Here is a 66,924-nt window from a genome sequence, read left to right as displayed (position 1 = left end):
AGCTTATGATCCTAAGAACCCTGCAATAGCAGAGGTGAATTACTTAGGTGAACCTTATGGAAACACCTATAACTCATCATGGAGAAATCATCCAAATTTCTCATGGAAGGATCAAAAGCCTCAACAAGGCTTTAATAATGGTGGAAGAAGTAGGTTTAACAATAATAAACCTTTTCCATCATCCACTCAGCAACAGACAGAGAACTCTGAACGAAATACTTCTAATTTAGCAAACTTAGTCTCTAATCTATCTAAGGCCACTGTAAGTTTCATGAATGAAACAAGGTCTTCCATTAGAAATTTAGAAGCACAAGTGGGCCAGCTGAGTAAAAGGATCACTGAAATCCCTCCTAGTACTCTCCCAAGCAATACAGAAGAGAATCCAAAAGGAGAGTGCAAGGCCATTGACATAAGCACCATGGCCGAACCTGTAAGGGAAGGAGAGGACGTGAATCCCAAGGAGGAAGACCTCTTGGGACGTCCAGTGGTCAATAAGGAGCTTCTCTCTGAGGAACCAAAGGACTCTGAGGCTCATCTAGAGACCATAGAGATTCCATTGAACTTCCTTATGCCCTTCATGAGCTCTGATGAGTATTCCTCTTCTGAAGAGAATGAGGATGTTACTGAAGAGCAAACTGCCAAGTTTCTTGGTGCAATCATAAAGCTAAATGCCAAATTATTTGGCATTGATACTTGGGAAGTTGAACCTCCCTTGTTCATCAATGAACTAAGTGATCTGGATCAACTGACATTGCCTCAGAAGAGACAGGATCCTGGAAAGTTCATAATACCTTGTACCATAGGCACCATGATCTTTAAGGCCCTGTGTGATCTTGGTTCAGGAATAAACCTCATGCCCCTCTCTGAAATAGAGAAACTGGGAATCTATGGGGTGCAAGCTGCTAAAATCTCATTAGAGATGGTAGACAATTCAAGAAAACAGGCATATGGACAAGTAGAGGACGTGTTAGTAAAGGTTGAAGGCATTTACATCCCTGCTGATTTCATAGTCCTGGATACTGGAAAGAAAGAGGATGAATCCATAATCCTAGGAAGACCTTTCCTGGCCACAGCAAGAGCTGTGATTGATGTTGACAGAGGTGAACTAGTCCTTCAATGGAATGAGGACTCCCTTGCGTTTAAAACTCAAGGATCTCCCTCTGCAACCATGGAGAGGAAGCATGAAAAGCTTCTCTCAAAGCAGAGTCAAACAAAGCTCCCACAGTCAAACTCTAAGTTTGGTGTTGGGAGGCCACAACCAAACTCTAAGTTTGATGTTGAACTCCCATATCCAAACTCTAAGTTTGGTGTTGGGGAGTCTCAACAAAGCTCTGCACATCTGTGAGGCTCCATGAGAGCCCACTGTCAAGCTATTGACATTAAAGAAGCGCTTGTTGGGAGGCAACCCAATTTTTACTTATCTAACTATATTTTTCTTAGTTATATGTCTTTATAGGTTCATGATCATGTGGAGTCACAAAATAAACAAAAAAATCAAAAACGGAATCAAAAACAGCAGAAGAAAAATCACACCCTGGAGGAGCATCTGTCTGGCGTTCAACGCCAGAACAGAGCATGGTTCTGGCGCTGAACGCCCAAAATGGGCAGCATCCTGGCGCTGAACGCCCAGAACAAGCATGGTTCTGGCGTTCAACGCCAGAAATGGCAACAAATGGGCGTTGAACGCCCAAAATGGGCACCAACCTGGCGCTGAACGCCCAGAGTTGTGTGCAAGGGCATTTTGCATGCCTAAATTGGTGCAGGGATGTAAATGCCTTAACACCTCAAGATCTGTGGACCTCACAGGATCACCTCAGGATCTGTGGACCCCACAGGATCCCCACCTACTTCCACTCACTTCTTCTCACCCTCTCTCTCTCTCCATTCATGGTCATCCCTTCTGTTTTCCATTTACCACTCACATCCATACACCCACCTATCTTCAAAATTCAACATCTCTTTCCCACCCAATCCCACCCATATGGCCGAATATACACATCCCTCCATCTCCTCCATATCTTCTTCTTCTTCTTCTATTCTTTCTTCTTTTGCTCGAGGGCGAGCAACATTCTAAGTTTGGTGTGGTAAAAGCATAGCTTTTTGTTTTTCCATAAACCATTAATGGCACCTAAGGCCAGAGAAACCTCAAGAAAGAGGAAAGAGAAGACAATTGCTTCCACCTCTGAGTCATGGGAGATGGAAAGATTCATCTCAAGGGACTATAGCTCAGTGGTAGAACATGTGGCTGCAAATCAAGAGATCCCTGAGATACCTCAGGGGATGCACTTCCCTCCACATCAATATTGGGAGCAAATCAACACCTCCCTAGGAGAATTAAGTCCCAACATGGGACAACTAAGGGTGGAACATCAAGAGCACTCCATCATCCTTCATGAAATAAGAGAAGATCAAAAAGCAATGAGGGAGGAGCAACAAAGACAAGGAAGAGACATAGAAGAGCTCAAGGACATCATTGGTTCCTCAAGAAGGAAACGCCACCATCACTAAGGTGGATTGATTCCTTGTTCTTATTTCTTCTGTTTTTCGTTTTCTATGTGATGTGCTTATCTATGTTTGTGTCTTCATTACATGATCATTAGTAGTTAGTAACTATGCCTTAAAGTTATGAATGTCCTATGAATCCATCACCTCTCTTAAATGAAAAATGTTTTAATTCAAAAGAACAAGAAGTACATGAGTTTCGAATTTATCCTTGAACTTAGTTTAATTATATTGATGTGGTGACAATGCTTCTTGTTTTCTGAATGAATGCTTGAACAGTGCATATGTCTTTTGAAGTTGTTGTTTAAGAATGTTAAATATGTTGGCTCTTGAAAGAATGATGACTAGGAGACATGTTATTTGATAATCTAAAAAATTATAAAAATGATTCTTGAAGCAAGAAAAAGCAGCAAAGAACAAAGCTTGCAGAAAAAAAAATAGCAAAAAAAAAATAGAAAGAAAAAGAAAAAGCAAGCAGAAAAAGCCAAAAGCTCTTAAAACCAAGAGGCAAGAGCAAAAAGCCAATAACCCTTAAAACCAAAAGGCAAAGGCAAATAAAAAGGATCCCAAGGCTTTGAGCATCAGTGGATAGGAGGGCCTACAAGAATAAAATTCTGGCCTAAGCGGCTAAACCAAGCTGTCCCTAACCATGTGCTTGTGGCGTGTAGGTGTCAAGTGAAAACTTGAGACTGAGCGGTTAAAGTCAAGGTCCAAAGAAAAAAAAGAGTGTGCTTAAGAACCCTGGACACCTCTAATTGGGGACTTTAGCATAGCTGAATCACAATCTGAAAAGGTTCACCCAGTTATGTGTCTGTGGCATTTATGTATCCGGTGGTAATACTGGAAAACAAAGTGCTTAGGGCCACGACCAAGACTCATAAAGAAGTTGTGTTCAAGAATCATCATACTGAACTAGGAGAACCAATAACACTATCTGAACTCCGAGTTCCTATAGAAGCCAATCATTCTGAACCTCAATGGATAGAGTGAGATGCCAAAACTATTCAAGAGGCAAAAAGCTAAAAGTCCCGCTCATCTGATTAGAGCTATGTTTCATTGATAGTTTGGAATTTATAGTATATTCTCTTCTTTTTATCCTATTTGATTTTCAGTTGCTTGGGGACAAGCAACAATTTAAGTTTGGTGTTGTGATGAGCGGATAATTTATACGCTTTTTGGCATTGTTTTTAGTATGTTTTCAGTAGAATCTAGTTACTTTTAGGGATGTTTTCATTAGTTTTTATGTTAAATTCACATTTCTGGACTTTACTATGAGTTTGTGTGTTTTTCTGTGATTTCAGGTATTTTTTGGCTGAAATTGAGGGACTTGAGCAGAAATCAGATTCAGAGGTTGAAGAAGGACTGCTGATGCTGTTGGATTCTGACCTCCCTGCACTCAAAATGGATTTTCTGGAGCTACAGAACTCAAAATGGCGCGCTTCTAATTGCGTTGGAAAGTAGACATCCAGGGCTTTCCAGCAATATATAATAGTCCATACTTTGCCCACGTTTAGACGACGCAAACTGGCGTTCAACGCCAGCTCTCTGCCCAATTCTGGAGTTCAGCGCCAGAAAGGGATCAAAAACCAGAGTTGAACGCCAGAAATGGATCAAAACCTGGCGTTCAACTCCACAAATGGCCTCTGCACGTAGAAAGTTAAAGCTCAGCCCAAGCACACACCAAGTGGGCCCCGGAAGTGGATTTATGCATCAATTACTTACTTCTGTAAATCCTAGTGACTAGTTTATTATAAATAGGACTTTTTACTATTGTATTAGTCATCTTTGGACGCCTGGTTCTTAGATCAGAGGGGCTGGCCATTCGGCCATGCCTGGACTTTCACTTATGTATTTTCAACGGTAGAGTTTCTACACTCCATAGATTAAGGTGTGAAGCTCTGCTGTTCCTCAAAGATTAATGCAAAGTACTACTGTTTTCTATTCAATTCATCTTGTTTCGCTTCTAAGATATTCATTCGTACTTCAATCTGAATGTGATGAACGTGACAATCATCATCATTCCCTATGAACGCGTGCCTGACAACCACTTCCGTTCTACCTTAGACTGAATGAGTATCTCTTAGATCTCTTAATCGGAATCTTCGTGGTGTAAGCTAGAATGATGGCGGCATTCAAGAGAATTCGGAAGGTCTAAACCTTGTCTGTGGTATTCCGAGTAGGATTCAATGAATGAATGACTGTGACGAGCTCTAAACTCGCGATTGCAGGGCGTTAGTGACAGACGCAAAAGGATAGTAAATCCTATTCCAGCATGATCGAGAACCGACAGATGAATAGCCGTGCCGTGACAGGGTGCGTTGACCATTTTCACTGAGAGGATAAGATGAAGCCATTGACAAGGGTGATGCCTCCAGACGATTAGCCGTGCCGTGCAGGGCATTGGATCATTTTCCCGAGAGATGACCGAAAGTAGCCATTGACAGTGGTGATGTATCACATAAAGCCAGCAATGGAAAGGAGTAAGACTGATTGGATGAAGATAGCAGGAAAGCAGAGGTTCAGAGGAACGAAAGCATCTCCATTCGCTTATCTGAAATTCTCACCAATGAATTACATAAGTATTTCTATCCCTATTTTATTATATTATTTTCGAAAACTCCATAACCATTTGATATCCGCCTGACTGAGATTTACAAGGTGACCATTGCTTGCTTCATACCAACAATCTCCGTTGGATTCGACCCTTACTCACGTAAGGTATTACTTGGATGACCCAGTGCACTTGCTGGTTAGTTATGCGAAGTTGTGAAGATATGTTTAGACCATGGTCCTGTGCATCCGTTTTTGGTGCCATTGCCAGGGAATCAATTTTGAACAACAATTCACAACCTGAGTAGCAATTTCGCATACCATTTAACAACTATTTATTTCTAATACCTCGCCTGTGCTTTTACCGGTTTACGGAACTACGCTTACTTTAAATACAATTTGAGTTTCTAATAATTTTATTACAGTTCCAATTCATAATTTAATTTGATTATTGATTTAGATATTTTTCAAAATTCTGGAGAGAGAGGATTTTTCGTTTTCATTCCGGTTGGTTTTCATTTGATAAACTTCACTTAATTTATTTTTAATTTGAGTTTGGTTTAGCATACTACATTCTTTATGCCATTGTTGTTCTCTTGAAAATGTTGGACTCATACCTTTCTTCTTATGAACGGACTCGTTCTTTCTTAAGCTTTTCATCTCTATGAATGTCATACTTGATTCTGTTTTTAAATATTTTTCTACCTTTTGTGAGCACTACCATCAATCTCATCTTCCCTCCTCTTGTGAATCTCATGCCTAGTGGATCTTGTTTGAACTCCCTCGAGTTAAGATCCTTTCTCGTATGGCTTGACTCCTTTTTAAGTATATACTAATCTTCTTAAATGTCCTTCTGAGATGGTGATTTCAAGTATTCTTTTGGAGTCTTGTTTCAAACTTTGTTTAAAGAAGTTTTGAATTCTCTTTGAAGAAATTCTAAACTAAATTTATTTTTTGTTGCTTGATTGCGATTGAAACCATTGTTCAATTTTTGGCAAAGTTGTTTTAAAGTTGGCATGCGCTATTCTAAATGAAGTTTTGAAAGGATTTCTTATTTAGTAGAAACCTATCCATTTGTAACGCACTACTTATTTCCTTTACCAACTTATAAGCAATTTTTTTTACCTTGGATTTTCTTTTCTAAATAGAGTTTAACTTCTTCTTTCGTCCTTGCTATAATTTTTATACACGCTTGTTTGACTATGAACTTTGAGAATTTTTGAACAAGCATTTAATTTTCTTCCGAGTTTTATGAATTACTTTGTTTAAGTTGTGCACCTAACCATCTTTCTAAAATGTTTGAGGAAATATTTTAGTTCTTAGCCAAACCTGTGTGCATTTTGTTTTTAAAATTCTACATAATCTACTTCAACATGAAACTGTATTAAAATAAAGCCACGTTTATGCTTTTGTAACTCTCCTGAAGAATGTTTGTTGCTTAACTTTTCTTCTAGACTGCGAAGTGATTTTTCTGCAAGTTTTCGATTCTTTTATGAATAATGTATTCAGAAGTATTTTAATTGTGCTCTTGAGTTCTGTGAGCTTTGTCTTGGGTTTGAGATATTCTTTTCTGTAAACCTCATACTTCTTCAACTCAGCTTGGATTTGTTCAAACTAATGCGTTGATTTTCTTCTTATTGATCCTATTGAATTTCTTTGATCCAAGGGTTATCTTTGAAGTTGTCAATTGATTCATTTCTAGGTAACTTCATTGCTTGAGCATCTTTGTTTACCTAGAATTGGACACATTCTCTCAAATATATGAGTTCTATCTTTGACATTTGTCTTTCCTTTCTAAAATCTTATATCCTTCTGAGTAGACTCAAGAATTGTTTTGATGTCACATGCGACCTGTAGACATAGAACTGTGATGCGTTAGTTCTTTAAGACGTGATATGTGTATATGGGAGGTGAAGTGGTAGGTGTATAACGTTATGAGCTGTGGGTGTTTTATTCCTTGCGAATGGGTTTGCGGGTGTTAGGCTTATGATCGGCTATAGGGATTGTAAAATATTTGATGGAGTTGGGAGGCTGAAGTTCTGAAGTGGGTAGGAGATCTATGAGAGGATGTTATAGCCATTATTTTAATATCAACCTGTTTTGGTAGCCTTTATGTCAAATTAATTACCGTTTCATTTTGTGGACGCCTATCTTGATTTGCACCATATTTTGTTACCTCAAGTTTTTGTAAAGTCTTGAGGTCATATGACCTTTTGCATCGAGCCTATCTGGTATCTTCTGCTTTACACCATACTTTATCCCTATATTTAAATCCTATGGTTATTCGGTATTTGAACATTTATACATATATGCCAAGACTTCTTACTTTTCTAAAAGTATTTAAAGGTACTTAGACTATGTATTGTCTTATGTATTACTTTAATTTTCGAGAACGAAAATTTTTATAAGGTGGGTAGAATGTAAGACCCAAAACTTTTGAAAAGTATTATTATGATCAAGTCTCAAATTCATATAGTTATTTATAATTTTAATTTCAAAAATTATTTTATTAAAGACAATTAAAGCAAGTTTTGATTAATTGAATTTGAAATAAATTAAGATTTTTATCCAATTTTACAATTATTAGATTATTTTCTATATTTAAATTATAAAGTTGGTAGTTCTGAAATAATAAGAATTTTATATGATCTGGACTAAATAATTAATATTTTAAAATATTAATACTGCTGTTTTGGAAAATAAAGAAATTAAGTATATTATTTCTAATTTTTGGATTTGAACATTTTATTGGAAATAATTTGTGAAATTGATGAACAAATAGTATTTTTATACATTATTATTGTTGGATTAAAATTTATTTCTAATTACTATATTATCCCTATTTTTATTTGAAATTACAAAACTGACCCTAAACCTAATTTTACCTAAACCATGATTTCTCCAATTCCTAACCCTAAACTCCTCTGCCTTAGCCGAAATCCCCTTTCCCCCCAAAACAGCAGCAAACACACAAGAAAACCTTGAAGAAACGAGAACCAGAGAGAGATCAGAGAAGAGGAGAGGGGAAGAGGAAGGACGGCGCCGGCGGGCATCATTGCCGCCGCGCCGTCGTATTGCCGTTGTAAGAGAGGAAGCCGCGAACCATAGTCACGGGACGGAGGAGAGAGTGCGTGCGCAGGGAGGAAGGAGCCGCCTAGGTCGCTGCCGCCACGCTGCTCGGGACCGTCGCATCCTCGCCGCTAGCTTCGTCGGATTTCGCCGTCGAACCTTCCTTGCCGCCGCCGTTCGAATCACGAACAGGAGAGGGAGAAGATGCGAGCCATGGCCAGAGGGGAGAAGGCGCCGTGTCTGGTAGCTGCTGTCGCGTCGCAGCTGTCGTCCTGACTACGCCGCCGTCATCCTTGTCACAGAGTCAGTCGCCGTCACTTATGGCAGAGCCAGAGAGAGAGAGTTCGGGAGCAGAGCAGACGAGAGAGATCTGAGGCTGAGCTGGGAGTCCAACCACCGCGCCCAGCCACTGTTCGCATCACCTCCGTCGGAACCGCCGCCATCACTACCAGCTTTTATCTCCGTCGTGGTTGATTATGGATGAGAGGGGGCAAAGCTGCCTCTGCCGCCAGATAACGCTCTGCCGGTAAGGGTTTTAGTTGTGGTTTTTGTCCTTTTGGATTTTGAGAAGGTTTTGATGCTACGTGGTTATTATAGTTGATCCATCGGAGTTTCTGGCCGCTACCGGAGCTGCTGCCGGGTTAGTTTGGGATTTGCGGCTTGTCCGTTCTGCTGTCATCGTAAGTATATTTTATTTCGAACATTCAGTGTTAGTATTCCGTTATCGATTATTGAGAATTTTGCGATGTTAATATCTCAGGGTCGAGTTTCAGAAATCGTATGATTAAAATGAATGCTACTGCGATGTCGTCTCGCTTCGTTTTTCATGGTGAGGCTAATTGGTTTCGTTCCTTGTTACCGCGATGCTCTATTAACAATTATGTTCTAATTTCATTTAATATCCATTTCGCTTTAATCCCAATTTACGTTAGATAAGTCGTCGTTGCTGTGAACTTTGATTGTCGTTGTTGATATTGCCTGGAATCCCTGAGATTGCTGCCGCGAGTTAGAATAAAAAGAGGACTCTTGACGCGTTAACTTTAAAGGGGTCGACTTTGAGGTAGGGGCCTTTTTCAGAAAAGCATATGTTATAAATTGGAATTATTATATATGGATATTATGTGGTAAAAATGTATACTTGAGTGATTGTATAAGTCTTATGTAATGTTGGTTATTTTGGATGAATATGAATGCTTGGCTGATTGGATTATTATTTGGTTTTGTGAAACGCACGGTTTTGAAGTGTTTCTTTAAAGTCGCTTCTTTAAAGCTTTGAAATCAAGTTTAATCCATTGAAAATTGACTTGAGTTTGATTTGGTTTTCTTGAAATATGAAATTGGAATGTATCTTTGGATTCAGTTGGATTTTTGCGCTGATTTTATTTTGAACCCTTTAAAGAGGGTTGTGGATTAGTTTGGATGGGACCCGGAAAGGGTGGCAGAGTCCAAGTTTTAGGGGAGGTGCTGCCAAAATTTCGATAGAATCCGGGACTTTATTGAAATATTATTTGGAAAATTATGAGTTTAAGACTTTTACTATTTTCTTTGGATTATTTAAGAAAGGGGTGACTTATGCTTCAGAAATGAATTATTAAAAAGGAAATTGTGATTTAGTCTTGTTTCTTAAGAAAAGTATTGTATCTCTTTTGGGAGCAAGTTATTTAGATGAAACTTATGTTTTAAGGTTGTTTTAAATGTGAAAAAGGGTTTATGTCTTTGAATTTGACTTGAAGGTTTCAATTGGAGGAGTTTCAGTGACTTTGAGAGAACCTGAACGTCTATTGACAAGTTTCATTTTACAATATTTTGGGAAAAAATTTTAAGTACTCTTTGAATTCTGAATTTTTGCAAGACTAAAATAATTTTTGAGCAGTTTGAGACGCTTTAGAATTAATCATGGGGTTGAAGCTGGTTTTGTTTAAGTAAAGGAAATGGCTTTGAAAGGAGTAATTGATTACACGACTCGGTCTGGCTTAGATCCTATTTTTTTTGTTACTCAAATTAGGAAGCCAAGGTTTTAAAGATTTTAAGCGAATTTAAGAAAATGAGTTATGTTATTCTTCCCTAAAGACTTGAGACTCTGCCGATGAACTTTTGTTATAAAATCCTGTTGTTGGATGTATGATTTTGAATATTTCAAAATAGATCTTTAATTTGCCATGGTTTTGGAAGTTTTGGAAAGAGGATGCCGAGGGTGACTTTGTTTTTTAAAAAGGGAACCTACTTTGAGTAAAAGTGGCTTATGAGCCTGAGATTTGAGGAATGAGAACTTTAAAGCCAAGGCTGAAAAGAATTGATTTTTGATTTCAAAGTGAAGTGAATTGAGAAAAAGTAATTTATGGCTTGAATGATGATTTTTTTTATGAATTTGATGATGTTGAATGGTGGAAGTGCTATTTTGTTATGAGCCGGAATGGCTGTGTATGATAATGAATTATGGCTGATTGCTGAATATGTTATGAGCCGGATGGCTGATTATGAATCATGAATTTAAGCCGGATGACTGAGATGAATGTTGATTTATGGCTGAGAAAAAATGCATATATGCTGAGTTATTGATATTGTGATTGTTGCACTTCCAATTATCTGAGATACGAGTTTCCTTGGGTAGAAGCAGTGGCTAGCCACTACGTGCTCCAGGTTGAACCTTTGCTTTTGAAAAGATGCATAAGGCGATTATTAATCACTGGAACGGTTTTACCTTCACATATCCTATTATAGTAATTCTCAAAAACCCTCTACTGAGAACCTTTTCGAGGATGATGTTCTCACCCTCCCCCCCTCCCCGTCTACAAATTTTCCTTTTCAGGATATGAACGCAGAAGTCACGAAGAGTTTATCTGGTTGTTGTCGTGATGTTTTGTATTGCTTTAGTTATTATTTATTATTCCCTCGCCTTTATCTTTATGCATTCTGTAAGAGGGATAGGAATTGTATTAGTTAATGCTTGTAAAATTATTTAATATATATATATATATACTTTTTGTGAGTTTTGTAAGTTGTATGGTATGTATGGATGTACGTTACCTAACAAAAGTATTTTGGAGCGGTATTGCGGTTTAAAGTTTTAAACAGACTCATATTTTAGTATTAAATAGTATAAGAGTCGTCGTGATATCCGAGCTATTAGAATGGCACAACCGGAAGCATAACTTTTGATAGTTAGGGTGTTACAAATACAATTTTGGAAGGAATTTATATTACTTTACTATACACATTATTTTGTTTGGATATTTTAACAAAGGAATTTATTAGTTTCAGAATTATTTGAAGAAAATATTCGTTAGTTCAAATTGTTACATTTTAAATTCACCTCAGAACAAAGAGTTAGCGTTCAATTTTCTATCTCTGCTTTGTTCATCTAATATATTCACTGTTTTGTTGCATCTATGTTTATTCTCTGCTTTCATAATATTATTTCTTTAATGATTTTTGCAAGTTGCAATGTGCTTCTTGCCTATTTTATAAGCATGCTTCTCCATTGTACCATTTCATTTGAAACGATACTAAGTTTATCATTCAAAAGCCTGGTCAAATTAAACGATTCAGGTAATGATTCATGATTTGATTATATAACTACTTTACAACTTTATGATATACATTTTGCGTATTTACACAAGGTGAACCACATTTTTATCTCTTTTTTTTTAATTAAAATTTATAGAAACAGGGACCAAAATAATTTCTTATGACAAACTTACCATCCTACTTTTTATCATTCTGTTACATCGGCTTATTTGACAAGATGGCAAAAATTAACGGTGTTAAAATAGATAAAACTTGTTTAACCCGCCAAAAAAAATTGATTAGACTAAGATTTTGAGTATTCCAAAATATATTCTCTAATTTTATTTATTTTAGGATTAAATACGAATTCGATACTTTAAAAATTTAGCTGTTGACAAAAAAATCTTTGAAAAATATTATTAATAAAATAGTCCTTAAATAATTTGAAAATGTAACAAAAAGAATCCACAAATATTATAATTTTCATAAATAATAAGAAAAATTATATTTAGCAAACAACTTATGCATTAGATCTAAATTTTTGTGACAATATTTGAATAAATATTTAAAAAATACACAAAAAATTCAGAACAAAATTTGATCTTTAAATTTTTCTTTTTATTTTTCAAAAAATAATGTGGTCATTTATAATAAAAAAATATTTTTTAAAATTTACTTGACAAAAAATCACCAAATTTTAAGAATGAAAAGATCTTATCTTTTTAATAATGTTTGCAAAAATTTGCATCAAAATTGATCTCTAAAGTCATTTTTTAGAATATATATTTAATATATAGTTCTTTAGTCGTGTTTTTAAATCTTTCGGGATCTTAGTTATCGTTAACGTCTTTTGAGAATCGTTTTGTCAGCAATACAAAATTTCAAGAACGATTTTAGGAATTTATTCTTTATTTTATTTGGTACTCCTATTTATATCCTCTAAGATATATGACTTAACTTCTTCTTAAAATAAAGATTGTTCTTTTATTTTCTATTACAAAACTTTGTTTTTATATTTGTGTTGTGTTGTATTATAAACGTTCTTTTGAAATTTTTGTTATTGAAAAATTAAGTTGAAATTATTATCTTTTTATTCTTTGCATTAATTTAAAAACGGATAATTTTGATAGACAATTCTATTAGTGTTGAGAGTTTAAAAAGAAAAACGTGAACAAATTAGGTTATAATTTGACTATTTTTTAGTTATGTTTAAATTATGCTAAATTTTTATTTATTAATTTTTATTAGTTTTCTTTCCCTTGGCCTTCGGGCCTCCATTGGAAAAATAAAATTGATTGCTAATCCACATAATTCACTCACTATGTAATATAACATTAAATTACATTGATTTCGAAATCAATTAGTACTTTTACCTATAATATATAACATTATAGAAATATAAATTTTTTAAAATTACGTTGGTTTTGACATTATAGATTATGACATAAAAAATTTATAGTATTAAACTACTTTTACTAAAAAATCGTAAGAGACAAAAGTCTCTATTGACTAAAAAAACTATGATCTTTATAGATTAAAAAAAATAAATAATAAGGAATTGTGGAGAATGAGAGAAGAATAAATATTAAGATGGAGAAAAGAAAAAAAATAAAGGAAGGAAGAAAAGAGCATGCAAAAGACTTTTCCATAAAATACAATATTTATATATACAACAGTTTGTAGTAAAAATATTATACATGAAATTATTTATATATGTACAAATATACGACTAAGCACTAATAATTTACCAAGGAGTATATGGTGATGATATCGTGTAATTATCTAACAATAATATATTTTCTTTCACATTTTATTCGTCACACAAAATATATGATACAAAACTACAAAGAAAGTACTTAATAAAATGATCACATCCTTATGCATGGTAATATGAATTACAAAACAAGGAGCAACAAAAAAGTACAAGATCATCATCGATCTACCCTTTTCCCATTTGTATACATAAAGAAATTTGTAATATAATATACTATTATTATGTGTCATGGCTTCTTATTCTCAACATACTGAGGGCCAGCTTTTGTATAGATCTTTGAGTGTAGTCATGTTACCAGGCCTTGAAAAAACTATCTACATACATGATACATAAATAAAAACAAATTCAATTTACTAGATACACCTCTAACCGTAAGCAACATATTCAAATTTTGATTGATGTTATTCTTTGATCCATACTAGTTAACTCTATCGCAACTTAAGAAACATTTACCAGTAGTCTAAATTTAATTTACATTATAGTTACGTTCTTAAGTAAATATTTTCCCTCGTGCAGTCTTATAGGGCTAAGTAAGGAGACTTAACATAGCACAATTTCAAGTTAAAAGTTTTAAAATTTGGTCACAAATTTATATCTTTGAGAATTGAAATTAAATTATAATGTCTAAAAAAATGTTTGGTTATAATATCTATGATGTAGACTTTTTTGTAACTTAGCTTTTTACCTGGTAATTCCCAAGTGTTCGTGATTTGAAACCTGCACTAGTAAAATCAAAATAGTATTCCCATGTCCTGATGAACTTTTCGTCGAATCCAAGAGCCAAAACTTCACTGAAAATACACAATTTTCAAATAGATTTTTTTTAGCATAAGTGATAACAAAAAGAAAAAGGAATAATTTCAATAGTTAATACATTAAAGTATGTTTTGATAAATTTAACGAATACCTTTGATTTTTAAGGAAGTTCTTTTTCCACCACCTTAATGTTTGGTAGTAATGAATTCCAAAATTTTCACTGTGCTCTACACTGCATTTAGGAATGTTCATTTCATTAATAAGAAAAGAATGAAGGGATGCTCATGATCATTGAAGTGAGAAATAACAAGTAAATTGTACCATAATCTTGATGCAGCAGCCATGGCTGATGTTATCTAACTTAGAGAAGGAAGGCATCCTCTTAGGAAAATATATTCCTTCAAGAAATCGGAGCTGCGTCTACACTCATCGTAACGCTGGTCCGGAATTGATATAAACTATGTAATAAGATAACCATCTTCAAATGTTATCACCAATTTAAATACCATATTTTTTTACAAAATTAGTAACTCCTTTTTTTTGGGATAATAACAAGTGTTTTCGTCCTTGCATATTTTTATAATCAAAGCATTGCCAAGAAGTTATACCTCGAGAATTAGAAGCCCATCATCTGCCAATAGTGATTCGCAACAACTGAAGAACTCTTCCATGTATTCATGACCGACTGCTTCTATCATTCCACTAAAATACCATTTTATATGTTAAGCAATATGCAGAAAAATATTGCTATTCTATGTATTATTTATGCAGAGTCAACTAGAAAATTTGCTCACACAGATATAATCCTATCATATTTGAATGTCTTCGGTAGTTGGCGATAGTGACATAGAAGAATTTTGATATGATCCTGAAGTCATGAATTCAAAACATTAAGCATAGACCACACCTATGCAATGATCACAATTGTATAACAAAAGAACTGAAGATGGAGACACGATGTCCTTTTTCAATCGTTTCATTTGGCTTGTATATTAACTTCACCATGTTTCTGCATTAGATTTTAATAAAATAATGAAATTAATCATCTTATCATATATGATATACCTGAAGTCCAGCATCTCGAACTCTTTTTTCTGCAAATTTTAGTTGCTCCTTCGACAAAGTGATGCCAGTGCACTTGCAACCGGTTTTCTTGACAATTTCAACCACTAAATTTCCCCATCCACATCCAATATCAAGAATTTCATGTGTTTGGTCTATTCTAGCCTTCATTTATTTAAAGAAAACTAATGTTACGCCCTTTGCAATCTACATCTAAAATACATTAATAAAATAACATTCTAAAGCACTCACTTTTTCAATGAGAAGAGACATTTTTCTCAGTTGTGCATCTTTTAAATCTTCCTTTTCATTCTATACCAGATATTCATATAGACAAAGAAATGTAAATGCAAGTATCATTTGCAAGAAATTTGGAGTTAAGTATCAAAAGGATGTTGCCTTGCCTTGAACACTGCACATGTATATGTCATTGTTTCATCCATGAATAGCGCAAAGAGTTCATTGCTCTGGAAACAAACCAATTCAGAATTGTAAACAAATGATATTGAAGATTAATAGCAAAAACACTTGATATATCTAAAAAAACATAATCAAATAAATAAAAGAAAATAATTAATTAATGAACTAGCTTTGTAGTATACAAACTACAACTTAGCATTAAGTTTTTTCTATTCTAATTAAAAAAGTATAAGAAAAATCCATAATGTGGGGAGATAGAACCATAGTTATTCATACTTGTAGCAAAACTCCAACTAATGCATATATTTTTGGTGAAAATCGAAATTTTAATTATGAATTATCTATTTAGGTAAAGAATATCTCATTTGACGTATTTGTGATTTTTGAGATTGAATGACTTGTTAAATGTCTACACAATTTATATATTGATAAATGACATATACTTGTAGTTGCTTCTGTAGAATAAACATTAATGAAAAGTTTAACTTTGGTAGTTATTGATGTTATGCCAAGTCATAGTGATTAGAGATGTTGCGACGAGATTGTGTGATAGTATTTTTCCTAAAGTAATGCTTAATGAAGAAATTTGCGATGCTAAACCCGCTGTAAAGAAAAATGGTGTCCACCAACCCCTGAAAACAATAAAAATGTGAAAAAGAAGGTTGAGAATGAACAAATAAAATTTCAATACTTTAACACATCATAATCAACAACTTTCCTATTCTTCTTCAATTTTGAGCTTGAATCATTTGAATGTCTATTTGCTATGAAAACCTGTAGAAAAAGTACAAAGTACATGAAAGTAAAGACTGAAATACCGTATGCCACATTTGTGTGTTAATCAAATCCTAAGGAATATTCATACCAGAAAAAGATTCAAAAGACCTTCATTTTTATCAACAAGGGAAAAGTCTCCATTAATATAGGCATTTGCAAGGCCTAAATCAGCTTGTGTCATAACCTGACAAACACATAAAAAATGGTACTTATTTTAGTTTCATGCCAACAATTGGAAATGAAATCCATAACTTCATTTCATACATATATAAAAAACAAACACCTTCCAATAAAATTGGGGACTGTGAATTCTCATAACACACTTCAAAGAGCACATTTTATTGATTCCTTCAAAGGAAAACATTGTTCCCCCCTCCTCCAATAAACTGTAAACTCCTCGAAACATGATATATAAGTGACTCAAGAACTAGAAAACAATGCTATAATCATATAGATAGAATGATTGTTTCAAGAAATTATTATTCCAGTAATATTATGAGTGTAAATTAAGCTCACATTTATGATATGCAATAAATGTCTACACACTAACAAAAGTAAACTTACGTTAAACTACCAGTGGTAATATAGGAACTTAAGAATCTCGTCACAAATAGGCGTGCACTAAGTTCCTTCCAAGAAGGTACCATGAGTTTGGGGTTCGTTTGGAGGGAACAACATCTTCCAAGAATTTTATATGCAGCAATCATGCCAGCCTAAAAATGTTCTTATAGTTTAGTTTTTTCATTCCTTTTCAATTTGTCATTTGGACAAAAAACTTATTCATAGTAAATTGGAGCCTCGTAAAGTTCATAATAAGTTTTCTTTAACTGCCTTTAATCCATCTTCATGATATCCACAACCTGGAAAGCATAAATATTCGCTTAAGTTACAAGTATATTTAATGTCGGTCAAGATGTCTCAACATAGTAAATGTTGTGTTTTTGAAAAAGAAGCTGTCATTAAATATACATAAGTAATTAATCTATCTAGAACTTTATTTCTTTGACTAAATAATTTTAATATTTAATAATTTAACTAGTGTTTAACTTTTAATTAAATAGCCAAAACTAGCTAGGTCCATAAAGTACCTTGGTAGGCACCGCAAAACCAAATTCCTCTTTTTCCTTGAATTTTTTCAAGCTCTTGTGAAGCTTTGAATGCAGTAACTAATAGAATTGGATGCCCAGTTGACCACTTAAGAAGAGTATTTTTCGGTGTATGGTTTGGATTTAGAGTTACAAGAAAAGGTAATCTTGTTTCACCAAGATTCTGCAAATCAAAATATAAGATCAATTAACAAGTTTTATTTATAGTCCACTTGAGTCTAAGTTGCCTTCTAGAGGTTTCGGTTATGGACAAATGAATTATATGAATAGTTACTAACTTGAAGAATGTTGAGCCAGTATGTCACACAAACTTTGTTGTTGTTACATCCAAGAAAATTTCATGCACTCCATGCAGATGAGTTTCGAGGCATTAAATTTTTGTCATGGTGAAGAAAAATATCACTGCCAGCAAAGATCAAACCATTATTGTAAAGCTTGACTTAATTATTTGAACATAAATCTTTTCACTCTAACATGTTTTTTAGGTACTATTCTCTTCACAAACATGGAAACCATAAGCATAAAAGGTTTAACGGTGATAAAACTTCATTTTCAACATTGTCATAAGAGAAAATATCATGATAATCATCATCATCATATCATTTGATGAAATTTATTACTTTCAAATGTAATTAGTAACTACTACAAACTACATTATCCTATTTTGTAGGTGGATTACAGCGAAGAAAAGAGATAGAAATGTTAAGATAAACCATACCTATATGCATATTGAAAAGTACCAAGAATTCTTCGTTCATCATATGTTGCTTCCTCTCCTAATATTCTCAAAGTATCAAGTGCATGTGTCGCGACTATGCAGCAATCATACATTTCTTTGGAACCATCTTTGCAATGCACAACACATCCTGCAGCAAAATTTTTAAGATTGTTGCGTAATCAAAATAATACAATCACACTCAATGGTTGAGATAGAAATTAAAAAAGAAGAAGAAAATGTGAATGTCTAAAGGTCAATGAGTACAATAAGGGAATAGACACATGAATCACCTTTTTTTGATGTTAAAATTAGTTCCACCTCACAATTAACTATTACTTGACCACCTCTTCTAACAAGTTCTTCTTTGACCTAGTTATTATAACAAATAATTAATGTCAAAGTCTTAATTTATAGCTTAAACTAAAAGATATCTCATATAAGCTACACTAAAAAATACTACCATCAAACATAGCATTAATGGTACCTTCTTAACATAATTGTGCGAGCGCCTTTTAACAGTTAGCCATTGTGGCCTTCCAAAGAGCTGCAAGGAGAAAAAGAGGACCAAGTGAATCAAGATCGAAGCAGTCTTTATTTTATTTATATATTTAAATTAGATTATTCATCACTGTATAAATTTGAGATAGATTTTATCTCCTTACTACCTGAAGATGATGGTGATTTCTGAAAAAAGAGATAACAGAAAAGTAGAAAAGCTCATAACTCCTTCAGAAGAGCAAGGCCATATAGAACCACAAATTGGAACCTACATTCATTAATTTCATGTTATAACATATTAAGAAGCATACACTAATTATATCACTAACCAAAGTAATGTTTATAGAAATCAAAACAATCTAATAAGATGCAAATGAACTACTCACAAGATATGCTTTCACAAATAATTTAGAGTAACCCCTTGACTTTATGAATTGGTCCAAGGTCTCATTGCGGTCCATATTCAATTTGTTGTTATTAAGCATATCAAGATACCTGCATTTTTAATTGGAAGATGAGACAACAAACTCAATTTATCAGGATATAATCACCCATGAACTAGCAAATCAGCATTACTCTTGTCAATTTTCAATATTTTGCAGGTGAGTTCAAAATTAATTAAATTTTGCATGAAAGTACAAAGAAAGCAAAAGTATACAATGCTTTTTCATCAAGTAAATCGACTCCTCCAAGTTGACAAGTTAAATGACTTGACCCATACTTTACTTTTTAATTTTTTTAATATCTGTTTAAATAAAAGAGTTGCTTAAGAAGAAAGTACCAAACAATTTTATTTAAACATTCATACATTTTCATACTAAAGTTTGAAAGTTTAGTATCTACTAGTATTCTAGTGTTTATATTTATATATTTCTTTCAAGAAAAAAAGACGGGCCAAAACGAGCTAACTTGTCCCCACTGGGTGAACCCGCTAGCCTACTCGAGTAGTCATATTTTTACTAGCTCAACTCGCAATAAATGAGTGTCATATAGTCATTTCTATCCTCATATAGTAGTACTTGCCTTGTAACATCATCTTTAAACTTGATAATTTCTTGAGCATTTGCCAAAATTGAAGGTTGATCACATTTTTCTTTTGTGCAAACAAACCAAACAAACCGTTTCTGTTGCTCCATTCACAGTCGTGGCCATTATCAAGGCTAATGGCGAATGACATATCAGATAATTCCATGTCAACTCCAAGATTCTCAAAGAACTCCATCATGTTAGGATAAGTTACCTATTTAATGAAATGATACAATTTTTAATAGTACTTTCAAGTTAGGAAAAATCATTAATAACCAAAATTTTAAGAAGCAGGAACCTTTTTCAACCACTGTTAGAGATGGATACAGGCCTTCAATGCAACAATTTTATAAAAAAAATTAAAGCATATATATATAATATCTCGCGTAAAAAGATTTTATATATATATATATAGTTCATTATATTTTAGGAGAATTAATAAATTTTATTACATCTGATCTTTCTAATACTTAAAAGGTCCAAAGAAAATAAATAATAAACAATTCATGAATTCATATTCATATCATCTTAATTTATTAATTTTGTATTATAATAAACTAAAATTTTTATGTCAATGAATTTTAAGTCTAACAAATAAGGTTCAAAACAATTTTTTTATAAAGCTTGATACACGTTCTGTTATTGATGAATTTAAAAATATAAATAAACATAATATACTATTTTGTCTATCTCTTCTATCAAGAAATGACAGATATTTTAATTCTTATAATTTTATTTGTATTTGTCTTTTTTTATATATATTATGTATATTTCTTGGCTCTTTATAACTTTTTAGATCTGCAACTAACTATATTATTCGAGTCAAAGTTAGTTTCCAAACAAAAACAAGAAATGCTTAAATAAAAAAACATAAAGAATTATGTCTGTTTCGCTCGATTTAAGTTCAACGTTCGAATTATCTATTTCCAACGATTCATCACGTTCATCATAGTTTTTTTTTTGTGTTTTTTCTCCTTTGAAATATTGACTTTAAAATAGGTAATACAATTTTGGAAGGAATTTAAATTACTTTACTATACACATTATTTTGTTTGGATATTTTAACAAAGGAATTTATTAGTTTCAGAATTATTTGAAGAAAAATTTCATTAGTTCAAATTGTTACGTTTTAAATTCACCTCAGAACAGAGTTAGCGTTCAATTTTCTATCTCTGCTTTGTTCATCTAATATATTCACTGTTTTGTTGCATCTATGTTTGTCTATTCTGTGCTTTCATACTTATTATTTCTAGAACGATTTTTGCAAGTTGCAATATGCTTTTTGCCTATTTTATAAGTATGCTTCTCCATTGTACCATTTCATTTGAAACGATACTAAGTTTACATTCAAAAGTCTGGTCAAACGATTCATGTAATGATTCATGATTTGTTTGATTATATAACTACTTTACAACTTTATATCATATGATATACATTTTGTGTATTTACACAAGGTGAACCACATTTTTATCTTTTTTTTAATTAAAAATTATAAAAACAGAGACCAAAATAATTTCTTATTACAAACTTACCATCCTACTTTTTATCATTCTGTTACATCGGCTTATTTGACGAGATGGCAAAAATTAACGGTGTTAAAACAGATTAAACTTGTTTACTCCGCAAAAAAACCTGATTAGACTATGTAAACTCCGGTTAAATTGGTAGATAATTAGTCAATAAATTAGTTTTTAATAAGGAGGATTAAAAATGTGAATATTATATTAAATTAGAATAGAGCTCATCGAAACGAAAATTTTGACACTAATTTCGAAGAAAACGGTCCAAGATTGGACCGAACAGGTCGAACCGGTTGAATCGGATCCAAACCGGACCGTCGGTCCAACCGGACCAACACTTTAAATGAGCCGAAAGACCTTTCTTCCTCATTTTCACGTATGAACAGCGTGAAAGCTCCAGGGAGAATGAAAGCTCCCGAAACCCTTACGTTAACCTTCCGATCCCCGTAACTTCTCCGTCCGAGCTCCGATCGCTGCACCGTTTGCAGCCACGCGTCCACCGCGTCGAGCTCTACATTTCTACTGGAACAATTTCACTGGTAACTTGTTTAATCACTCTCAGCCCTCTTTTCCCCCAATTTTTGGATTTTTGAATGGGAAGGTTGAGTTTCTTTGATTTTTGATGTTTTAGGATCCAATTAGCTTGAGGAAAACGTTCACTCTTGCTTATGTGAAGCTTGGGTAAGGTGAAGATACGATAATTCTATTTTATTTTCCTTGAATTTGAGCTTTGAGTATTAAATTGGATATATATGTGTTATGAATGTGTATTAGGTTGTGAATAAATAATTGGAGCTTGGAATTGTGAATACTGGAACTTGGAGGAAGCGGATTAGTTGAGTTTTGAGGGGCTGCATTGGTTTTGAATAAATAGATTTGGTCGTTACGTGAAAATCGGCCAAGGTATGGTTTAGGTTTCTAGCATTTAATATATAATGTTCTGTGAAAACTTAGGCTAGATGACCATTGGATAAGTTGGAATGCAGGTGTATGTTTAATGTTTAGTAATTTGTCAATGAATATATTTGGTTGAAGTTTATTGGATAATTAGTTTTTAATTTTGGATGGTGAATGTTGTTATGTTAATTTGGAGAGAATTATGGTTGAATGTTATTGTTGATGAACATGGTTAGTTTGGTGCTTATTGATTAACTAATGATTTGGTGAATTATTGATTTGAGGTATAACTATTGTGGAGGTTGTTGTGATAATGAGGTATTTTGTGTTAAAAGCCTAGGATTTGTGAACTATGATTCTTAGTTGAATTTTGATTGTTGGATTTGAATATTGCATGAGTTTAATTGTTGATCTGAGGTAGATTTATTTTGGTGATTGTTATGATGATGAGGAAGGGTATGTTGAATTGAAAAGAATGCAGGTTTGGACCCGAAAAGGGTGGCAAAGTCCGAGTTTTAGAGGAGGTGCTACCGAAATTTTATAAAAATTAGAGATTTTGTTTAGATGATTATTTAAAAAGATCTAGATTCCAAGGTTGTATGGTTTGATTTTGAGTTATTAAGAAAATGAATATGTTTGAAGTTTGATTCATTTAGAAAAGAATGAATTATATTTTGAATTGGAACTATTGATGGACGGAATGGGAGGTGTGATAATGAAGGATAAGGATTGAATATGATTGATGTATAATGATGAATGAAATACGATTGAGAATGATGTGGATGTTGATGAATTATAATTGAATTATTTAAATGGCTTATGAATTTGAATAATCTGAGATACGAGATTCCCTGGATTAAGTGTCGTGGCTTGCCACCACGTGTACCAGGTTGAAAACTCGATACTCTGTTGACCCTACGACATAAGTGTGACCGGGCACTATATAAATTCCCGGGAATGTTACCCCCATTGAGCAATATTGATTATTTGAGAAAAATCTATGCATAGACTCTTGGGGATGCACGTCGGGGGACAGTCTAAGGACAATTCAGACTTGTCGGGTTGGCTGGATAACCGACAGATGAGCCTCATCAGCCATAGGACAGGCATGCATCATATGCATATTACTTGAATTACTTGCTTGTGCTTTAATTGGGTGTGCCTATCTGTATTTGCCATGCTAAATGTGTATTTGTTACCTGCAGTAGTTGTAACCTTCTTGTGTTTGCCTTTATCTATCTATTTGTCTGTGAAAATGCATGATGGAGTTGGAGGTATGGAGGAATGGCAGTATAGGACTTAGATTTAAGGTTAAGTTAGGATTAAATATTTTTAGAGAACCACCTTTTATAGCTTCTGTTTAATACTTTAAGCTCTATAATCTGAGTGTCGGCATTCTAGGATTGCCTCTAGCAATCCCAGGACCTTATATATTATGTGTGTGGCACCTTTACCATACTGAGAACCTCCAGTTCTCATTCCATACTATGTTGTTGTTTTTCATATGCAGGTCGAGAGGCATCTTGTTAGGCGTCTGGACCCTTGAAGCGAAGTGGTTACATGGTTATTTTGTTATGCTATGATGTGTATATATGTACTTGGCTTTCTCTCCACATAACTTATTCTTTTTGATCCTCTTAGAGGTTTATGGAGAGGCAGGATTGTGTATATGTACTTTTGAGTTTTGGATATGTATGCATACATGTGTAAATATTCTCTGGCCAGTCTTGACTTCGCAGGCTGAGTTAGGAGCTTGTTATTTTGTATCTTTGGCACTCTATTCCTACTTCTGTTATCTTATGTCTGATAGTTATGGTTTTCTTAGCACGCAAGTTAACTCGTTCCTTGAGCGTTGCGCTTTTATCTCGCGATTTTTATTTCCCCTATTCTTCGAGGCTCCTAGCAAATTATAATTCTTCTGCTATTATATGTACTCATTTTATTTTAGAGGTCGTAATACCACACCACCTTCATTTTACGACTTAAGCGTAAAGCTTAGTGTGATAGAGTGTTACATTATGGTATTAGAGCAGTTCGTTCCTATAGAGCCTAAAAGACGGACTGATTGTACTTCTGTGCATTCTCTGTATATGTGTTTATGTGCTATTAGGATATCTGATTGATATATATGGCATAAACGTTTGTGAGCATGCATTTGGAACTTAATGCATTAGACCTGCGATATTGAGACTGATCAACTTAATATCACTTATTTGGTGTGTATAGGGACCAGATGTCGACTCGCGGACGCGGTCGCGGGCGAGGTAGAGGTAGGACAGGCACTGTTACTCCTGCCCCTATAGGACTGATCCAGTAGACTTTATGGCTGTCCTGGGAAATATGGCTGCAGCTATGCAAGCGACAGCCGAGGCATTGGGTAATCAGATAAACCAGGGTAATCATGGGAACAATAATGATGAGGACGATCCTATGACACTTGCTACATTTCTGAAAGTTCACCCCCCGACCTTCAGGAGAACCTCAAATCCCACTGATGCAGATAATTAGATTTAGGCTATGGAAAGGGCGTTACAGGCACAACAGGTTCCCGAAGAGCAATGGGTTGAATTTGGAACTTATCAGTTGCAAGGTGAAGCTCAGTATTGGTGGCAGGGAACCCGATGTATCCTGCAGCCTGATGGTGCTGCGATTCCTTGGGAGGTTTTCCGAACAGAATTTTATAAGAAATACTTTCCTAATTCAGCCAGAAATGCAAAGGAACTTGAATTAATGCAGTTAAAGCAGGGACATATGACTATTGCTGAGTATAGTAGCAAATTTGAGGAGTTATATCACTTTTCTCGTATCTGTCAAGGTGCGCCTGAAGATTTTGCTGAATGGAAGTGTATTAAATATGAGGGAGGTCTTCGGAGTGATATTCTGAGTTTCGTTGCCCCAATGGAGATCAGGGTATTTTCTGAATTGGTGAATAAGAGTAGGGTGGCTGAGGATTGTGTGAGGAAGGCAGCAGCAGAGAAAGGAAGTTTGAGGGTGCCTTTTCAGAGGCCTTCAGGGAAGAACTTTGCTCCGAGAGGTAGGAATTTCAAGCATGGAGGCTTTGTTCCGCAGCAGACTCAGGTTCAAGGTAATTACAGAAGTCCGAATACTAATGCTAGTCAAGGAAAAAGGTTTGGGAAGCAGCCACAACAAGATCAAAATTGTTAGAAGTGCGGAAAGTATCATCCTGGAGTTCCATGCAGATTTGGACTTGGAGTATGCTATTCCTGTGGATAGCCCGGACATATAGCCAGTTATTGCCCAGAGAAGAAGAAGTATGAGACTGGTAGGGTCCAGTAGCCGGGGAGAGTATACACCACTTCTACCATAGGTGCTGAGGGATCTGAGACACTGATTAGAGGTAATTGTGAAATGGCTGGTAAAATCTTAAATGCTTTATTTGATTCAGGAGCAAGTCATTCATTTATTGCATTTGAAAAGGCCCATGAATTAGGATTGAGAATGGTGGTTTTAGGTTATGATTTGAAAGTATATAATGCTACTCATGAAGCTATGGTGACTAGGATAGGATGTCCACAAGTTCCCTTTCGAGTACAATAGCGTGAATTTGTGCATGATTTGATTTGTTTGCCTATGACTGGTCTTGATCTCATTTTAGGATTGGATTGGTTATCCAAGAATCATGTTTTGCTTGATTGTTCTGAGAAGTCAGTACAGTTTATGCCGGAAGGGTCAGAAGCACCGATTGTGGTGAATAGTTACTATTTGAATTCTATTATAGTAAACTGTTCTGGAACTGAATGTCAGGGTATTATGTTATTAACTGTGGGAGTATCAGGTAATGATCATAGTTTAGAGCAGATTCCCGTTGTATGTGAATTTCCAGATGTGTTTCTGGATGATATTAATGAATTTTCACCTAATCGAGAAGTTGAATTCGCAATTGAGTTGGTGCCTGGAGCCGGTTCGATTTCGATTACTCCCTACAGGATGTCACCTTTAGAAATGGCTGAACTGAAAGCTCAGCTGGAAGATCTGTTGGGTAAGCATTTTATCCCACCAAGTGTTTCTCCGTGGGGAGCGCCAATGTTACTAGTAAAGAAGAAGGATGGGAGTATGCGGTTGTGTATCGATTATCGGCAATTGAATAAGATCACTGTGAAGAATAAATATCCGTTGCCTAGAATTGACGATTTAATGGATCAGTTACAGGGTGCTGGTGTGTTTTCTAAGATTGATTTGCGATCCGGTTATCATCAGATAAGGGTTAGAGACGAGGATATTCCGAAAACTGCTTTCAGGACGCGTTATGGTCATTATGAGTATACAGTGATGTCTTTTGGGTTAAGTAATGCCCCGGAAGTATTTATGGATTATATGAACAGGATTTTCCGACCGTATCTGGACAAGTTTGTTATTGTCTTCATTGATGACATTCTTGTTTATTCTAAGTCTGAAGATTAACATGCTGAACACTTGCGAATTGTGCTGCAGATTCTGAGAGACAGGAAGTTATATGCTAAGTTATCTAAATGTGAGTTCTGGAAGAGTGAAGTAAAGTTTCTTGGCCACGTGGTGAATAAGCAAGGGAAAGCTGTGAATCCTGCTAAGGTGGAAGCAGTGATGAATTGGGAGCGACCAACTTCAGTGACAGAGATCAGGAGTTTCCTAGGTTTGGCGGGATATTATCGTAGATTCATTAAAGGATTTTCACAGCTCGCCTTACCTTTAACTAAGTTGACTAGGAAGGATACGCCTTTTATCTGGACTCCAGAGTGTGAAGAGAGTTTCCAAGCATTGAAGCACAGATTGACTACTGCACCCGTATTGGTATTACCTGAATCAAGTGAACTGTTTGAAGTGTACTGTGATGCATCACTGAAGGGTTTAGGGTGCGTTCTGATGCAGCACCAGAATGTTGTAGCATACGCCTCACGGCAGTTAAGGCCGCATGAGATGAACTACCCGACACATGATTTAGAACTTGCTGCTGTTGTGTTTGCTTTAAAGATTTGGAGGCACTACCTCTATGGCGTTAAGTTTCATGTTTTCTCAGATCATAATAGTTTGAAGTATCTTTTTGAGCAGAAAGAGTTGAATATACGTCATAGGAGGTGGATGGAGCTTCTGAAAGATTATGATTTTGAATTGAATTATCACCCAGGAAAAGCGAACATTGTGGCGGACGCCTTGAGTCAGAAATCTTTATATGCAGCTTGGATGATGCTACGGGAAGAAGAATTACTGAAGGCATTCCAAGGTTTGAATTTGGGAATTAGAGAAGAATATAGAATCCTGTGTTTGAGTCAGTTGCAGATTTCAAGTGATTTTAAATCAGAACTTCTGAAGGTTCATCGAGACAGTAAAGCGTTACGTAAGGTATTACCAGCAGTTGAACAGGGAAAACAGTGGAGAGTGTCAGAAGGATAGGATGGTTTGTGGAGGTTCAAGAACCGGATTGTGGTGCCAGATATTGGAGACCTGCGACAAAGAATCTTGAAGGAAGCTCATAAGAGCGGGTTTTCAATTCACCCAGGGAGCACTAAAATGTACCAAAATCTGAAAGCAATGTTCTGGTGGCCAGGTATGAAGAATGATGTGGCATTGCATGTATCTAAATGTTTAACTTGTCAGAAAGTTAAGATTGAGCATCAGAGACCATCAGGGACCCTTCAGCCTTTGGAGATTCTACAATGGAAATGGGAGAGTATCGCAATGGATTTTGTGATAGGGTTGCCTAGAACCCGATCGGGTTATGACGCTATCTGGGTAGTTGTGGATCGACTGACAAAATCAGTTCACTTTCTTCCTATCCGAATAAGTTGCACAATGGAAAAATTATCTCGAATGTATATTAAAGAGATTGTCAGGTTGCATGGCGTGCCTTCTACCATTATATCTGACAGGGATCCTCGCTTTACATCAAGATTCTGGGGAGCTTTTCAGTGTGCATTTGGGACTCAGTTAAGTTTGAGTACTGCGTATCACCCTCAGACAGATGGTCAGTCAGAGAGAACTATTCAGACCTTGGAGGATATGCTAAGGGCTTGTGTTTTAGACCAGCCGGCGAGCTGGGATCGGTATATGCCATTAGTAGAGTTTGCTTATAATAATAGCTATCATGCGAGCATCGGAATGGCTCCATATGAGGCTCTGTATGGCAGGAAATGTCAATCTCCGTTGTGTTGGTATGAAATTGGAGAAATGAGTTTATTAGGGCCTGAGATGATAGCTGAAACGATTGAACAGATAAAGAAGATTCGTAGTCGAATGCTTATAGCTCAGAGCTGCCAGAAGAGTTATGCTGATCAGAGGCAAAAGCCTTTAGAATTTGAGGAAGGGGAACATGTTTTTCTGAAAGTTACACCAACCACTGGAGTGGGAAGAGCTATTAAGACTAAGAAACTGAATCCCCGTTATATTGGACCGTTTGAGATCCTGAAGAGAATTGGGCCAGTGGCTTATAGAGTTGCCTTACCGCCGTATCTTTCGAATTTGCACGATGTGTTCCATGTGTCCCAGCTTCGGAAGTATACTCCTGATGCAAGTCATGTTCTGGAATCAGAACCAATCCAAGTAAGAGAAGATCTAACACTTCCAGTAATTCCAGTGAGAATTGATGATACTAATATTAAACGATTACGTGGAAAGGAAGTATCATTGGTAAAAGTAGCTTGGAGTCGAGCTAGTATCGAGGAACATACCTGGGAGCTCGAATCAGATATGCGAAAGGACTATCCACATCTCGTTCCTTGAGCGTTGCGCTTTTATCTCGCGATTTTTATTTCCCCTATTCTTCAAGACTCCTAGCAAATTATAATTCTTCTGCTATTATATATACTCATTTTATTTTAGAGGTCGTAATACCACACCACCTTCGTTTTACGACTTAAGCGTAAAGCTTAGTGTGGTAGGGTGTTACAGACTAAGATTTTGAGTATTCCAAGGTATATTCTCTAGTTTTATTTATTTTAGGATTAACTGCGAATTTGATAATTCGAAAAATTCAGTCATCGACAAAAAAATTCTTAAAAAATATTATCAACAAAATAGTTTTTAAATAATTTAAAAATATAACAAAAGAAACCTATAAATATTATAATTTTTATAAATAACAAAAAAACTTTTATATTTAGCAAACGACTTATCCATTAAATCTAAATTTGTAATAATATTTGAATAAATATTTAAAAAATACACAAAATATCAGAAAAAATTTGATCTTTAAATTTTTCTTTTTATTTTTCAAAAAAATATGGTCATTTACAATAAAAAAATTTAAAAATTCACTTGACAAAAATTACTAAATTTTAAGGATAAAAATATCTTTTTTTTTTTCTAATGATATTTGCAAAAATTTGCATTAAAATTTAATCTCTAAAATTATTTTTTAGAATATATATTTAATATATAGTTTCTTTTGTTGAGTTTTTAACTTTTTCAGAATTTTATTTATCATTAACATCTTTTAAGATTCATTTTGTCAGCAATGCAAAATTTTAATTACCATTTTAATAAGTTACTCTTTATTTAATTTTGCATTCCTATTTATATTGTCTAAGATATGTGACTCAACTTCTTTCTTAAAATAAAGGTAGTTACAAAACTTTGATTTTATATTTGTGTTGTGTTGTATTATAAACGTTCTTTTAAAATTTTTGTTATTGAAAAATTAAGTTGAAATTATTATCTTTTTTATTCTTTGCATTAATTTAAAAACGGATAATTTTGATAGACAATTCTATTAGCGTTGAGAGTTTAAAATGAAAAACGTGAACAAACTGTGTTATAATTATTTGACTATTTTTTATTTATATTTAAATTATAATTAAATTTTATTTATTAATTTTTATTAAATTAATTTTATTATTTTATTAGTTTTCTTTTCCTTGGCCTTCGGGCCTCCATTGTAAAAATAAAAATGATTGCTAATCCACATAATTTACTCACTATGTAATATAACATTAAATTACATTGATTTGAAAACCAACCAATACTTTTACCCGTAATAATATTATGGAAGGGTTAATTACCAAAAATACCTTCGAATTATTCAAACGCTGACAAAAATACACCCAAATTTTACTATCGACAAAAATATCTTTAAATAATTTAAAAATTTAACAAGAATACCCAACAGTAAATATATATTTTCAAAAAATACCTTAGAGATTGAATTTTGATGTAATTTTTTACAAGCATGATTATAAAAATAATATATTATTATACATAAAAATTGATGATTTTTTGTTAAGTATATAATTTTTTTATAATTGTTTTTGTTAACAACCAATAATACTTTTAAAAAATTACAAAATAATATATACTTAACAAAAAATTACCAAATTTTAAGAATAATAATATCTCATTTTTCTAATTATACTTGCAAAAATTGAATCAAAATTCAATCTCTAATGTATTTTTTGAGAAATACATATTTAATATTAGTTTTTTTGCAAGATTATCTAACATTAAATATGTATTTCTCAAAAAATATATTAGAGATTGAATTTTGATACAATATTTTGTAAGCATGATTAAAAAAATGAGATATTAGTATCCTTAACATTTGGTGATTTTTCGTTGAGTATATATTGTTTTTGTAATTTTTTTGTTAACAACTAATAATACTTTTAAAAAATCACAAAAAAATATATACTTAGAAAAAAATTATCAAATTTTAAAAATAATAATATCTCATTTTTTAATTATTTTTGTAAAAAATCACATCAAAATTCAATCTATAAGGTATTTTTTGAAAATATATATTTACTGTTGGGTATTGTTGTTATGTTTTTAAATTATTTAAAGGTATTTTTGTCGATAATAAAATTTGGGTGCATTTCTGTCAGCGTTTAAATAATTCGGGGGTTTCTTTGATGATTAACCCTATTATGAAAACATAAATCTTTTAAAATTATGTACGTCAGTTTGGATATTATAGATTATGGTACATAAAATTTATAGTATTAAATTATTTTTACAAAAAGATCGTAAGAAATAAAAGTCTCTATCAACTAAAAAAACTAAAGTCTCTCTAGATAAAAAAAAATTAAATAGTAAGTGTTTTAGTTATTATTTTTATATAAAAGAGTTTAATTTTTTACTAATAATTAATTTTAACATTCGTTATCTAAAATTTGAAAGAATTTAACGTGTATACTTTTATATTTAATTAGGTGTTAAGTCTTTGTACAAATAGAAATAATTAATTTTTATGCTTGTTATTTAAATATAATATTTTTTCTCTCTATATATAAAAATATAATTAGATATTAATATAAAAAAATTATATTGATAGTTATAAAATTAATTTAGATTTATTTTTTTTAAATAATTGAATCTTAATTCTAACTTTTAATCACAATATTAGTATTTTCTCTAAATTATATGTAATAAATATTTTAAAAAAAGTGAAGATATATATATATATATTATAAAGTGAAGCAGTACAATTTAAAACTAAATAAAAAAATATTCATGTAATAATATTTTTTTATTTAAATTATATTATGTTGTTAATTTTATTTTTTGTAAAACAAAAAAGTAGAGAAAAATAGAGAATGAAAGAAAAGAGAGAAAAATATAAAGAAGAAGAATGGGAGAGGGAGTTTATTAATTTTAGAAGTTAAGAAAAAAATTTATTTTAATTATAATGGAAAAATATCTTGTGATACATTTTGATTTGTCAAATTACTAATATAAAATATAAATTATAAATTATATATAGAGTGGAAATGATAGTGAGAAATAGAAAAATAGAGAGAGGTAGATAAAAGAATGTAAGAAGGAAGTTAAGATGTTTACTAATTTTGGAAGAAAATATTTTTTCCTAAATTTTAATAACAGAGTGTCATGCGGTACATTTTAGTTATTAAATTAGTTAGTAATATATAAATATAATATATAATATAGTTGTATTTCAATTTTAATATTTTAATTTTAATTTTAGTTTACTTTGGATGCAATTAGAAAATGCTATATTATATATTTTGATTGTCAAATTTTTAATTAGTCATTGATAATGATATATTAAAGATGGAGTGAGTGAAATTAATGAGAGAAGTAGAGAAAGGAAGAGAAAGAACGAGAGAAGGTTTTAATTTTAAAAAAAATATTTAATTTTAATTACAATAAAAAAGTGATATGTGACATATCTTAATTGTAAAATTAGTAATATATAATAAATTTATCAATTACCAAATATGATCCCGTGCAAAAGCTTAATTACAATATCTTCTGAAACTTTAAATTTGAAATTTGAAAGCTTTATTTGTAATTATTTTACTTACATGATTTATATTCTTTTGACTAAATTTATAAGAAGTTAGTAAGGTTTAGGACTTGTTTGGATTTTTAATAAAAGATTTTTTTAAGTTATTTTTTTAAAAGATATTATTAAAAAATAAAATTAATTTTATGTTTAGATATTTCATGTAAAAATATCTTTTTATTTAATAATTATGATTGAATATAACTATATAAAAGTATTTTTTTTGTTATTTATTACGTAAAAATATTTTTTTTAAGAAAAAAAGATCATAAAAAAATGTAAATTGTAACTTCTCAAAAAAGATTTTATTTTTTATTTTTTTATTACTTTTATTTTTATTACTAAAATTTTACCAAACACGCTAAAAAATAAAAAATATCTTATTTTATCAACTTAATAATATCCAAACAAACACTTATTGGTACACGTTTAAATATTTTAAAAATGTCTTTTTTTAAAATACATCTACAAGCAATAATAAAAGGGGATGCTCCCATAAAGTTACTGAAAATGACTTTTTATAAAGACGCCTACGTGGCATCATATTATTGGACGTTTTTAGTGAACCGATTTTTTTAAAATTTTTTAATTAACCAAATTAAAACCAATTTTAATATTCTAAAATTCGGTCAGACCGATCGGTCTAACCGGTTCAATAAAAAACCAATTTGAAAAATAATCTGGTCCACTTTCCAAACCCACCCCTTTCCCCTAACAAGTAACACCCGCCCATTTCCTTCCCCAATACGTGAATCATATATCACTATCACCTGAAGTCTGAACCCATAGCACCTTTCAAACTCACCCTACCAAAACCCTAAGTTCTCCCTGCAACTGTTCTGTCGCGGTGCCGCCGCCGTCCGTGTTGTCGGCGCCTCTGCTTCCTCTCTCGTAGTTTGGCGTCCTCCTTCCCCCTGTCCCCGTCCTCACTGGATTCTCTCGAACTTGGAGCAGCTCGCCGCTGTGTTGCCACTCGCTGTCGTCTCGCCGGGCGCCGTCCATGTCGTCGTCGAAGGTTAGCGGCACTGCCTTCACTTCGGTTCTTCTCTTCCTTTTATGCCCTGTTGTTGGCTTTTGAATGTGACCTTGTTGATTTTTGAATGTGAAACTGTGACTGGGTTAATGGAAAATCAAATAATTGATTTTGTGCTGTTGCTCTTTTTTTAATTCCTGAAGCTTTTGTTGAAATTTTCTTGCTGCTGCTAAAAATAGAAATCAAATCATTACTGAAATTTTTGTTTAGCTTTATTGATTTCAGGTTTAGTGTGATTAGGGATTACTTGTTACTGATTTGTAACGATTGTTGCTGAATGCTAAAAATGAAAATCAAATCAAGTGTTGTTTGCCTGAATCTCTTGGTCTCAGTTTGTATGTCCATGAAGGGCTTCTTCAGCATTGCACACCACATGCTTGATTGAATGCCTATGTAATATTTTGCATTTTATTTATGTGTTGTATCTACTATAAAGATTAAATTGCGAAAATGTTAGGCACACTGTTCTTGGATGAGGCACTTTTGGCTATATTTTGATGCTTGTTCAACTTACAATTCATTAGCACATTGATTTTGTTGTTTTGTCAACACCTATAGGATTTCTATGTTCATAATTCTTGAATTTTGGGTGAATCCTCAATTTGTGTGCATTTAATTTGTTGTTTTCTACAAGTAAAGAACCTTCACCGACAGAATGTTATCTACTAAAAAAAATGAAAATAGCTAACAACTTTGAGTATGCTTTATTTTTTGTTCTGGAAAAGAAGGATGGTATTTCAAAATTTATATAGGTTCCAATGAACAACATGTTCTAATAGATAAAGCATAATCCTAAGATGTAAGCTTATGACAGTACTGATGTAAGCATGGTCTGAGTAAATTGGTGCCATCTTCATTTGTCCACTATAGACATTTTAACATAGAGCAATACTTGAGATGCCAAATTTCCAAGGTCCCATCCACTTTAGGTAATTTGGGTTTGTAGCTTCTATCTATTTCTTTCCAGTAGCCCACCACTTGCCAATAACTGTTGGATGCCCCTCATAATTTTTTGTTCCTGGAGTTTTGAGTTATCACAGATAAAGCACTGTCTTTGTGATGAAAAAAGAAAAATTTTAATAACTCCATTTATTTATTCCTTTGAGAAACTGCTTTTAGATGGGCTTTCTGCTTTGCTTCTAGTATATTTTATGTTGGTCCTTGTTTTCAAGTTTGGATATGATCTTGCAGGGAAGATGATAAATGCTGTCTTTTTTTGGTCATCCTTTTTCTGTTCAAGTCGATACAAGCTCGCTTTGTCAATTGGCACATAGCAAATAGAGAAATTCAAGATTTTTCTCTCTTTTTGTCCGGATTCAGATGCTTTTTGGGCTCATGAACCTGGTTTATGATAGCAAATAGGAGGAAAGAAGTATTAGAATGTGAACATGGATGTTAAGCTTTTTGACAAACCCATTGCTTAGAAGGAGGCTTTGTTTCGTCGTGGTTTTGAGTCATGCTGTGTAAATACATTTAGAGATATGTATAGGAGAATCAATCAAGTACAAATCTGTAGCTTTGCTTCATTGTAAAAAATCAGAGAGTACAGCTTCAATGAATAATTTAACAAAGTCTTTAATTGTAATTAACTTTTTTTATGACTTTATTATGTGTTTATAATCTCAATGATGTAATCTTGAAAAATTTGTTTACAAGAGAATGATGCATACCGTTCCAACCAAATCTCTAACTAATTAACTATCATTTCTCTCTCACAGAATCTAGTGGCTAAGACTTCAATTGAATACAAGTTATAAAACTTTGGGCAGAAATATAATTCCATATGATCCTATGCAACATTGTATATCAGAGAGTAAAATTACAGTGAATACCACTTGAATGAATAGAGATTACCCAAAGAAAACAAGTTGTCGATTAACAAGAGTAATTGGAATTAATAAGATACATTCAATACTCAGCAATATATTCCAGATTTCCAATGTTACTTTTCCCCCAAAGTTGACTACAATTAAATCCCAGCGTAACCAACCACAGTAACACAACCATCCAGGTTTCTGCACTCAATAAAAGTAAGACAACTTTATTTGTATATCTGACATGTAAAACTGTCCCATAGTTGCCACTTACCCAGCTTGAGTGAAAGTGGAGATTTAGCATTTGAACTCACATAACTTGCCATATTAACAGTGACCTCTCCAAGGATACTAGACCTTGATGGTCCCTGTTAAGCCACATCATAATTCAAACAAACTTCTAACTGATAAAGAAACATCTTAACTACAAAGTAGAGTATACACAATAGGAAAAGCAAACAGCAATAGTATCAGCACCATGGCAACAATAAGCTTGAGGAGACATTCATCAATCTCCTTGGAAGAATTATCTCCTGGAAACAATACAAATTCTGAAAAAGAATCTGACCACTGACAACTCCCATATTGCACCAGCACCTTGCTTGACTTTGCAATAGCTTTACCACTTTCTACCGAAACAACAGAAACAAAGAGCTTCCCATCCCTTGGGTACCTACAACAAGAGAATCAGCATTTGTTATTATTAACAGAACCATATATTTCCTTTATTTCCCCGCACACTGAATTACTATTTAAAACAATTCTAAAATCAACATACAACTTTTTTAGCAGCAAAATTTGGATATAAAGAGTATAATTTTGGTGATTTAAACATTTCCCCCCTTGATTACAACTACTTTAGAACTTAAAGATAAGTCATCTTTGCTTACTTTTAACATGTCACTGTAGTCATTCAATATTATGATTTGTCCCACTGCTTAGTATTATTTTATTAATAATGTGAACAAAAATATGTATGAACACTTGTTATTCATATCAAACCAACAAACCGATCCGCTACTTGCATTTGATAAAACATTCAAGTCTCAAGGATTCTATATTATAGCTCAACAGAACAACTTCACTTTAGTTCACCTTAATTAATTATCATCCATTTCCAAAATACTAAACTTCTTCACATAATAAATTTCATCATCTTTGATAAAATTCAACAAATAAAGCACTAGTTTTCGCTGTTTCTAAATTACAATAGTAGGATCTAAGATTCTGAGGCTTGCATTGCAAATTGCGCACCAAACGCATAATCAGTTTATCACCGCGGATCAACAATTGCGAACATACGAAGCGTATTAAGCTAACGTGAAAAAAAAAAACAGAACTCTACTTCACACACTATTGCATTAGCATTTATCAACGTAAATGGAAGAATAAGGGAAAAATAAAAATTAAATTAAATTACCTGAAGAGCCTTAAAATGAGAGAATCAGAACTCAAATCTTGTATCAGCTGCAGATTTCGAATAAGCCTTGTTCTTACTCAACCGAAACATCCTCTCGTCTCTCTTCTGAATCACACTCGCGTTCATAATCGGTAACTGGTAATGTTTCATGTGATTAATCGTAATGAATGGAATACAATACTTACCATTCCACGTTTCTTGGTGACTGCTTGTGCTTCGGTTCAAGGGTGTCGGAAGAGTACCCGTATGGATTGTGCGTTACAGCCACACCAGGATTCACCTGTGTTGATTTGCTTGAAATATGTCTATGTATGTTCCTATGGCTCCAGAGTAACATCTTCCACCAGAGTCTCTTACTTCCAGAAGGAAGAACTTGGCTTGAGGAATGCCTTCTCAACATAACTCTATTAGCACTGCAATGAGTCATCACAGACCTGGGCCTTTCAAGATTAGTAGCCACTTTACCTGCTGTAAGTTAAGTTCCTGTAAATTCTCGAAAGATTGCGACTTTGAATTTGGGAATTGATGAATTGTATTACCGAGAACATCCCTTCTTTCCAGGTTTGAGCATGAACGAGTGAGTTTGGGGGAATCTCAGAAGGCTGCAAATTATTTCACCATTTCACCGATAGACTTGAATTTGGGCTTGGACAGGATAATGGATTAGGGTTAGAATTATTTTTTTATAGGGGTTTAATTGTATTTTTAAATTATTAGGAATTTAAATGTTTGTAAAATTAAAAATTAAGGATATATTTGTCTTTTTATAAAAAATTTAAATATAACTCGGTTTATATTGTGTAAATTGATCGGAACAAACCGAATCTAATAATTATAATACGGACAATTAGATTTATTATTTTTCTTTAATAAACCGATTTTATTCTGAACTATTAAAAAATAGCTTATTAACCGGTTTAATAGAGATGTCCAATCATACTATGACACCTATGAACGTCTTTAAATAAAGACATTTTTTGTGTCTTTATGTAAGTGGTCTCCATAATAAAAACCTATTAACATTAAGACATATTTCGATTTCTTTTTTCAATCGACGTGAGACTTTTCAATCCATCCTTAACGAGAGCCAAAGTTTTTGTTGGCACATTGATTTTGACTCAAACTTTGATACCAATTTTTTTTTTTCGGTGTTATCGTAATGTTCCCTTTACCATTTCCAATTTCATGGGATGGCAATAAAGTAGTAGCTAAGAGCTCCAATCAAATTTCCTATGAAAATGTTTCGGCCATATAGCTAGTAAGAATAATGTGCGAATAGTTGGAATTGAAGAGGGGGAGGGAGAGGGAATGAAAATTGAGAGTACTTACCCGGTTGAAAACCATGAAACCAAGGTCCAAATCAATACCATCAACATTCACAGTTTTGGCATGGCCTCCCAAATAATCTTCTTTCTCATAAAGAGTCACATTCACTCCTTCTTTGGCCAATACATACTCTGAAACCAATCCACTTATTCCACCACCCACCACTGCCACTCTCATCTTCTTCTTTTTCTTTCTCCTTAATAATTATATATTATTCAACTATTAATATGTAATAATAGAACAACCAAATTATTTTATGAAAAGACTTGCATGAACGCGCTGTATATATAGTGGAGAAATTTGCATATGTAAGCACATTATCCCTACTACTATTGAGTGCAGAGTAATACACGGTTTAAAAGAGTGCCACCTATAAAAAGCTAAAACTACCCTCTAGTATATAATAACCTTTGGGAAAATTTTCACGTATTCCACCCCTCTTTATTGGAACTTTGCTATACTAAGTACGGACCGGTTGCAAGTTAAATCTTTGTCCGCGAGGCGCAAGCATTTATGGCAATGCCCAAAAATCCTTTAAATGATGGCTAAAAACTAAAAAAACAGAAAGAATAGTGACCATAAGTGGCTACACTGGTATATGATAAAAAGAATTTGAAGCCGATTGAATCAAGAAAATTAAAAAAAAAAAAAAACAATCAAATAATTTTTTTTACACACACAAATTTGTGTCAAATAAAAAATTTTTAATAATAATTTTTAGATTTAATTAAAATTCAATGTCAACACTAATTTTTTTAATCTAAAAATAGTTTTCATTTTATTTATGTGCTAGAATAAAATTATTCTTTCTTAAAAAAGCATATAATTATGAAATAAAATAACTAAATTTGCATAAAACTTGTGAAAATAGTATAAAATATTCTGAAGTAGGATAACCGTTGAAGTAGTTCCACCTTTTAAGGAGGATAACCGTCCCTTTATCTTAAGGAGGTTGAGATATGGCTCCTGGAAGTGGGTTGAGAGATTTTAGGGGCAGTTACGCATTTGAATGAGTGTTATTTGTCAGCTAACCTTCGTCCCCGACTTCTTTGGACCAAGTTGTTGTTGAGACCGACTTCTTAAGAGAAGGTCGGTGGCAAGCGAGGGCCAATCTTTGGATTGGGCCTTTTATTTGGGCTTGGACCTTTGTATTGGGCCAGGGTATGAACAGTGTCCCTACTCGAGCACAATCTCAATGAAGAGTTGGGCTCGAGTATTTTGACTCGGGCTTATAACCGACCTGTTGAGGAACCGACGTGATTTTTCGGAACCGACGTGTTTCAAAATTTCCCAACAGTCGCGTCTAATCAAACGTCGCGGCCGTTAGGGACTTGCGTATTTACACATGGGAAGCAGTTACATTGGTAACGGCGCATCTCTTTAATGACTGCCTCCGCTTTTACCATTATGCCCCTCACGTGTTTATAAATACTTTTCCTCTCTTTCTTTATTTCGTTTCTGAAAACTTTCACATTTGCACTTTCTATTCGAAAGAAACTTCCATTCGAAGGGACTCCTCCTTTCTCTGAGCCACTGCTGCCTCTATCCCTTTTTCAAGTAAAGGTTAGTTCTTCTCTCTTCTCTCTTTTTTACAAATGCTTTCGTTTGCATGTTTTTTCTTTGAGAGGAGTGTTGACTACATGCTCAGTTACTCTGTTTTGTTGAGGATCTGACCCCAGGCCCCTTAGAGACCCTGTTTTTAATCTTATTTCTTTTTCCTTTGTAGGTTTCACTGTCCTTTTTTATTTAGAAAAGATGTCTTCTCTAGAGTCCCTTGCTCAGTGGGTGGATGTTACGGTTCTTGGGGAAGAACCTTTTGTAGACACTGACTATATTACCGATCTTCGCACTCATCATAGGATCTGTGCTCTTGAGGAGGACGAGCCGAAATATGAACTGACTGCCCCGGGTCTGGAAGACTGGGTTTGTTTTGGGAGGGCTTCTGATGCAGACCCTCATTTCTTTTTTATGTATGAGAGCCTCTACACTCGCCTGAGAGTTTTTCTGCCATTTTCTGACTTTGAGATAGCTGTTCTGTCTCACTGTCGTATTGTTCCCACTCAACTCCACCCCAACTCTTGGGGTTTCTTGAAGGCTTACCAACTTATCAGTCAGGCCTTGGATTTTTCGACTTCTTTGAAAACTTTCTTTTATCTTTTTCACATGACCAAGCCCTTCAGTGGGCAAAACAATAAACAACAGTGGGTGTCTTTCTGAACTATTCAAGGTCGGAGAGTTTTCAACCTTTTTGATGAATCCTTCCATGATTTCAAAAATTTCTTCTTTAAAGTTCAAGCTGTAGAGGGTCACCACCCCTTTTTCCTGGATGAAAATTCTTCTCCTTGCTTTCCTTTATACTGGTTGGAGGCTTCTCCTGTGGAGAAGTATGGGTTGGACGATTTAGATGAGGTCAAGGAAGCTGTCGTGGGGTTCCTCCAAGAAGTTTGGGGGAGGGCCCCTTATTTGGATACAAAGAAATTTCTCCAAGGGTCTCCGAATTTTGTTCGGACCCAAATAGGTAGATATGATTATTTTTTGATATGCTCCGACTTGTTTTAATTATTTCTGACTCTGGGTTTTCGATTTCCTTGTAAATTGATTTATTGCCTTCTTCTTTTTCAGAAATGGTGAAGAAAGCTTCTGCCTCCTCTTATCAAAAAGTTCAGGATGCCAAGAAAAGATCTCAGGCGCGGGTGGACGCTGCAAGGGCCACTGGTATTCTTCTGCCTCTTCCTCCCCCTCCTCCTCCTCCTCCTCATAATTTGGGGACTTCCTCCTGTCCTATCATGGTATCCTCTTCCTCTACTACCTCTCTTCCTTCTCCTCCCCCACTGCCCCAACCTTCCCCTGAACCCGAGAAGAAGAAGCGAAGGACTTCTGGTTCTTCTTCCGGGGTTACATTCGATGGTCCCCAATTCGTCTGGAACCATATTTTTCCCCATTCATCAATTAATATGGATGACGCTATGGTCCGGAACCATCTGAATGTTATAGTTTAGGGAAGCATCCGAGCGGCTGGGGTCTACACGAAATTCCTGGATATTTTTGAACATACTCTCCTTAGCTCTTTGGGTTACACCCAAAAGGTTGAGGAGCTTGAGGAGAGAATTTCTTTATACCAGGAGGAAGAGAAGAGGTTAAAGGAGGAGGTTACCAAGTTAATGGAGAAGAAGGGTCGGGCTCGAGAGAGGGAGAAGAAGCTAATGGGCCAGTGTGCCATGGCAGAAGGCCTCAAGGAGAAGGCAGAGCAAAACTACATTAGGCTCTTTGGGAAAAATTTGGATTTGAAGAAGGAGCTTTCTGGGTGCCGAGACGCTTTCCAGGACTTGGAGGATTCAATTGCTGAGGGAGCAGAGGAGGCATGGAGAATTTTTAAGGAACAAGTCGGGGTTATTGCTCTGACTTGGATCTTTCTCCCTTAAATCCCGATAAGATCGTAGTGAATGGTGCAATTGTCTCCCCTCCCCGACCTGCAACTAACTCCGAGTTGAAGACACAGGGGCAAAGGATAATGGAGTCTCCTCCTCGGGGGGACGTTCCGAGTTCCTCAAAGGTTCCTTCTGATGGCCCCGATCAGCCTGCTCCGCCCCCTTCTGATGCTGTTCCGACTTCTCTCCCTGGTTCTGGTGGTGGTAGCCCTTCTCCTGGTGGTGGTTATCTTCCTCCTAACTAACTGTGGCTATAAGGGGGTCCGGCCTGTGGGCCTCCCTGTTTTTTAAACAATATTTATATTTTGTTTCTTTTGAGGTAGCTGTTACTTGACATTTCTTGGCCTTTTATGGCCGTAAACAAAATATTTAAAAATACCCTTTTTTGCATAAGGGTTTAGGATACCTTTTGTTGTGCGCATGCTGTCTGTTTAGGTTATTTTTGCGAAAAAACCCTTTTTTTTTATCTTTTTGAAAATCTTTTATCTTGGTTTGGCTATCTCTTTGTTCTAAGTTATTTTGAACTTGTAGGAACTTGGGACAGCTTATGCCTTTGATTTTTGATAGATTTTCTTCTTCTCTTTTCATATTCCTTATACTCAATTTTTTTATTTATTGAGTTTCTGTGACTTAGGCTATTTTTGCGTGCATTTCTTTTTTTCTCGGTTTTTCCCGACTTGTAGGTCGAGTAATTTCCGAGTTTTACCATGATCTACTTTTATAACCTCTTTACACCGACTTGTACCTCGTCGTTTCATCCTGACGACCATCTAGGTCGTTTCATAGGATTTTCATGCTTTGTCGAGCTTAAATCGGCGCATTTCGTAGAAAGAGTAAAAAGTGAAAAGGAATTTATAAAGAGATATTGAAAAAAAAGATCTTTATTTGCAAAGGTAATTTGTTGCTACTAAGGATTTTTTATAATTTGCAGCCCCTTAGTCTCTACTTTGATGCCTCATTAAAAATTCTCCTTCAGGAAAACCCTTTCTTTGGGAAAAAACCATGAAGTTGGGAAAAGAGTACATCAGGGAATAGAGTTCGCTTTTAACTATAGTACCTTTTCATATTACATGCATGCCACAACCTAGGTAGCTCAGCGCCGTTTAAGTCGGTCACCTTATAGTAGCCTTTGCCTAAGACCTCACTAATTTTGTATGGTCCTTTCCAATCAGCAGTGAGCTTTCCCTCTCCCGACTTATTGACTCCAATGTCATTTCTAATCAAAACTAAGTCGTCTGGGGTGAAGCTTCTTCGAATGACTTTTTATTGTATCTTGTAGTCATCCTTTGCTTTAATGCTGCTTCTCTTATCTGGGCTTGTTCTCGGACTTCAGGGAGTAATTCAAGTTCTTCTTTGTGCCCCTGTATGTTTCCGACCTCGTCGTAAAAGCTCACCCTTAGACTTTGCTCATTGATTTCCACTAGTATCATGGCTTCTATGCCATAAGCAAGTCGGAAGAGTGTTTCCACTGTGGCAGACTGAGGTGTAGTCCGATAAGCCCAAAGTACTTATGGGAGTTCTTCGGCCCAGGCTCCCTTTGCATCTTGTAACCTTTTCTTCAACCCTACCAGTATGACTTTGTTAGCAGCCTCGGCTTGTCCATTTGCCTGTGGATGTTCTACCGAGGTGAACTGGTGCTTGATCTTCATGCTGGCTACTAGGTTTTTGAAGGTTGAGTCAGTGAACTGAGTGCCATTATCAGTGGTAATGGAGTGAAGGACCCCATACCTTGTGATAATATTTTTGTAGAGGAACTTCTGACTTTTTTAGGCGGTGATGGTGGCTAATGGTTCTGCTTCTATCCATTTTGTGAAGTAGTCTACTCCCACTATCAAGTATTTCACTTGTCCAGGTGCTTGGGGAAAGGGTCCTAACAGGTCCAATCCCCATTTAGCAAAAGGCCATGGAGAAGTTATACTTATGAGTTCCTCAGGGGGAGCGACATGGAAGTTTGCATGCATTTGGCATGGTTGACACCTCTTTACAAACTCGGTGGCATCTTTTTGTAAAGTTGGCCAGTAGAACCCTGCTCGGATGAATTTTCTGGCCAGCGACCTTGCTCCGAGATGGTTTCCGCAGATACCATTGTGGACCTCTTCTAAAACCTTTGTCGTCCTTGAGGTCGGAACACACTTTAATAATGGTGTTGATATCCCCCTTTTGTACAGGATATTTTTTTACCAAAGTATAGTTTTGTGCTTCTTTCCGGATTTTCTTAGCTTCTTTTTCCTCTTTGGGTAGGATGTCAATTTTAGATATTCGATTAAGGGGTTCATCCACCCGAGGTCCAAATCGAAAACCTCAAGGACGTCTTGCTTGGCCTCTGTTTTTGCTACGGAGGGTTCTTAGAGAGTTTCTTGGATCAGGCTTCTATTATTTTCCCCTGGTTTGGTACTTGCTAGCTTGGAGAGGACGTCTGCTCTGCTGTTGAGATCCCGAGTTATATGCTTAACCTCGATTTCTGCAAAGCGCCTAAGATGCTCCAATGTTTTATCTAAGTATCTCTTCATGTTGGGGTGTTTAGCCTGATACTCTCCATTTATTTTGGAAGTCACCACCTGAGAGTCGCTGAATATCACTACTTTTGTTGCACCGACTTCTTCTGCCGGTTTTAAACCTGCAATCAAGGCTTCATATTCTACCTGATTATTAGAAGCTGAGAATTCAAACTTGAGAGAGACTTCTATTTGTGCTCCCCCTTTGTTGACCAGTATTATACCTACACCGCTTCCTATTTTGTTTGAGGATCCATCTACATATAACTCCCAAGTAGTGGATTCTTCCTCTTGGTCTCCTGCATATTCTGCTACAAAGTCGGTGAGGCACTGGGCTTTTATTGCCGTCCGAGTTTTGTACTTCAAGTCGAACTTGGATAGTTCTATTGCCCATTGAACCATCCTACCCGCAATATCCATTTTTTTGGAGGATTTGCTTCATGGGTTGGTTCGTTCGGACTCTTATTGTGCGAGCTTGAAAATAAGGACGTAACCTTCGAGAGGCTACTATTAAGGCATACGCAATCTTTTCAAGGTTTTGATACCTTAATTCAGGGCCTTGTAGAACTTTGCTGGTGAAGTATATAGGATGCTGCCCGACCTCATCTTCCCGTATTAGAGCTGATGCTACTGCTTTGTCTGCTACGGACAAATACAGTACGAGTTCTTCCCCGATTTTGGGTCGGGTCAGAATGGGAGGTTGGCTTAAAAACCTTTTGAACTCTTGGAATGCTTCTTCGCACTTAAGAGTCCACTCGAACTGGCATCCTTTTCTTAGTAAAGAGAAGAGTGGTAGGGATCTTAATGCTGACCCCACCAAGAACCTGGAGAGGGCGGCAAGTCGGCCGTTCAGCTGCTGGACCTCTTTTAGGCAAGTCGGGCTTTTCATTTCTAGAATTGCTTTACACTTGTCGGGGTTGGCTTCAATTCCTCTTTGTGTAAGCATGAATCCTAGAAATTTTCCAGCCTGTACTGCGAAGGTACATTTCGCGGGATTCAATCTCATCCCATGCAACCTTATGGTGTTGAAGACTTGCGTGAGGTCTGTCAAGAGGTCGGTCTCATCCTTGGTTTTTACTAGCATGTCGTCAATATAGACTTCCATCAGTCCCCCAAGGTGAGATGCAAACACCTTGTTCATCAACCTCTGATATGTGGCTCCAGTGTTCTTTAGCCCAAAGGGCATAACCACATAGCAATAGTTTGCTCTAGGTGTGATGAATGATGTTTTTTCTTGACCCGGCTTATGCATCGGGATTTGATTATATCCCGAGTATGCATCCATAAACGAAAAGTATCGATACCCTGAGCTGGAGTCTACTAGAGTATCAATGCTTAGAAGTGGATATGGGTCTTTGGGGCACGCTTTGTTCAGGTTAGTGTAATCGACGCACATCCTCCACTTTCTATTTTGTTTTTTGACTAGCACTACATTTGCCAACCATGCCGGATACTTGACCTCTTTGACGAACCCGGCTTCTAGGAGTGCTCGCACTTGTTCTTCCACCACTTGAGCTCTTTCGGGTCCGAGCTTCCATCTTCTTTGTTGAACATGTCGCGACCCGGGGTAAACTGATAGTTTGTGCAACATGAGCTCGGGGATCTATTCCTGGCATGTCGGAGGCTTTCCAGGCAAATAGGTCGGAATTTTCTTGTAGGAGTTTTATAAGTTTCTCCTTCAATTCTTCTTTCAAGTCGGCTCCTATATTGGTGTTTTTTCCTTCCTCTTTTTCAACCTGTACCTCCTCAGTTTTTCCTCCGGGTTGTGGTCGCAACTCTTCCTTAGCTCTGACTCCTCCGAGTTCAATGGTGTGCACCTCATTCCCTTTCTCTCTCAAGTTCAAGCTTTCATTGTAGCATTTCCTTGCTAACTTCTAGTCTCCTCTGATGGTTGCTATTCCCTCTGGTGTTGGGAATTTCATGCAGAGATGAGGGGTAGATACCACTGCTCCGAGTCGATTTAGGGTAGTTCTGCCGATTAAGGCATTATAGGCTGACCCCACATCGATGACTATGAAGTCGATGCTCAGAGTTTTGGACTTTCCCCCCTTTCCAAAAGTGGTATGAAGGGGTATGTATCCCCGTGGTTTTATTGGTGTATCCTCTAATCCATACAGGGTGTCGAGATAGGCTCTTAACTCATTCTCATCCAATCCCAGCTTATCGAATGATGGTTTGAAAAGGATGTCGGCTGAACTTCCCTGATCCACCAAAGTTATATGAAGATGGGCATTGGCAAGGATCATGGTTATCATTACCGGATCTTCATGCCCAGGTATGATTCCTTGTCCATCTTCTTTGGTAAATGTGATGGTGGGGAGGTTGGGAGCCTGCCCCCGACCTGGTAGACTTCCTTCAGATGCCTCTTGCGAGTCGACTTTGGGAGGCCGCCTCCTCCGAATCCCTCTGAGATCATATGTATGTGTCTTTCTGGGGTTTGCGGGGGCGGATCTCTACGGTCCTCGTCATCTCCCTTTCTTTTTACATGATGGTCCGACCTTTCCATGAGATACCTATCAAGCCGACCTTTCCTGGCCAACTTTTCTATCACATTTTTAAGGTTGTAACAATCATTTGTTGAGTGACTATATATCTTATGGTACTCGCAGTAGTCACCGCGACTCTCCCCCCTTTTTGTTTTTGATGGGTCTAGGGGGTGGTAGCCTTTCGGTATGGCAGATTTCCCTGTAGACATCAACTAGGGAAACTCTTAGAGGAGTATGATGCGTGAGCATCTTTCCTATCTTTTCCTAGTGAATTTGCATTTAATTTGTTGAGTTTAATCAAGAATTAATTATCTTTTAGCCACTATGGATGTTACTTTGAGTCGTGTACAATTCTATTTATTTTAGGTAGCATTTGGCTGGATTTGATGGAGTTTTCGCAGAAAAAGAGAAGAAGGTGAATGATGCTGTCAACCCTGACCTCTCTAAACTCAAACCTGAATAACTTGAGCTACAGAGGTCCAATGGACGTGATTCCAGTGGCGTTGGAAAGATAACTTTTATAGCTTTCCAACTATATATAACAGTCCACACTTCTTTCCCACCAATTAAGCCAAGGCTGCGCCTAACTTGAGATTTCTCAAGTTAGGCGCAAGACACCTCAACAACACGCATCAATTAGCAAGACTCCAAGTAAGGCGCAGGAACCCTTGAGTTAGGCGCAACCTCACTCACTCAAACTCCAATCCATGCGGCCATGATCAAGTAAGGCGCATGATCTTCCAATTCAAGTGGTCCCAGCATCCAGGTTTAGGATGTTCGAAGATTTAATTAATTCTGATTTAAACTTTAATTTTTATTTTAAAAAATAGGAAAATATATTATTTAGTTTTTAAAAATTATAATTTAAATTAATTAGGATTAGATATACGAAAAAAATAAACTTCTCTTCGGGGATTATTCCACCTCATTCCAATTTACAGTTTAAGAGAATCCTAGTTTCCACTCTGAACCATGAGCAACTAAACATCCACTGTTAAGGTTAGGAGCTCTGTCTATTATATGGATTGATTCTATTATTTTTCTAGTTTAATTCATGTACTGATTTATAATTCAAGAATTGTTTTCGTTCGTTATCTTATGAATTTGGGTGGAACGGAAGTATGACCCTCTTTCTAATTGAGTTTTTGTATAACTTGGAAAAGCTTTTTACTTGAACAACAGCTTGAAAACAATTTCTCCTAAATTCTAATTATCTGGACTTAACGGGATACGTGACATATAATCCTCTTATATTTGGATAATTAGGATTTTTGTGGCATAATAACTAGAATTAAACTTCACCCTCTAATTGGAATTAATTGACCAAGGAATTGGCGGTTGATGAGAGTTAGAGGAGACTAAAAAGGTCTAAGGAATTAGGGTTTAGTCACATATAGTTTGCCATGAATTAAATCTTACATGATTAAAATAGTTGGCAACAAAAGTCAATCCGGAAAATAGATAACTCTGAAGCCTTAACTGTTTCTCCATATATTATTCTCAACTTATTTACTGCCTGTCTTCTGATATTCTGAACTTACTGTTTAATGCTTTTGAACTCTCAAAACATTATTTTTTGCTTGTCTAACTAAGTAAATTAATCAACCATCATTTCTTAGTCCATCAATCCTCGTGGGATCGACCCTCACTCACCTGAGGTATTACTTGGTACAACCCGGTGCACTTGCCGGTTAGTTTGTGGTTATAAAATCCGCACCAAGTTTTTGGCGCCGTTGCCGGGGATTGACTGTGATTAACAACTATCAATTATTTGATTGCTTAGATTAGATAATTTTTCTTTTAATTAATTTTATTTTAGTTTTATTAATTTTTAATTCTCATTTTTTTCCTTTATTTTTTCCTTATTTTTCGTTTCCCATTCCCCTGTCCCCTCTTTGGTTTTATTTTTTTCTTTTGATTTTTCTAAAAACTTACGGCGTTCTTTTTTTTATTTTCCTTTTTATTTTCATTTCCTTTTATTTTCGTTTTTGTTTCCTTCAATTATTTTTTTCTATATTCTATTAGATTTATTTTATTTTTGTCTTTAATTTTTGAAATTAAGTTTGGTGTCCCCTAGTTATTTTTATTTTAAATTTCTTGTTTATTTTCTTTTTATAATTTTTGAAATTTTTCGGCTTTAAATATTTAGTTGTTTTATTTTATTTCTTTTACACAGGTTACCTCACTGGAAATTCTCTGCACTCTGACGTAGAGATTCCTATCTTTTCTTATTTTCTGTTTGTTTATGCACAACAACAGAGACAAGAAACCTTTCTTAGACTTTGATCCTGAACCTGAAAGGACTTTCAGGCAGCATTTGCAACAAGCAAGACTTTACAAGGCTGCAATATCCACTATGGATCATAATAATGCTGTTGATGCTAACATGGCAAATCCAAATGGGGATGAGCAACCTAGGAGAGTGCTTGGCTCTTACTCTGATCCTACTGCAGATCTTTATGGAAAAAGCATTATGGTGCCTCCTATAGCTGCGAACAACTTTGAGTTAAAGCCTCAATTGGTCACCCTGGTACAACAAAACTGTCAGTATCATGGTCTTCCCCAAGAAGACCCAAATTAATTTATTTCTAATTTTCTGCAGATTTGTGATATTGTGAAGACAAATGGAGTGAACCCTGAGGTGTACAAACTCATGCTCTTCCCGTTTGCTCTGAGGGATAGAGCAAAGCTATGGCTAGATTCACAACCCAAGGATAGTTTGGATACTTGAGACAAAGTTGTTACTGAGTTTCTTACTAATTTTTTTCCACCAAAAAAGCTGACTAAGCTTAGGGTGGAGGTTCAGACCTTCAGGCAGAAGGATGGTGAAACTCTTTATGAAGCTTGGCAGAGATACAAGCTACTGACTAGGCAGTGTCCTCCGAACATGTTCTCCAAATAGACCCAACTAGATATCTTTTATGAAGGCTTGGGTGAAATGTCCAAGATGTGCTTAGATAATTCTGCAGGTGGTTCATTGCACAAGAAGAAGACACAGGAGGAGACTATTAAGCTGATTGAATTGGTTGCTAGCAACCAATATTTATACTCATCTAACAAGAATCCTGTGAACTCTGAGGCTCCTCAAAAGAAGGGTGTTATGGAAGTAGAAGCTCTTAATGCTATTCTTGCTCAAAACAAGCTTATGTCTCTGCAAATAAATCTACTTACTCAGCAGATGGGTGGCATGCAAGTCTCAGCTATCAACACCCAAAATCCACCTTAAGAGGTCTCTTATGACATAACAGGTAATTTTGTGCAGAATGATAATTATGATTATGCTCAATCCTCTTTTGAATAGGTCAATTACATGGGGATTGGTCCTAGAAATCCCAACAATGATCCATACTCTAAGACCTACAATTTTAATAACCACCAGTTTCAGTCATCTCAGCAAGCAAATTCTCAGCGCCAGCAGAACAATGATTTGGAAGCAATATTGGCAAGTTTTAGAAACCAGAGCATCAATCAAGAACTTGGAGATTCAAGTGGGTCAATTAGCCACAAAAGTTAATGAAATTGATCAGAGGACCACTAATAGCCTTCCTAGTAACACAATTCCAAATCCAAGAGAGGAATGCAAGGCTATCACCTTGATAAGTGGACAAGTGGCAAGTACGAAAGCACAAGTTAATGAGGAGCCAGTTGAAAAAGAAGCTCCAGAGGAGAAGAAGGAAGAAGTAGAGCACGTCCCTCCAAAGCGTGCGGACAACCCATTCCCAGACTCTCTTGGCACTTATCCTACATTGCCAAAAGCTCCTGAGTACAAGCCTAAAATGCCATATCCTCAGAGACTTCAAAAGGAGACCAAGGACAAGCAGTTTTTAAAGTTCTTGGAAGTCTTCAGAAAGTTGCAAATCAATATTCCTTTTGCTAAGGTTTTGGAGCAAATGCCTCTCTATGTCAAGTTCATGAAGGAGCTATTATCAAAGAAGAAGCCTTTAAAGGGAGATGAGACAGTGGTCGTGCCTAAGAAATGTAGTGCCATCATTCAGAATAACTTACCAAGAAAGAAGCCAGATCCATGGAGCTTTCAAATTCCATGCACCATTGGGAGAACAACCTTTGAGAAAGCACTATGTGATCTGGGAGCAAGCATAAATCTAATGCCCTTATCTGTGATGAAGAAGCTGCAAATCCAAGAGGCACAACCCACAAGGATATCATTACAAATGGAAGACAAATCTCTAAAGCCTGCATATGGATTAGTGGAGAATATCTTGGTCAAAGTGGGTAAGTTCTTCCTCCCAACAAATTTTGTGATTCTTGACACAAGGGAGGATGAGAATGCCTCTATAATTCTAGGAAGACCATTCCTAGCCACTGGAAGAGCTCTGATTGATGTGGAAGAAGGTAAATTAGTGCTTAGAGTGCACAATGAGCAACTAGTCTTTTGGTGCACGAAATTGTGATCATCAACAATGGCGCCAAAGACTTGGAGCTCTCAAACGTGAATCATACTTTGTCACAATTCCGCACAACTAACCAGCAAGTGCACTAGGTCGTCCAAGTAATAAACCTTACGTGAGTAAGGGTCGATCCCACGGAGATTGTCGGCTTGAAGCAAGCTATGGTCATCTTGTAAATCTCAGTCAGCCAGATTCAAATGGTGATGGAGGGTTGATAATTAAAAGATGAATAAAACATAAAATAAAGATAGAGATACTTATGTAATTCATTGGTGGATTTCAGATAAGCGTATGAAGATGCTTTGTTCCCCTTGAACTTCTGCTTTCCTATTGCCTTCTTCCAATCATTCATACTCCTTTCCATGGCAAGCTTTATGTTGGGCATCACCGTTGTCAATGGCTACATCCCGTCCTCTCAGTGAAAATGGTCCTGATGCTCTGTCACAACATCGGCTAATCAACTGTCGGTTCCCGATCATGTCGGAATAGGATCCATTGATCCTTTTGCATCTGTCACACGCCCCACAATCGCGAGTTTGAAGCTCGTCACAGTCATCCCTTCCCAGATCCTACTCAGAATACCACAGACAAGGTTTAGACTTTCCGGATCTCAGGAATGACCGCCAATAATTCTAGCCTATACCACGAAGGTTCCAATCTTAGATTAGAAACCCAAGAGATACACACTCAATCGAAGGTAGAACGGAGGTGGTTGTCAGGCACACGTTCATAGGTGAGAATGATGATGAGTGTCACGGATCATCACATTCATCAAGTTGAAGAACAAGTGATATCTTAGAGAAGAATTAGGCGTGAATTGAATAGAAAAACAGTAGTAATTGCATTAATTCATGAAGAACAGCAGAGCTCCACACCTTAATCTATGGTGTGTAGAAACTCCACCGTTGAAAATACATAAGAACAAGGTTCAGGCATGGCCGTGAGGCCAGCCCCCAAACGTGAAAAGGTCTATGAAAGTATATGAAAAGTGTGTAAAAGAGATGAAAATACAATAGCAAAAGGTCTTATTTATAGAAAACTAGTAGCCTAGGGTTACAGAAATAGGTAATTAATGCAGAAATCTTCTTCCGGGCCCACTTGGTGTGTGCTTGGGCTGAGCATTGAAGTATTTTCGTGTAGAGACTTTTCTTGGAGTTAAACGCCAGCTTTTGTGCCAGTTTTGGAGTTAAACGCCAGAATTCTTGAGCTGACTTAGAACGCCTATTTGGGCCATCAAATCTCGGGCAAAGTATGGACTATTATATATTTCTGGAAAGCCTAGGATGTCTAATTTCCAATGCAATTAAGAGCGCGCCAATTGGGCTTCTGTAGCTCCAGAAAATCCACTTTGAGTGCAGGGAGGTCAGAATCCAACAGCATCTGCAGTCCTTTTTCAGCCTCTGAATCAGATTTTTGCTCAGGTCCCTCAATTTCAGCCAGAAAATACCTGAAATCACAGAAAAACACACAAACTCATAGTAAAGTCTAGAAGAGTGATTTTTATAAAAAAAACTAATAAAAATATAATAAAAACTAATTAAAATTACTAAAAACATACTAAAAACAATGCCAAAAAGCGTATACATTATCCGCTCATCACAACACCAAACTTAAATTGTTGCTTGTCCCTAAGCAACTGAAAATCAAATAGGATAAAAAAGAAGAGAATATACAATGAATTCCAAAAACATCTATGAAGATCAGTATTAATTAGATGAGCGGGGCTTTTAGCTTTTTGCTTCTGAATAGTTTTGGCATCTCACTTTATCCCTTGAAGTTCAGAATGATTGGCATCTATAGGAACTCATAATCCAGATAGTGTTATTGATTCTCCTAGTTAAGTATGTTGATTCTTGAACACATCTACTTTATGAGTCTTGGCCGTGGCCCTAAGCACCTTGTTTTCCAGTATTACCACCGGATACATAAATGCCACAGACACATAACTGGGTGAACCTTTTCAGATTGTGACTCAGCTTTGCTAGAGTCCCCAATTAGAGGTGTCCAGGGTTCTTAAGCATACTCTTCTTTTTGCTTTGGACCTCGACTTTAACCGCTCAGTCTCAAGTTTTCACTTGACACCTTCACGCCACAAGCACATGGTTAGGGACAGCTTGGTTTAGCCGCTTAGGCCCGGATTTTATTCCTGTGGGCCCTCCTATCCACTGATGCTCAAAGCCTTGGATCCTTTTTATCACCCTTGCCTTTTGGTTTAAAGGGGTATTGGCTTTTTCTGCTTGCTTTTTTTTTTTTGCAAGCTTTTCACTGCTTTTTCTTGCTTCAAGAATCAATTTTATGATTTTTCAGATCATCAGATAACATTTCTCCTTTTCCTTTCATTCTTTCAAGAGCCAACAATTTTAACATTCATAAACAATCAAATTAAAAAATATGCACTGTTCAAGCATTCATTTAGAAAAACAATAGCATTGCCACCACATCAAAATAATTAAACTGTTTTAAAATTTGAAATTCATGCACTTCTTTTTCTTTTTCAATTAAAAACATTTTTCATTTAAGAAAGGTGATGGATTTATTTTCATAGCTTTAAGGCATAGACACTTAGACACTAATGATCATGTAATAAAGACACAAACATAAATAAACATAAAGCACAATTTTCGAAAAACAGGAAAATAAAGAACAAGAAAATTAAAGAACGGGTCCACCTTAGTGATGGCGGCTTGTTCTTCCTCTTGAAGATCTTATGGAGTGCTTGAGCTCCTCAATGTCTCTTCCTTGCCTTTGTTGCTCCTCTCTCATGGTTCTTTGATCTTCTCTAATTTCATGGAGGAGGATGGAATGCTCTTGGTGCTCCACCCTTAGTTGTCCCATGTTGGAACTTAATTCTCCTAGGGAGGTGTTGATTTGCTCCCAATAGTTTTGTGGAGAAAAATACATCCCTTGAGGTATCTCAGGGATTTCATGATGAGGAAATTCCTCATGCTCTTGTCCATGAGTGGGATCTCTTGTTTGCTCCATCCTTTTCTTAGTGATGGGCTTGTCCTCATCAATGAGGATGTCTTCCTCTATGTCAATTCCAACCGAATTGCAAAGGTAACAAATGAGATGAGGGAAGGCTAACCTTGCCAAAGGAGAGGACTTGTCCGCCACCTTGTAGAGTTCTTGGGATATAACCTCATGAACTTCCACTTCCTCTCCAATCATGATACTATGTATCATGATAGCCCGGTCTATAGTAGCTTCGAACCGGTTGCTAGTGAGAATGATTGAGCGTTGGATGAACTCCAACCATCCCCTAGCCACGGGCTTGAGGTCATGCCTTCTTAGTTGAACCGGCTTCCCTCTTGAATCTCTCTTCCATTGAGCGCCCTCTTCACATATGTCCATGAGGACTTGGTCCAACCTTTGATCAAAGTTGACCCTTCTTGTGTAGGGGTGTGCATCTCCTTGCATCATGGGTAAGTTGAATGCCAACCTTACATTTTCCGGACTAAAATCTAAGTATTTTCCTCGGACCATTGTAAGCCAATTCTTAGGGTCCGGGTTCACACTTTGATCATGGTTCTTGGTGATCCATGCATTTGCATAGAACTCTTGAACCATTAAGATTCCGACTTGTTGAATGGGGTTGGTGAGAACTTCCCAACCTCTTCTTCGGATCTCATGTCGGATCTCCGGATATTCGCCCTTTTTGAGCTTAAAAGGGACCTCGGGGATCACCTTCTTCTTGGCCACAACTTCATAGAAGTGGTCTTGATGCACCCTTGAGAGGAATCTCTCCATCTCCCATGACTCGGAGGTGGAAGCTTTTGCCTTCCCTTTCCTTTTTCTAGAGGTTTTTCCGGCCTTTGGTGCCATAAATGGTTATGGAAAAACAAAAAGCTTTAGCTTTTACCACACCAAACTTAGAAGGTTGCTCATCTTCGAGCAAAAGAAGAAAGAAGAGAGTAGAAGAAGAAGAAATAGAGGAGATGGAGTGGGCTCTGTGTTTCGGCCAAGGGGGAGAATTGGTGTTTAGGTTGTGTGAAAATGAAGGAGTGAAGATGGGTTTATATAGGGGTGAGAGGGGGGGTGTATGGTTCGGCTATAAAAGGTGGATTTGGGAGGGAAAGTGGTTTGAATTTGGATGGTGAGGTAGGTGGGGTTTTATGAAGGATGGATGTGAGTGGTGAAGAGAATGGTGGGATTTGATAGGTGAGGAGTTTTTGGGGAAGAGGTATTGAGGTGATTGGTGAATGGGTGAAGAAGAGAGAGAGTGGTGGGGTAGGTGGGGATCCTGTGGGGTCCACAGATCCTGAGGTGTCAAGGATATCTCATCCCTGCACCAAATGGCGTGCAAAACGCCTCTTTCTGCCAATCCTGGCGTTAAACGCCAGGCTGCTACCCATTTCTGGCGTTTAACGCCAGCTTCTTGCCCATTTCTGGCGTTAAACGCCAGCTTCTTGCCCATTCCTGGCGTTAAACGCCAGTCTGGTGCCTTTTTCTGGCGTTAAACGCCCAGAATGGTGCCAGACTGGGCGTTTAACGCCCATTCTGCTACCTTTACTGGCGTTTAAACGCCAGTAACTGTCTCCTCCAGGGTGTTCTATTTTTCATTCTGTTTTTCACTTTGTTTTTGCTTTTTCAATTATTTTTGTGACTTCACATGATCATCAACCTACAGAAAATATAAAATAATAATAGAAAATAGAAAATTATCATAGAATAGTAACGATTGGGTTGCCTCCCAACAAGCGCTTCTTTAATGTCAATAGCTTGACAGTGGGCTCTCATGGAGCCTCACAGATGTTCAGAGCAATGTTGGAACCTCCCAACACCAAACTTAGAGTTTGACTATGGGGGCTCTGTTTGACTCTATATTGAGAGAAGCTCTTCGTGCTTCCTCTCCATGGTGACAGAGGGATATCCTTGAGCTTTAAACACAAGGGAGTCTCCATTCACTTGAATGATCAATTCTCCTCTGTCAACATCAATCACAGTTTTTTTGCTGTGGCTAGGAAGGGTCTGCCAAGGATGATGGATTCATCCATACACTTCCCAGTTTCTAGGATTATGAAATTAGCAGGGATGTAATGGTCTTCAACCTTTACCAAGACATCCTCTACAAGTCCATAAGCCTGTTTCTTTGAATTGTCTACCATCTCTAGTGAGATTCTTGTAGCTTGTACCTCAATGATCCCTAGCTTCTCCATTACAGAGAGAGGCATAAGGTTTATGCTTGACCCTAGGTCGCACAGAGCCTTCTCAAAGGTCATGGTGTCTATGGTACAAGGGATTGAGAACTTTCCATGATCCTGTCTCTTTTGAAGTAATCTCTGCCTAGTCAAGTCATCCAGTTCTTTGATGAGCAATGGAGGTTCATTCTCTCAAGTCTCATTACCAAATAACTTGGCATTTAGCTTCATGATTGCTCCAAGCTACTTAGCAACTTGCTCTTCAGTGACATCTTCATCCTCTTCAGAGGAAGAATACTCATCAGAGCTCATGAATGGCAAAAGTAGATTTAATGGAATCTCTATGGTCTCAGTGTGAGCCTCAGATTCCCATGGTTCCTCATTAGGGAACTCCATGGAGGCCAGTGGACGTCCATTGAGATCTTTCTCAGTGGAGATCACTGCCTCTTCCTCCTCTCCAGGTTCGGCCATGTGAGATGTGGTTATGGCCTTGCACTCTCTTTTTGGATTCTCTTCTGTATTGTTAGGGAGAGTGCTAGGAGGGAGTTCAGTAATTTTCTTACTCAGCTGACCCAATTGTGCCTCCAAATTTCTAATGGAGGACCTTGTTTCAGTCATGAAACTTTGAGTGGTTTTGATTAGATCAGAGACAATGGTTGCTAAGTCAGAGTGGCTTTGCTTAGCATTCTCTGTCTGTTGCTGAGAAGATGATGGAAAAGGCTTGCTATTGCTAAACCTGTTTCTTCCACCATTGTTGTTGTTGAAACCTTGTTGAGGTCTCTGTTGATCCTTCCATGAGAGATTTGGATGATTTCTCCATGAAGGATTATAGGTGTTTCCATAGGGTTCTCCCATGTAATTCACCTCTTCCATTGCTGGGTTCTCAGGATCATAAGCTTCTTCTTCAGAGGAAGCTTCCTTAGTACTGCCTGTTGCTGCTTGCATTTCAGATAGACTCTGAAAAATCATATTGACTTGTTGGGTCAATATTTTATTCTGAGCTAATATGGCATTCAGAGTATCAATCTCAAGAACTCCTTTCTTCTGATTTGTCCCATTATTCACAGGATTTCTTTCAGAAGTGTACATGAATTGGTTATTTGCAACCATTTCAATGAGTTCTTGAGCTTCTGCAGGCGTCTTCTTTAGATGAAGAGATCCTCCAGCAGAGCTATCCAATGACATCTTGGATAGTTCAGACAGACCATCATAGAAGATTCCTATGATGCTCTATTCTGAAAGCATGTCAGAAGGGCACCTTCTGATCAATTGCTTGTATCTCTCCCAAGCTTCATAGAGGGACTCACCATCCTTCTGTCTAAAGGTTTGGACTTCCACTCTAAGCTTGCTCAATTTTTGAGGTGGAAAGAACTTTGCCAAGAAGGCATTGACTAGCTTTTCCCAAGAGTTCAGGATTTCCTTAGGTTGTGAATCCAACCATGTTCTAGCTCTGTCTCTTACAGCAAAAGGAAAAAGCATAAGTCTGTAGACTTCAGGGTCAACCCCATTGGTCTTGACAGTGCCACAGATTTGCAAGAACTCAGCTAAGAACTGATGAGGATCTTCCAATGGAAGTCCATGAAACTTGCAATTCTATTGCATTAGAGAAACTAATTGAGGCTTAAGCTCAAAGTTGTTTGCTCCAATGGCAGGGATAGAGATGCTTCTCCCATAGAAATCAGGAGTAGGTGCAGTAAAGTCACCAAGCACCTTCCTTGCATTGTTGGCATTGTTGTTTTCGGCTGCCATGGTTTCTTCTTCTTTGAAGAGTTCTGTTAGGCCCTCTAGAGAAAATTGTTCTTTAGCTTCTCTTAGCTTTCTCTTCAAGGTTCTTTCAGGTTCAGGATCAGCTTGAACAAGTATGCCTTTATCTTTGTTCCTGCTCATATGAAAGAGAAGAGAACAAGAAAGTAGAAAATCCTCTATGTCACAGTATAGAGATTCCTTGAGGTGTCAAAGGAAAAGAAGAATAGAAGGAGGAGGTGGAGAAGAGGGAATTCGAACTTATCAAGAGGGATAGAGTTCGAATTGCACCTTGATGAGGAGTCTTAGTCCTTTAAATAGAAGGATGTGAAAAGAGGGGAAGAATTTTCAAAAATTAATTAAAATATTTAAAAAAAGAAATTTGAAAATTTGATTGAGATTTTCGAAAACTAAGATTGGGAAAGAAATAAAGTGATTTTTGAAAAAGATTTTGAAATTAGAAAAAGATATGATTGAAAAAAAATTAATTTTGAAAAAGATGTGATTGAAAAGATATGTTTGAAAAGATATGATTGAAAATCAATTTAGAAAAAGAAGAATTTTTTAAAATTAAAGTTGATTACTTGACTATCAAGAAATTAAAAGATATGATTTTAAAATTTAAAGTTTGATCCTTTCTTAATAGGCAAGTAACAACTTGAAAGTTTTGAAGTAAATCTTTAATTGAAGCAAGGATTTTTGAAAATAGCAAAAATAAATATAAAATGGAAAGAAATTTATTTTGAAAGAGATATGATTGAAAAGATATGATTTGAAAAAGATTTGATTTTGAAAAATTATGAAAACTTGAAAAAAATGTGAATTAAAAACAAAATCTTCCCTCTAGTGTCATCCTGGCGTTAAACGCCCAGAATGGTGCCCATTCTGGCGTTTAACGCCAAAATCTCTACCTTTTTGGGTGTTAAACGCCCAGCCAGGTACCCTGGCTGGCGTTTAAATGCCAGTTTTCCTTCCTCACTGGGCGTTTTGAACGCCCAGCTTTTTCTGTTTGATTCCTCTGCTGAATGTTCTGAATCTTCAATTCTCTGTATTATTGACTTGAAAATATTTTTGAACTTTTAATGATGAGAAACAATAAGAATGCAACTAAGATAAAATAAACAATGCATGCAGGACACCAAACTTAAAAATTCTCATATAAAAGACACTAATAAATTGAGAATGCATATGAGAAACAACAAAACACACAAAACAAGAGAATTTAAAGATCAGAGCAATGAAATCATCAAGAACAACTTGAAGATCAATGAAGAACATGCATGAATTCGAAAAATGCAAGAAGAACAGAAACATGCAATTGACACCAAACTTAAAATTAGACAATAGACTCAAACAAGAAACATAAAATATTTTTGATTTTTATGGTTTTATAAATTTTTTTGTGATTTTCGAAAATTATATGGAAAAGAAAATAAAGAGAATCAAAACTTTTAATGAGAATTCCAGGAATCATGCAATGTTAGTCTAAAGCTTCAGTCTAAAAAGATTAGACATGTTTGGCCAAGCTTCAGCAAGACATTACATTGAATAGCTAAATTGATGGGAATCAATCAGCTTTTGTGATGGTAAGAACATCACCTTGAAACTCTAGAATTCATTCTTAAAAATTCTGAAAAGTACCTAATCTAAGCAACAAAATGAACCGTTAGTTGTCCAAACTCGAACAATCCCCGGCAACGGCGCCAAAAACTTGGTGCACGAAATTGTGATCATCAACAATGGCGCCAAAGACTTGGAGCTCTCAAATGTGAATCACACTTTGTCATAATTCCACACAACTAACCAGCAAGTGCACTGGGTCGTCTAAGTAATAAACCTTACGTGAGTAAGAGTCGATCCCACGGAGATTGTCGGCTTGAAGCAAGCTATGGTCATCTTGTAAATCTCAGTCAGGCAGATTCAAATGGTGATGGAGGGTTGATAATTAAAAGATGAATAAAACATAAAATAAAGATAGAGATACTTATGTAATTCATTGGTGGATTTCAGATAAGCGTATGAAGATGCTTTGTTCCCCTTGAACCTCTGCTTTCCTATTGCCTTCTTCCAATCATTCATACTCCTTTCCATGGCAAGCTTTATGTTGGGCATCACCGTTGTCAATGGCTACATCCCGTCCTCTTAGTGAAAATGGTCCTGATGCTCTGTCACAACATCGGCTAATCAGCTGCCGGTTCTCGATCATGTCGGAATAGGATCCATTGATCCTTTTGCGTCTGTCAAACGCCCCACAATCGCGAGTTTGAAGCTCGTCACAGTCATCCCTTCTCAGATCCTACTTGGAATACCACAGACAAGGTTTAGACTTTCTGGATCTCAGGAACGGCCGCCAATAATTCTAGCCTATACCACGAAGGTTCCAGTCTTAGATCAGAAACCCAAGAGATACACACTCAATCGAAGGTAGAACGGAGGTGGTTGTCAGGCACACATTCATAGGTGAGAATGATGATGAGTGTCACGGATCATCACATTCATCAAGTTGAAGAACAAGTGATATCTTAGAGAAGAAGTAGGCGTGAATTGATTAGAAAAACAGTAGTAATTGCATTAATTCATGAAGAACAGCAGAGCTCCACACCTTAATCTATGGTGTGTAGAAACTCCACCATTGAAAATACATAAGAACAAGGTTCAGGCATGGCTGTGAGGCCAGCCCCCAAACGTGAAAAGGTCTATGAAAGTATATGAAAAGTGTGTAAAAGAGATGAAAATACAATAGCAAAAGGTCCTATTTATAGAAAACTAGTAGCCTAGGGTTACAGAAATAGGTAATTAATGCAGAAATCTTCTTTCGGGCCCACTTGGTGTGTGCTTGGGCTGAGCATTGAAGCATTTTTGTGTAGAGACTTTTCTTGGAGTTAAACGCCAGCTTTTGTGCCAGTTTGGGCGTTTAACTCCAGCTTTTGTGCCAGTTTTAGAGTTAAACGCCAGAATTCTTGAGCTGACTTGGAACACCTATTTGGGCCATCAAATCTCGGGCAAAGTATGGACTATTATATATTGCTGGAAAGTCCAGGATGTCTACTTTCCAACGCAATTGAGTGCAGGGAGGTCAGAATCCAACAACATCTGCAGTCCTTTTTCAGCCTCTGAATCAAATTTTTACTCAGGTCCCTCAATTTCAGCCAGAAAATACCTGAAATCATAGAAAAACACACAAACTCATAGTAAAGTCCAGAAGAGTGATTTTTATAAAAAAACTAATAAAAATATAATAAAAACTAATTAAAATATACTAAAAACATACTAAAAATAATGCCAAAAAGCGTATACATTATCCGCTCATCATCTTTCATGTCTTCAAAGATATACATTCAGCAGGTGAAGAAGAGAGGTGCATGCAGACTGAGCCTATTGATCCAAACCTTCAAGAACCCCCTGATGATGTACAACAGAATCTGCAGCTCAAACCTCCTTTGGTGACAATCAATAAAGTTCCTCCTGACATCAAACCTAAGTTTGGTGTCGGGAATGCATCATCCACCAAGGAGGAGGTTCGCAAAAAGAAAAAAGTACCCAGAGGATGGAGAAACAAAAAGATTCCCACTGAAGGCTTCTCCCCAGGAATGAAGGTGGTGTTGACTAGCAATTCAGCGTTCACTTATACAGTAAACAGAATCCTCTCTCTGGAGCATATTGAGCTACTTTATGGGGACACAGGGAGAAGATTCACAGTAAGGGATGAAGAGCTAAGCCCCTATGATCCTCCTCCTTAGAGGAGCTGATCATCAAGCTAGTGACAGCAAAGAAGCGCTTGTCAGGAGACAACCCGATATTTTCGTATCCTTTAGTTTGATTTCTGTTGGTTTGATTTTGTTATTTATTTGGTTTCAGTTAAATTTTTATTATTTTTCTTTTGTTTTACGTATATTTAGATCATGCAAATTTATTAAAACAGAAACAAGTTCCTGAATACACAGTTATGGACGCGAAGCGAAAAATTTTGCATTGAAGGGTTTGCGCCTAACTTGAGGAATCTCAAGTTAGGCACCGTAGGTTACTCATCAAAGACTATTTCACTCGGGAGGGTCTGCGCTAACCTCAAGTTAGGCGCAAGCTGTGAAGATCCAATACAAGTCAAGCGCAGGAAGAAGCAAGTTAGGCGCTGTATGTGTGGAATAGGCCATCATGTTAGGCACACAAATACACAAGTTAGACGCACCAATTATTCCAAAACCGTGACCCCACCCCATTCTCCCCCCCCCCACCACAATTCCTTTTACATACATTAACCCCCACCCCATTATATATATATAATCCGTTCCCCTCCCCCCTTATATATATATATAAATAAATAAATCAATAAATAAATACCTATATAAAAAAAATATAAAATAAAATAAAATAAAAAACCTAAAAATAAAAATTAATACAATACAAATATATATATATTTTAATTATGTTAACCTCTCTTGTCCTTTTATCATTTTATTATTCTTTTGCATTAATATTTATTTTTACTTCTCCATATATCTTTTTATGTCCCTTTCTGTTTTCAGTTTTTCTTTGCTTGAGGACAAGCAAACTTTTAAGTTTGGTGTTGTCGCTTCGCTTGTGGCTTTTCTGTTTACTTTAATGGCACCAAAGGAAGGCGAATAATCTTCACGGAGGGGCACAACCTAAAGAATGAGACGGCCACTAGGATAACTGAGGTGGTTGAGTTCCTTTCATTCTATATTTTCTCCCGTTCTTATTATGTTATATTCCTGTTTTCTGCTATTTTACTTGGTTTCTGCATGATCCTTTGTTATTTCAATTCCTAGGTTCCAGTTTATTTTGCTATTTTTTTCTGTTGTTTACTCTTAATTCTGAAAAGTGTCTCATGTATTGCTCGCTGAGCTTGAATCCAAAAGAAAAAGAAGAAAAAGATGTATTGCATGAGAAATAGAGTTTATAATAAAGAATAGTCTTCTTTACTTAATTGTGGTGGTATTTTCTGTGATTCTGAATGCATGATATGAACAGTGCATATTTAAATTTGATTAAAGAATGTTCCTGTACAAGAAACAGGAATTTAGAGAACTATTATGAATTCTCTGCAATAAGTGAAAGTTTAATCTTTGAAGCAGAAGAAACAGCAAACGAAAAATAAAAGCAAGGTCCAAGGCTCTAAGCATCAATGACTAGGGAGGTCAGACATGATTAAAAGCTCAAAGAGTTGTTTCCCTGGTCACATGCTTGTGGTGTGGTTGTGTCAAATAATCCTTGAGACAGAACACTAAGAGTCGAGATCAAATGCATTTAACAGAGTATGCCAAAGGCTTTGAGCACCACTGTCTGGGAGTAACTGAAAGGAAAATCAGAACTTAAAGAGAGTTCTCCAGTTAAGTGCTTGTCGTGTTTTTGTGTCAAGTGAAGCTTGAGACAAAACATTTAAAGTCACGGATAGGCTCAAGGTGCAAAGCACCAAAGAAAAGAGAATCAAAGAAAATTTGCTGTGTTCAAGGATTAAATTGAAGTACAAGAGATTAGAAAATTCATAATATTATCCGGATTCTAATTCCGAATGACAATGACATCCTTCTAATTCAAAGGAGAATGGGATGCCAGAATTATTCAGGATTGCAGTTGTAAACCCCACTATAAGAAGAGACATGAGCTTAATCAAACTCTCATTCTCATGCAAATTCACATCCTAAGCCTATATTAGTTTGGTTGCTTGAGGACAAGCAACAATTTAAGTTTGGTGTTGTGATGCGTGAGCATCTTTCCTATCTTTTCCTAGTGAATTTGCATTTAATTTGTTGAGTTTAATCAAGAATTAATTATCTTTTAGCCACTATGGATGTTACTTTGAGTCGTGTGCAATTCTGTTTATTTTAGGTAGCATTTGGCTGGATTTGATGGAGTTTTCGCAGAAAAAGAGAAGAAGGCGAATGATGCTGTCAACCCTGACCTCTCTGCACTCAAACCTGAATAACTCGAGCTATAGAGGTCCAATGGACGTGATTCCAGTGGTGTTGGAAAGTTAATTTTCAGAGCTTTCCAATGATATATAATACTTCACACTTCTCTCCCACCAATTCGGCCAAGGCTGCGCCTAACTTGAGATTTCTCAAGTTAGGCGCAAGACATCTCAACAACACGCATCAATTAGCAAGACTCCAAGTAAGGCGCAGGAACCCTTGAGTTAGGCGCAACCTCACTAACTCAAACTCCAATCCATGCGGCCATGATCAAGTAAGGCGCATGATAACTCAAGTTAGGCGCATGATCTTCCAATTCGAGTGGTCCCAGCGTCCAAGTTTAGGCTGTTCGAAGATTTAATTAATTCTGATTTAAACTTTAATTTTTATTTTAAAAAATAGGAAAATATATTATTTAGTTTTTAAAAATTATAATTTAAATTAATTAGGATTAGATATAAGGAAAAAAGAAACTTCTATTCGGGGATTATTCCACCTCATTCCAATTTACAGTTTAAGAATATCCTAGTTTCCACTCTGAACCATGAGCAACTAAACCTCCACTGTAAAGATTAAGAGCTCTGTCTATTATATGGATTGATTCTATTGTTTTTCTAGTTTAATTCATGTACTGATTTATAATTCAAGAATTGTTTTCGTTCGTTATCTTATGAATTTTGGTGGAACGGAAGTATGACCTTCTTTTTAATTGAGTTCTTGTATAAATTGGAAAAGCTTTTTACTTGAACAACAGCTTGAAAATAATTTCTCCTAAATTCTAATTATCTAGACTTAACGGGATACGTGACATATAATCCTCTTATATTTGGATAATTAGGATTTTTGTGGCATAATAACTAGAATTAAACTTCACCCTCTAATTGGAATTAATTGACCAAGGAATTGGCGGTTGATGAGAGTTAGAGGAGACTAAAAAGGTCTAAGGAATTAGGGTTTAGTCACATATAATTTTCCATGAATTAAATCTTTCATGATTAAAATAGTTAGTAAGAAAAGTCAATCCGGAAAATAGATAACTCTGAAGCCTTAACTGTTTCTCCATATATTATTCTCAACTTATTTACTGTCTGTCTTCTGATATTCTGAACTTACTGTTTAATGCTTTTGAACTCTCAAAACATTATTTTCTGCTTGTCTAACTAAGTAAATTAATCAACCATCATTGCTTAGTCCATCAATCCTCGTGGGATCGACCCTCACTCACCTGAGGTATTACTTGGTACGACCCGGTGCACTTGCCGGTTAGTTTATGGTTATAAAATCCGCACCAGAGTATAAGAGTGATATCTCCTAGGCCTTTCGGGGCCGACTTCCTCTTTTTTCTTGGGCTCTCTTTCTTTCTCTTTTGCTGAGTGAGAGTATCCAGGTTGCCAACTCGGTTCTCGCAGTCTGGCATTTTCCTCCATGTTGATGTACTTCTCAGCTCTCTCTTGCACATCGCTCAGGGAGGTCGGGTGCCTTTTTGATATGGACTGGGAGAAGGGACCTTCTCGAAGTCCATTTACTAGTCCCATGATTACTGCCTCCGTGGGCAGGTCTTGGATTTCCAGGCACGCTTTATTAAACATTTCCATATAGTCCCACAGAGGTTCTCCGACCTCCTGTTTTACTCCCAGGAGGCTCGGTGCGTGCTTTACTTTGTCCTTCTGGATAGAGAACCGCATCAAGAACTTTTGCGAGAGGTCCTCGAAGCTAGTGACCGACCTTGGAGGGAGGCTGTCAAACCACTTCATCACTGCTTTCGACAAGGTGGTCGGAAAAGCTTGCAACGAGTAGCATCAGAAGCGTCAGCCAAATACATCCGACTTTTGAAGTTGCTTAAATGATGCTTCGGATCTGTGGTTCCATCATAGAGGTTCATATCAGGGCTTTTGAAGTTCCTCGGAACTTTTGCCCTCATTATGTCCTCACTGAATGGGTCTTCTCCTCCTAAGGGGGAATCTTCTCGGTCATTACGGGAGCTTCGATTTTTGAGAGCAGACTCCAGCCTTAAGAGCTTTTCTTCTAGCTCCTTTCGTCGCTCTATTTTATTCTTCAAATTTCTCTCTGCCTCTCGTTGTCGTTCTAATTCCTGCTCTAGTTGTTCCAAACGTCCTTGGTGGCCGTGGAACAGTCCCATGAGGTAGGTTGCATGGGGCTGTCCTTCTTTTCCGAATTCGCGGCCTTCAGAGGAATTTGCCTTTGGGTCCTTTAACCCAGATGTGCCTTCTCTGTTCTGGTTGGTCGTGCCTTGGTGAGTGGCCATGTCTGCATTATTTTTCCCGATGTCCAGATTCTCTTGTTTGAAGTCAAACGCCGTGTGGCCATCTTCAGGTGAATTTTCCGCCATTCTGGGTTGATCTCTCGGGTCCCCAGCAACGGCGCCAATGTTACGATGGGTAACCGGAGATTAATGGGCTAGACTCGTTGGGTTGGCCCAATCGTCTGAGGGAGGAAGCCTCCGAGCAGGTTTGCGCCTGGGAGCCTCCGTCCGACTTGTGCGTGTGTAAAGATGGGATGGTACCTACAAAGACACTCCGATGCCTAAGTCAGCAAGGGTCTAAGCAAGTTTAGAGAGTATTGGAACTTAGAGATACCTGAGGGGTGTCAGTGTATTTATAGTGGTGAACCAATAACCACCGTTGAAGTAGTTCCACCTTTTAAGGAGGATAACCGTCCCTTTATCTTAGGGAGGTTGAGATATGGCTCCTGGAAGTGGGTTGAGAGATTTTAGGGGCAGGTACGCATTTGAATGAGTGTTATCTGCCAGCTAACCTTCGTCTCCGACTTCTTTGGATCAAGTTGTTGTTGAGACCGACTTCTTAAGAGAAGGTCAGTGGCAAGCGAGGGCCAATCTTTGGATTGGACCTTTTATTTGGGTCTAGACATTTGTATTAGATTAGAGTATGAACAAATATAATAGAGAAAAAATTGTTTGAGTAAATAATATTACTAAATATATAGTCTGCAACTCTGCGGTTTTTCTGCCAAACATACATGTAAATATTGCCCCAAGCCAAAGTCGATAGTTCTGCCTCCGTTTGATTGAAGTATTCATGGTTGCATTTGTTTGGATTTGGAAAAAAATTGAGAATTAGATCATGAAATTTTTTAATTGGTTTGCGTTGATTTAGATTTGAGGTTTTTTTGGGTGGATCTGAACCAATCTAAATAGATTAAATTCAGATGGGATCCATTCGAATAATTAAGTATCTAATTGAAAATAATATTTAAAAAATTATAAAAAAAAGTGAAAAATTTTTTTATAAATAATATATAACAGTAAAAA

At 36.2% G+C, this 66,924-nt stretch overlaps 1 protein-coding gene, 1 non-coding gene and 1 pseudogene across 2 annotated transcripts; 1 reads left to right on the top strand and 2 right to left on the bottom strand.

Moving 5' to 3' along the window:
- Positions 1-13,561: 13,561 nt before the first annotated feature.
- LOC112777038 (uncharacterized) lies at positions 13,562-38,242 on the bottom strand (annotated as a pseudogene).
- Positions 38,243-43,274: 5,032 nt separating this feature from the next.
- LOC112778759 (uncharacterized) lies at positions 43,275-44,349 on the bottom strand. The gene is made up of 2 exons (XM_025823048.1): positions 43,888-44,349; positions 43,275-43,304 (listed from the first exon to the last, which is right to left on the bottom strand). The coding sequence occupies exons 1-2, from the start codon at positions 44,347-44,349 to the stop codon at positions 43,275-43,277; spliced, it is 492 nt and encodes a 163-aa protein (XP_025678833.1).
- A 12,852-nt stretch (positions 44,350-57,201) lies between these two features.
- On the top strand, positions 57,202-57,309 carry LOC112782105 (small nucleolar RNA R71). Its single transcript, XR_003192844.1, has one exon. It is a non-coding gene; the product is annotated as a small nucleolar RNA R71 (small nucleolar RNA).
- The last annotated feature ends 9,615 nt before the right edge of the window (positions 57,310-66,924 follow it).

This window comes from Arachis hypogaea, chromosome 19 (genome assembly GCF_003086295.3).
Source record: "Arachis hypogaea cultivar Tifrunner chromosome 19, arahy.Tifrunner.gnm2.J5K5, whole genome shotgun sequence".
Taxonomy (NCBI): Eukaryota; Viridiplantae; Streptophyta; class Magnoliopsida; order Fabales; family Fabaceae; genus Arachis; species Arachis hypogaea.
Note: the sequence above shows the minus strand (reverse complement) of the source record. Positions and strands in the feature narration are given on the sequence as shown.

Coding starts and splice junctions, on each gene's coding strand:
- LOC112778759 (XM_025823048.1), bottom strand. CDS start 44,349: ATGGATATTGCGGGTAGGATGGTTCAATGGGCAATAGAACTATCCAAG. Junction 43,305..43,887: donor GGCGCTTTGCAGAAATCGAG/GTTAAGCATATA, acceptor TGGACCTGTTAG/GACCCTTTCCCCAAGCACCT.